Source organism: Hyaena hyaena, unplaced genomic scaffold (assembly GCF_003009895.1).
Source record: "Hyaena hyaena isolate Hyena2069 unplaced genomic scaffold, ASM300989v1 scaffold_165, whole genome shotgun sequence".
NCBI lineage: Eukaryota > Metazoa > Chordata > Mammalia > Carnivora > Hyaenidae > Hyaena > Hyaena hyaena.
In genome coordinates this window covers 11,809-83,897 of record NW_024080797.1, presented here as the reverse complement: position 1 = coordinate 83,897, position 72,089 = coordinate 11,809, and the positions used below count along the sequence as shown (strand labels likewise).

At 41.4% G+C, this 72,089-nt stretch overlaps 1 protein-coding gene and 2 long non-coding RNA genes across 3 annotated transcripts; 1 reads left to right on the top strand and 2 right to left on the bottom strand.

The window, feature by feature from the left end:
* Nucleotides 1-4,038: 4,038 nt before the first annotated feature.
* LOC120236919 lies at nt 4,039-4,483 on the bottom strand. The gene is made up of 2 exons (XR_005529807.1): nt 4,366-4,483; nt 4,039-4,251 (listed from the first exon to the last, which is right to left on the bottom strand). It is a non-coding gene; the product is annotated as an uncharacterized LOC120236919 (long non-coding RNA).
* A 7,458-nt stretch (nt 4,484-11,941) lies between these two features.
* Nucleotides 11,942-37,804, bottom strand: LOC120236913. The gene is made up of 3 exons (XR_005529802.1): nt 37,756-37,804; nt 30,050-30,163; nt 11,942-12,053 (listed from the first exon to the last, which is right to left on the bottom strand). It is a non-coding gene; the product is annotated as an uncharacterized LOC120236913 (long non-coding RNA).
* Nucleotides 37,805-62,827: 25,023 nt separating this feature from the next.
* On the top strand, nt 62,828-66,194 carry CCDC3 (coiled-coil domain containing 3; the record flags this gene model as incomplete). The annotated part of the gene is made up of 2 exons (XM_039240013.1): nt 62,828-63,432; nt 66,020-66,194. Coding segments are annotated over exons 1-2 (549 nt in total), but the record flags the coding sequence as incomplete, so codon positions are not given.
* Between the last annotated feature and the right edge of the window lie 5,895 nt (nt 66,195-72,089).

Genomic DNA, 72,089 nt, shown 5'->3' with positions numbered 1-72,089 from the left:
ATACGCATTATTCACACAGAATTCAGCACTTCCTAAATGCTTCTGACTGAGAACCCTTTTGCTCTCTCCAAGATCACTGAGGACCTCCTATCGCTAAATTCAATGAATGTGTAACAGGACTTAGGATTGTTTTTAGCAGAAGCTGACATTCCAAATTGTTAGTCCTTGCTATTTCTGGCTTGGGGACACCCCAGTGATCTTGAAGCAGACTTTCTTTGTTCTGGGAAGAGCCACAAGAGCTTCCCCTTTTAGTTCCTGAGCTACAGTATTTCTGGATGGAGTGTGCACTAGCTCGGTTACTTATTAATTTTTCTTTGGGTGAGGACAGGGAGCCCTGGCTTATGGTGGACCCCACGCCTTGACCCATAGCTGAAGGTTGCTGGAGCAATTTCAGGAAGAAGTGATATCAATACTAGAGACTTCTCTTTCTCTCTCTCTTTATTTGAGAGAGAGCGAGCACGAATACTTGAGTGGGGGGGGGGGGCAGAGGGAGAGAGAAAGAATCTTATGCAGGCTTCAGGCTCAACACAGAGCCCGATGCAGGGCTCAATCCCATGATCCTGGGATCATGACCTGAGCTGAAATCAAGAGTTGGAGGCTCAACTGACTGAGCCACCCAGGTGCCCAGGGTCTTTGAGGGGTCCCAGAAAATAGAACGTGCTGGGGGTGCCTGGGTGGTTCAGTCGGTTAAGAGTCCGACTTCGTCTCAGGTCATGATTTCACGGTTCGTGGGTTCAAGCCCTGTGTCGGGCTCTGTGCTGATGGCTAGCTCAGAGCCTGGAGTCTGCTTCAGATTCTGTGCCTCCCTCTCTCTCTGACCCTCCCCTGCTCACGCTGTCTCTCTCTCTCTCTCAGAAATAAATTCTAAAAAACATAAAAAATTTAAAGACAAAAAAGAACGTGCTGACATGCATTATTCACACAGATTCAGTAATTCCTGAATACTTTTTTAAAAAAATGTTAGAGAGAGAAAGAGAGGGAGAGAATGAGCAGGGGAGAAGCAGAGAGAGGGGGACAGAGGATCTGAAGCAGGTTCTGCTCTGACAGCACAGAGGCTGACGTGAGGCTCAAACTCACAAACCGTGAGATCATGGCATGAGCCAAAGTCAGATGCTTAACCGACTGAGCCTCCCAGCTGCCCCTCCTGAATGCTTTTGACTGAGAATCAGTCAGCTTTGTCTAAGACCTTCCTCCCTGCCTGGATTCCGAACAAATTGAGAAATAAGACCAGGGAGAAGGGCAGATGGAAAATTAACCTTTTCCTTTATGACTGATAAAGGCTTGGCTGCAGGGTGTGGCTCATCCACTGGGAAACTTGACTTGCTAAGTTTTTATAGACATGTCCACCCAGGCATCCCTGGCTACCACACCCCTGGGGCCCTGGAGGAGAAAAGCAGAGCTCATGCTCTTACGGGCAAGCAACTCTCTCTGAAGAGGAAAATGAGGAGGGAGGAAATAAACGTGTGTGATTGATTCTTCCCAATTTTACCACTCAGATGAGCCACCACACCGCCCTTGGGTTCAAGCAAATAAATGGACAGAAAGATCCAGGAGGGTGACCACAGTAAGCACCTTCCTGCCTCCCTTCCTAGAGGAAACACCTGGAATAGGGAAGCCGTGTCCCCTTGACATGGATTAGCATGGCTAGTGAGACAGGCAGAAATAGACCAAGGTCAGCTGGTGGGAAGGTACCTTGGGGTACTTGACTAGAGTGGATGGCTTTCCTTGCAGAGCAGGTGATTGATGCTGTCACTTCTTTCCCAGGTGCACCATAATCATAGGGGTCCTTGGGGAAAGTGGCTGTGGGGTGGGTGGGTGTGTGTGTGTGTGCACGGAGAAGTATCTTGAAGCTATGGCCCATGTTGGCACGTAGTAACCTTCAGGACAGATGGAGGCAGCTCGGCCCCCCGTAGCCCGCATTGTTGGCAGCAGCCTCAGAAATCCTCGGTTTCCAGCACTTCTGGCAGAGAACCGGTGGCTGTTAGCAGAGACACGTTGGGGACCAGCCACCTCTCCTGCCCCTTCTCTGTGAAATGAGTCTTCTTGGGATGGATATCGCTCATGGTATCAGCATGTCTCGGGTTCTTAGACTCTACATGAGGTCGGAACCCTAAGAATGTCAGAATGGGCTGTGGGCATTTGGAGGGCTGGGAGTGTCCTGTCCCTGTGGTTTCAATGCTAAAGAAATGCCACTTTTTGTATCTCCAGATGGTATAATGGTGAGGGGGTGTGTGTACGCGCCTGGGTGGCTCAGTCGGTTGAGCATCTAACTTTGGCTCAGGTCGTGATCTCATGGCTCAAGAGTTCAAGCCCCACACTGATCTCACTGCTATCAGCAAAGAGCCCGCTTAGATCCTCTCTCTCTCTCTCTCTCTCTGCCCCTCCCCTGCTTGTGCTGTCTCAAAAATAAATAAAACATTAAAAAAATATTAAAACGAATAGAACATAAAAAAAAAAGATGGTGCAGTGGGATGCATGCCTTATAGATACTTCCTTCTGTGTTATTTTGTCGACGCCTCTGCTGCATTTGACACCTGTGATCGTGCACTTGGCTTCTGTGTTCTTTTCGTGCTGCCCCGAGCGCTCCTTTTAGCCTCCCTCGAAGCTGAAGTTTGCGTTCCGGATATTCCTCCCCAGCGCGGCCTCAGTGCTTAATGCTCAGCGCTCTCCTTCCTTGCCCTGGAAAGTCGCTCTCCCTCTCCGGATCCCGCTCTTGCTGTGCTACAGTCTCTAGACCCTCTGTCACGAGCCACTGACTGCAACCCTTTAGACATCTCACAATCAACGTGAATACCCTGAATTCATCATTTGGGCCAAATTGGTCTTTCCTCTCTACTCTCCATCTCGACTCATGTCACGGACCTTCACCCAGTTGTATGAGTTAGAAATATAGCGGCACCTCTGACTTGTTCCCCCACATTGAGTTAGTCATCAAGACCTGACCCTTAAAAAAACAACTTCTTAAGCTTTTCTGGAATCTATTTGCATCTCTGCTTCCATCAGCGGTGGGCTGGTAAATGATTCGCAAGCAGATCTGGGGAGAAGCCTTGATTTGGAGCGTTTGTCGGGGTCTGTGGCAGCAGCACTCTCACCACCACTGATTTCAGGCCACCCAAGGTTTAATAGTCTCTCCTCCAAATTCCTAAAAACTTCACTGGCTTTTGGAAGATGGTGCAAGCTGGCTCCACTTCACAATGGCCCCGACTTGGTGCTTCTGAGCCCCTCTCTCTTCAAACTTCTCTCCCCTCAAGCCGTTCTGTAGCCAGTTGCTAAACTCAGTGCTGACCATGCCGCTCGCCCACAGAAATGACATTGATGGCCTCCTGGATGATTCAACCCACGCCCCTCACCAGCTTACTGAGCCCTCGGAGACACAACCCCGCCTACCTCTCCACGGTCATCTTGGCTCCTATCTTTTTTTTCCTTCGAGGCTCAGCTCAGCTAAAACCTCCTCCATTTTTGGGGTTGGGTCAGGTGCCCCACCTGAGCTGGCTTTGGTTACTGCACTTATAAACTTGTATTTACAGGGATTTGCCTTGTTCTTGGTCCTTTTTTTTTTTTTTTAATGAGTCTGTAAACCTCTTCAAGTAGAAATCATGTGTTTGGGGTTTTTTTTTGTTTTGTTTTTTTAACCCCCCTAGCTTTGTATATATGGAGTGGTGGCTTTGAAATTGATCAGTAAGGTCACCGGGTGGCTCAGTCGGTTAAGTGTCCGACTTCAGTTCAGGTCATGATCTCGGGGTTTGTGAGTTTGAGCCCTGTTTCGGGCTCTCTGCTGTCAGCATAGATCCTCTGTCCCCCCTCTCTGCCCCTCCCCAGTTCATTCTCTCTCTCTCTCTCTCGGTATAAATAAATAAAACTTAAAAAAAAAACAGAAATTGATCAATAAACACTTCTTAATCACTAACCTATGATTATCAAAGGTGTGTGTGTGTGTGTGTGTGTTGGGGATGTGGTGGGGTTTAACAATTGTCTACTTACCCAATGCTGTGTCACAGCTGCTCCTCCCCTGATTGTGGCTTAAAACGACAGCAATGATTTTGCAAATGAGTCCGGCGTTTAATGGGGTTTGCTAGGCAGCCTTCCGCAGGTGCAGGCAGATGTGAGCAGGAGCTGGAATCTCACAGATTTTTCACCCCATGTCTGGGAAGACTCCAACACTCAGGGCTCCTCGGGACTCCATCCCCACACACGTCTGCCTCAGGGTAGCTGGACTTCTTCCGCGCGGTGGTAAGTGGACTTCCTCTGTCCCTGCCCCCACAAATCCCCCCACAATGACTGCCATCTATCCCCGTGTTTGCAGATACAGTACCCCCGCCCCACCCCACCCCCCAAACCACAAGATGGCTTTGAGATGCGTTTTACCTGCTTTCAGTGATGATGGACTAAGTTTCAGGTCAGAAGCTCCAGGTTTCATTCCATTCCTGAGGCTGAAGACTTTCTCAGGCAGCTGACCACGTTCCTTCCTAGTCACTAAAATGGTGCTTTGGAAGCCAAGGCATTGAGAGAAAGCCCTGAGAGCTCTGATGGGCAGATTTTAGGTTAAGTAAAAGAAAATACTTTTTTTTTTTTTTTTAACCTGGAGCCCGTATTTTGCTTCCCTTTTCCTCTAGGTCCAAACCTCTAACACTGGAATGGGTACTGTCCCCTTCCATTTGTCACAGATAACTCATAACTCAGTAATTTGCGACAATTGAATACTTTTTGCACACTATTTCATGCAATAGATACTTTCATAAAAAGACAAGCTTTTTGATGATGATAAAGAAGTCATAAAAATGATCTTTAAGCAGGACACCTGGGTGGCTCAGTCATGTAAGCATCTGCCTCTGGGGCTCAGGTCATGATCTCACGGTTGGTGAGTTCAAGCTCCGCGTTAGGCTCTGCACTGAGAGCATGGAACCTGCTTGAGATTCTCTGTCCCTCTCTCTCTCTGCCCTTCCCTCACGCATGTGTACCTGCGTGTGTGCTCTCTCTGTCTCAAAATAAATAAATAAGCTTTAAAAATTATCTTTGAGGATGTGAACTCAACAGGAAGGATGCTTGGCTGGATCCCAGCTCCACCATCCAATAGTTACCTCACTTTGAGCATCAGTGTCCTCATTTGTGAAACACTAACAGCTGCCCTGCTCGCCTTCTAAAACCATAAGGATGAGCTGAGCTAATATACGCAAGCGTGGCTGACAGGGCGTGATACGCACGCAACACCCCGCTCTCCAAATGCACCAGGAGGATGCTGTGAGCCGAGCAAAGGCAGCGGACACAGACCTCAGACCTGAATTCTGGACCCGTTCCGCACTAGCTGACATTTCTCTCTCCTGGCTCTCCTGCTTCCTGTTTGGAGGTCACTGCTCCTCAGCAGGCACTCCTCCTGTTGACCTCTGATGGCTGCAGTCCTCAGGACTTGCTCCTGGAACCTACCCTCTGTGTGCGAGCTCTCCCCAGGGGATCTCAGCATTGCCACAGCCTTCGATCCTTTTTTTTTTTTTTAATGATTTATTTCTAGGAGAGAGAGAGACAGCGTGAGCAGGGGAGGGTCAGAGAGAGAGGGAGTCACAGACTGAAACAGGCTCCAGGCTCCGAGCTGGCAGTCAGCACAGAGCCCGACGCGGGGCTCGAACCCACGAACCGCGAGATCATGACCCAAGCGAAAGTCGGACGCTTAACCGACTAAGCCACCCAGGCGCCCCGCCACGTCCTGCGATCCTATCTCTCCGTGGTGACTCTCAAATTTATATCCGCCCCCGTCAGGCCTTCTCTTTGGGTTCCTGCCTCCTTGAGATGCCTCCACTCTGGTGCTGGACAAAAGCAACCCTGAGCGTGTCCTGTCCAGCAGGGGGCCACCCCCACCCCAGTCCACCCCACCCACCTGTGTTCTTCATGTGGCCTCCTCCGCATGAAGTGAGCTGGCGGTTCCCATCTGCAACTGCCTTAACTCAGGGTAGTCTGTCGCAGTTACTCCGTCTCTTTCACTCACTCATTTCCTCTGCAGCACATTTCACAAGCCCTAAGGCTCTATTCACTTCTCGTTCACTTGACTGTTACTGGTTATCCTTCCTAGAATTTTAGCTCCATGAGGGGACCGTGTCTCTTGTTTGCCTTTCTAGCCCCAGGGCCATGCGGAGTGTCTGACCCACAGCAGCTCTGCTGAAAATATCTGATGAGCAAATGAATGTGTGTCCTGAGCAGGTTACTAACCTTGAGATATTTATGTCTGTTCTCTAACATTAAGAGTATCGGGTGAGATATGAGATAATACACCGAGAAGAGCCTAGTCCAGGACCTGGCACATAGCAGCTGTTTAATAAATGTTAGTTCCCCTTCCTATAAAGAATAAAAGAATAAGCTATACAGGTTATAAGGAATATATTCTTTAAGCACATAAAAATGTATCCTATAAAGAATAAAAGAATAAGCTATACAAATTATAAAGAATATATTCTTTAAGCACATAAAAATATGTATGGGCTATAAAGAAGAAACACTTAATGTGCACCAAAAAGGTCTTAATTAAATCTGGTATAATGCTCATCGCTTAACTTAGTGTACCAGCTGTAGAACTTATACAGGTGCCTGGGCTGTACTCCCAGAGACAATGTTCCAAATGGTGTGTATCCTGATGCCTATCAGTTTGAGAACCAGTGATATAGAATATACATTGAAGTATAGTACTGTGCTCATTAGGGTTCTCCAGATGGAACAACATTTTTATTTATATGAAGAGAAAGAGCAAGACTGAAAGAAGGCGAGGGTCCACAGGATGGGTCAGCAGGCTGGGAATTCAGGTAGAGTCGATGTTGCAGCCTTGAGTCCAAATTCCACAGACAGAAGGCTAGAAACTCAGGCAGGGTTTCTCTGCCACAGTCTTGACCACAAGCCTTTCCACTTTGGGTAACTTCAGTCTTTGATCTGCAGGCCCTCAACTGATTGGATGAAGCTCACCCACATTATGGGGGGTAATCACCTTTACTCAAAGTTACTGAATTAAATACTAATTATAGCTAAAATATACCTTTACTGAAACATGTAGACTGGTGTTTGACCAAACAGTGGGGCCTCAAGTCCTAACAAAGTTGACACATAAAATTAACTATCACATTGAGCAATATTTTAATTGTCAGTTTTAAAAAATATATAAAGCATCTACTATTTCTCCAGTTTTAGGCTAGGTTTCATGGAGTCGCTCTAATGCAAAATCCTATTCCCGTCCACATTCCACCCAGGAGTTTGTTACTCATTTTTAATTTTGGTGTTTCTTCCTTTAATAAAGACTCAACAAGGGGCGCCTTGGTGGCTCAGTCAGTTAAGCGTCCGACTTCAGCTCAGGTCATGATCTCACAGTTTGTGAGTTTGAGCCCCGCGTCGAGCTCTGTGCTGACAGCTCAGAGCCTGGAACCTGTTTCACATTCTGTGTCTCCCTCTCTCTCTCTGCTCCTCCCCCACTCATGCTCTCTCTCTCCCTCTCGCAAAAATAAATAAACATTAAAATTTTTTTTTAAAAAGACTCAACACATAAGAGGTAGGGAGAGGGTTCCTGGGTAGGAGCCTTTTAGGACCCACCCAGGCAGAGTAACCTAGAAAACTCTCTCTTCAAATAAAGACTCCTCTATGTCAAATTTACCCACCTTAGATGATACTTGCTTACTGTTTCATCCAAAGCGTCACAAAAACAAGACAAAATAAAATCAATTCCAGAGCTGCTACCACGTACCGGTTCTAAGGATACAGTGACAAAGGAAATGCGGCTTCTGCCCTCTAATTGTCGATGGTTGTCACGGGGCGCCTTAGTTCTCATGGCTTGCCTGACTACATAAAACAATGGCACTTTATGAAACTGCAGAGGGAATAGGACATAGCAGGAAAGACCCTTAGATTTTGAGATATTTATTAAAAGTTGGAGAGACTTGTCAAAAAGGAATATAGAGCGTCAGTCCAGCGGGAAACAGTTCTTCAGAACAGTCCCGGGGATGAGCATCAATGGGCACCTGACGCTCATGAAGCACCGTCGCTTTTCCCCAACCTGTGACTGCTTTTCTCCAGCAGATGGCGCCAAACAACTGGTTGTAGCTAGGATGCATGGGGTCCTCTGCACAACATGAAATGCATTTCTATAAAGCCAGCATCTTAACAAAAAAAAGTATATTTACTTATTATGAGAGAGAGCAGGGGAGAAGCAGAGAGAGCGGGAGAGAGAGAATCCCAAGCAGGCTCCGCATTGTCAGCGTGGAGCCCAATGTGGAGCTTGAACCCAAGAACTGTGAGATGATGCCCTGAACTAGATCAAGAGTTGCACACCCAAGTGACTGAGCCAACGTATGCCCTTATAAAGTCAGCATCTTAAACAAAGCAATAATATTTGTTTTATTTTTTTATAAATAGTTTATTGTCAAATTGGTTTCCATATAACACCCAGTGCTCATCCCCACCAGTGCCCTCCTCCATGCCCATCTCCCCCCCCCCCCCCCCCCCCCCTCCTCAGTTTGTTCTCAGCATTCAAGAGTCTCTCATGGTTTGCCTCTCTCCCTCTCCCCCACCATTTCCCCCCTTCTTCTCCCCCACGGTCCTCCGTTAAGTTCCTCCTAATCCTCCTATACGTGCAAACATATGATATTTGTCCTTCTCTGCCTGACTTATTTCGCTCAGCATAACACCCTCAAGGTCCATCCATGTTGCTACACATGGCCAGATTTCATTGTTTCTCATTGCCATGTAGTATTCCATGGTATAGATAAACCACATCTTCTTGATCCATTCGTCTGTTGATGGACGCTTAGGCTCTTTCCATGTTTTAGCTATTGTTGAGAGTGCAAAGCAATAATATTTGAAAAGAAGGGTCTGAGGCCTTTTCTTTCTTTCTTTTTTTTTAAAGATTTTATTTTTAAATAATCTCTACACTCAATGTGAGGCTCAGACTTACAACCCCAAGATCAAGAGTCTTATGCTCTATTGCATAAGCCAGTCAGATACCCCCTGAGGCCCTTTCTTTTCCTCCACTTTAGAATGACCTGTGGATTTAATGAGAAGTGGCTGAGAAAATGGTTGCCAGTTCCAGAGTGTGGTAATATCGTGGGATAGTGGAATTGTAGGTAAAACACAAGAGATAGTCTAGTAAAGCAGCACCCAAATATAGAAATTGTGATGGAAAATACTTCAAAAAAAGGTAAAGAGAAAGTATTGTAGAAAAACCTATAATGGGAATAAATAAGTTGGAGAAGATGAAAGAGAATGTGCTCAAGTAAGCATGAGATGAGGGAGCTTAGTTTTGAGAGTACTAATATGGAAACTGCAGAAGAAAAAGTCCTATTTCTCTATTTCTGATGGTCCCCATAAAAGGTGACTTGAATTTCAATGAATATCATCTAAGTAGAGGATTAGGAAAAACGACACCAAGTCGTCTAGAGCCGATTCAACAAAATTCATTTCAAGGGAGTCTTCCTGCACTCATGAAGACCAGAAATGATCCATCACACAGTACCTGTTAGGGAAGGGGAAGTCAGAGCTTCAGGTTCTGAAAGAGGATGTTCTCTACTGCAGAAAAAGAGAAAAGCACAAAGCAGAGTTGAATTGTCATGGTAGACCTATTGGGTTCACTTTCTCTTTAAGCTTTAAAAATCTCCCATTGAAATAAAAAGTCTGCATCTGATAAAGTGGAGGATATGAAGAAGGGGTTTTTTCCTGCTACAGTTGGGGCATCTATTGCTCAGGTTAGAAGCTGCTTCCAGAGCAGGACCACTGACTTAGTTTGAAAATGGTTCTCTGTGTCCTGTGTCCCCTAACTGGAGACATTTCAAAAGAGAAGATGAAAGGAGAACATTCGTGAGATATGCTGATGATCATACACATGTTACCCCTGGAGACCAGAATAAGACTTTTGGAGTCTTTCCCACTGTTGACCAGGAAGATGTGGCTTCTCTCAGGAGTTGTGCAAGTTGTAAAACTCCTAAGTGAAATGATGCTGTGGGCAAAAGTGTCATTGAAGCATCATGGTATGTGATTATGGGCTTTGCAATTTACCGCGATTCCAATGGATTTACATTGCTTGCAATAAGTAAATGAATAAATAAATAACCCTTTCTTCCAGGAGAGTTGATTTCTTACAGAAGGAGTATGATACCCAGGTTAGTACAAATTTGAGCTTAATTATGAAATCTATGGAGAGGAACAATGTTTAAACCAGATTATGCCAATTCATCATTCAGATAATATTTTATAAGCATACTCTGATAAGCCAGTAGCTCTCAACATTGTGTGCTAAAGGATTACCTGGGGTAGGTTGTTAAGATGCAAATTCCTACCCCAACTCCAGACATTCTGATTGTAGAGATTGGGGGTAGAGTTTAGGAATTTGCATTGTAGAGATAATTTCATCATTTTGAGTAATTCAGATGCAGAAGGTGGAAAGACCTTCCGCAGAGAAATATTGCCTGAAGCAAAGGCAGAATTAGTCAATCAGAGAAACCTCCAAACTCACTTCCATTCATTCATTCATTCACTCCCTCCCTTTCTCCTGAACACATAATTCACTGAGAACTTCTAGTACCCTACCTTTGTACTTGGTGCTGTGGGCCATAGGAAATATAAGGAGACTCATTCCTTCCTTAGAGGAACTTATATCTAATGCCTGATACAGATATGCATTTACATGTGAATGACAATGTCAGGTGGTAAGTATTGCATTTGTAGAAGTGATGTGCAAGTGCAAGAGTGTGGTAGGGATTGAGAAGGAAGTCATGTCCATGTGACCTGGCATGCTCAGGACAGCAGGAACGGCAGTGCGGAGGGGGTGGGACATTGCCTGGGGCTTGAATGATGACAAGTGGGCAGGATATTTGAGATGTAGGAACAGCATTCGCTCCATACCCTATTTATTAATCAAGAATATTATTATCATCCATAAGCTTATGCTAAAGATAGAGTGGCAAAGCACGGCCAGGGATTAAACTATAATCTTGTTAACTACCTTCAGAGGAGAAATAAAGGAGCAAAAGCTTCTGAATCAGCAACATCGTCTTCTTGTTTCTTCAATATTCTGTTGCCAATGGAACCATTCTCTACTTTGCTAAGTTGATAAATAGTAGAAATGCTTGACATGACATGTTTATTATGTATAACCTGTTTTTCTCACAGATTCATATCTATTTCCTCCAGCTGCCTTCAAAAAGTTAAAATTACGATAAGACACATGACAAGTATAGGCAATTAGCACCTTCAGAAGAAGATTAGGACTGTTTGAAGCCACGGAAGGAAGATGAGTTAAATAAAAAATCGTGTATTTAACAAAGAGATCTTTGTATTCCTCACACTTCTGTTCAGGCATGGCATTTCTTTTAGCTATAGTTTGCCTATTTCATCAGGTGAAAAAAATTTTAATCCAGCTACCTCATTCTCCTTCTTACCAGTACCCTACAAAGGATCGGAAACCAAATATTTGAAGTATTTTGTCACTGAGCGTGTAGAGAAGTGGCATTCCTACCCCGCAGTACTTGATGGGAAAGGACACAGGCTCTGGAGCCGGATGACTGGGTTCTTAATCTTAGATCCATCACTTCCCATATGTGTAGCTTTGGCAAAGTTACTTAACCTTTAGGGGCCTCAGATTCCTTGTCTGTAAAGCAGCCATAAATAGGATTCTTATGATGATTAATGAATCCATACATACAAAAGGACTTAGAAGAGTCCATAGCAAGGGCTCAGTCAGTGTTAGTGACTGTCATGAGCTCTGGTGTGAAGGAAGATACACTGGGACAATTTTACTGGGATATATAGGCAGACTGGAGAGGTATTATATATATTTGGAAGTCAGCTCTAATATGGGGCAAAAAATTATTCAACTGCCACCCAAGAAAATTATATCTTCTTTTATAACAGAAAACATTTAGGCTATTTATAAGAATGTGTAATATAAAAGCATAGAACACATTTAAAGTATGAGAAGAGCAAGAATAGGGATATAAACGTACTGGAGAAGAGTCTAGTACAAAAATGCATACATGGCAGCTTAGGTACGTGCAATGGGTGGACCACACGTTTGTCTTCAAGCTTCCTGGAAATCACTGCAAAAAAAAAAAAAAATCAGCGGCAAGATGAAAACAGGCCAATTATCCAGAAGAAACACAGTTACTTGCACAATTACACCACTGTGACCCAAGAGGACATTGGCAGGTCAGTTTAGGAAGAGGATATACAACGTCTTGGGCAGCTTTTTGGCAAAGGAGCTACTGGGTTTCTCAGGGCTGTTCCGATAACATTCCTCAAATCAGCACCCCAAGGGCATTTCAGTAAAGCACTTCTAGGGGGAGATGGATTGTGGGGCCAGGTGCTTGGCTGCCTGTCTGTCTTGTCTCATCGAGAGGAAGATTTTATGTTACCTGCAATGTCCATAACTTTTCATTTGAGTTGTTCGGTTTCTTTTCTTTTTTCTTTCTTTTTAAATGTTTATTATTTTGAGAGAGAGAGAGACAGAGCATGAGCAGGAGAGGGCCAGAGCAATAGGGAGACACAGAATCTAAAGCAGGCTTCAGGCTCTAAGATGTCAGCACAGAGCTCAGTGAGGGGCTCAAACCCATGGGCTGTGAGATCATGACCTGAGCCAAAGTCAGATGCTTAACCGACTGAGCCACCCAGATGCCCCATGTTTGGTTTCTTAGAAGCCATTTGCAACTGTTTTCTCATTTAATCCTCTGAGACAGGGATCATTAAACCCATCTTACAGATAAAGAAACTGAGTCTAAGAGTGGTTGGACAGCAAGAAAATGGTGGGAGAGGATTGAGGTGCTGGCTCCCTGAGCTCATCTGGACCTTCAGCCCTGACCCAGAACCAGACATCTCAGAGTCCTGCTTCCTCTGCCTCACTGCACAGTCATCTTTTTATCCATCAACCTCTGATTTTTATGCCTGCAACTCCATTAAAATTGCTCTGGCAAAAGATGATATTTTGTTATCAAATCCAGTGACCTTTTTCTCAGTTTCCTTTTTTTAAAAATTTGAAACAATCAGTTATTTACTCTGTGGCATTTTGTTTTCCTTTGGTTTGGGGAAAACTAGAAACTCCTGGACATCTTCCTACTTCCCTACTGCTTCTGCTCACAAGCCCCTATGAGCAGCTCCTCCACCTACCTAACACATGTTGGGTCCCCAGGGCATCACCTCTGGCCCTCTCTTCGCACTCCCTGAGAGAGCCAGTCCTCTCTGACAAATCAGCCACCATTCTGAAAACAGCAATTCCCAAACTTAAAGTCCCATCCTGTATGAGGCCGAGTTCTAAGATCAGGATGTGTGGAAAAATAACATTTCTTCAACATGAGACTTGTTCATTGCTTTCTCAGTGGCATAAGAGAAAACTGGCTCAGATTTGGAGCCATTATGTAGAAAAAGACACTTCCTTACAGATGGGAATGACACTTGCAGTAGTGAGGTGTTCATGTGGTGAGGACATACAAGGGAAATGAGACCACCTGGAGGAGGAGAGGCTCATACCTCCATTTCACAACCTGTTTAGAGCCTACAGGTATGTGTGTGGGGGGAATGAAAGAAAGGAAATTAAATAGCTCTTCCCTTATTTATTTATTTATTTAAGCTTATTTATTTTGAGAGAGAGAATGGAGGAAGGGAAGGGGGAGGGGGGAAAAGAGAGAGAGAGAGAGAGAGAGAGAGAGAGAATCCCAAACAGGCAATGCACTGTCAGTGCAGAGCCTGATGTGAGGCTCCATCCCATGAACTGTAAGATTATGACCTGAGCCAAAATCAAGAGTCAGATGCTTAACTGACTGAGCCACCCAGGTGCCCCTATTATTTAGTTAAGACCAAGCACGCAGAAGTGAATTTGTGTGCATTAACAATGACTCCATGTGTCTCCTGTCTGTCCACTGAATATTTTCACGTGGTCCCCCAAGATTTCAAACTCAACACATCCAATATTTCTCATCTTTATTTCACACTAGTTACTTAGGTATAGCAAATACCTGCTCTATAGTATTGCTGTTATAAAGATACTCCCAATTTTAGTGCCTTAATCAATACAAATGTATTTCTTTTTTTTTTTTAATTTTTTTTTTATGTTCTATTTATTTCTGAGAGAGACAGACAGCATGAGCAGGGGAGGGTCGGAGAGAAAGGGAGACACAGAATCCAACACAGGCTCCAGACTCTGAGCTGTCAGCACAGAGCCTGACGCGGGGCTCGAACCCACAAACTGTGAGATCATGAGCTGAGCCAAAGTCAGACACTTAACCGACTGAGCCACCCAGGCGCCCCCAAATGTATTTCTTATCTGTGTAACATTCCAAGGTAGGTCAGGAGGTGGAAGGTGAAATGGGGTACAGGAAGTCCACTCTACAAAGTCATTCAGGGATCCAGATTCAAGAAGGTTCTGCCATCTTCTAGGTAGCTTCCAAGATTGCCGTGATGTCAGCATGCAATCAGAAGAGGGGGCAGAGGAGAGCATGGGGCACATCTATGTTTTAGCATCGCATCACTTCTGTTCCCAGTCCACTGGGCCACCTAGACACCAGCGGAAGAGTTCACATCCCAACACGAAGTCTGCGCCATGGGAGGGAGCATATACTGCGTTTTGATGGAGAGGTCACCGTCTGTCATTCACCTTCCTCCCCGTTCCCAATTTGTTCTTCAATATTTTCTGAGTCTCAATTTTCGCTTTTGTAAAAAGAACCGACAATTGTGCTCTTCACAGGGTTTTTGTGAAAAATGAGAAAACCTGCGTAAAGCAATTAGAATGTGTCTGACTTCCAGTTGATGTTCACAAGTGGGTTAACTATTATTGTTATTAATTAGTTGCAAAATTTCATCAGTTGCCCATTACACCAACCTAGAAACTCTCTTCCCTCATCAGAACTGCCAATCAGTTGGTGAGTCCTACTTACCTAATTAAAAAGTACATATTTATGTGTCTTTAAATGCAAGAAACATATGTTTCTGATAAGAAAATCAAAACATATGGATTCGGATATTTTTAAAAAAGAAAACAAAAGCCACTCTCCCTGGGGGATCCAATGTATTTATATGGCTTCAACTGCCATCTTTAAAATGGGCCCAAATGCCAGATAGACTTAACAGATATGTTCAGAACATTCCATACTAAAACAGAAGAATACACATTTTTTTCAAGTGCACATGGGGCATTCTCCAGAAGAGATCACATATTAGGCCACAAAACAATCCTCAGCAAATTCAAGAAGTCATACCATGCCCCTTTTATGACCACAATGCTAAGAGACTAGAAGTTGACCACACACACACACACACACACACACACACACACACATACAGAGTCTGGAAATAGCACAAATACCTGGAGGTTATGTAACATGCTACTAGACAATGAATGGATCAACCAGGAAATAGAAGAAGAAATAAAAAATACATGGAAACAAATGAAATGAAAACACAATGGTTCAAAACCTTTGGGATGCAGCAAAAGTGGTCTTCAGAGGGCACTATAGAGCAATACAGGCCTACGTCAACAAGCAAGAAAAATCACAAATAAACAAGCTAACTTTACACTTAAAGGAGATAGAAAACGAACACAAACAAAACCTAAAACCTGCAGAAGGAAGGAATAAAGACTAGAATAGAAATAAATGATATAGTAACTAAAAACCAATAGAAGAGATCAATGGACCGAGGAGCTGGTTTTTTGAAAAAATTAATAAAATTGATAAGCCAGACTTAGAAAAAGAAAAGAGAAAGTATTTCAAATAAATAAAATCACAAATGATAGAGGAGAAATAACAATCAACACCACAGAAATACAAACAGTTATAAGAGAATAGATGAAAAACCATATGCTAACAAATTGGACAACCTAGAAGAAATGGTTTAATTCCTAGAAACATATCAACTACCAAAACTGAAGTAGGAAGAGATAGAAAATTTGAACAGAGTGATAACCAGCAAAGAAATCAAACCAGTTATCAAAAAACTCCCAACAAACAAAAGTCTAGGGCCAGATGGCTTCGAAGATGAATTCTACCAAAAATTTTAAGATTTGATTTATATTCTTCTCAAACTATTCGAAAAAATAGAAATGGAAGGAATATTTCCAAATTCCTTCTATAAGGCCAGCATTACCCTGATACCAAAACCAAATAAAGACACCAATAACAAAGAGAACTACAGGCCAGAATTTCTGATGAACATAGACGCAAAAATTCTCAGCAAAATACTAGCAAACCAAATCCAACAATACATTAATAAAATCATTCATTATGATCAAGTGGGATTCATTCATGAGTTGCAAGGGTGGTTCAGTATTAGCAAATCAATCAATGTGGTCCATCACATTAATAAAAGAAAAGATAAGAAGGATCATTTCAATAGGTCATTTCAATAGATGCAGAAAAAGCATTTGACAAAGTACAACATCCATTCATGATAAAAACCCTCAACAAAGTAGGGTTAAAGTGAACATACTTCAATATAATAAAGGCCTTATTTGAAAAACCCACAGCTAATATCATTCTAAGTGGGGAAAAACTGAGAGCTTTTCCTCTATGATCAGGAAAAAGACAGGGATGTCCACTCTCACCACTTTTATTCAGCATAGTACTGGAAGTCCTAGCTGCAACAGTCAGACAACAAAAAGAAATCAAATGCATGCCCTAAGCAAGGAAGAAATAAAATTTTCACTATTTGCAGATGACACGATACTGTATATAGGAAACTCAGAAGACTCCACCAAAAAGTGGCTAAAGCTGAAAAATGAATTCAGTGAAGTCACAGGATACAAAATCAATGCGCATAAATCTGTTGCATTTCTACACGTCAATAATGAAATAGCAGAAAAAAGAATTAAGGAATCAATCCCATTTACAATTGCACCAAAATAGTAAGATACCTAGGAATAAATAGGTGAAAGATCGGTATACACTTTGAAAAGTATAAAACATAAAATACTGATTAAAGAAATTGAAGAGGCACAAAGACGTGGAAAGATATTCCCTGCCCATAGATCGGAAGAACAAATATTTTTAAAATGTCTATGTTACCCAAAGCAATCTACATATTCAATACAGTCCGTATCAAAATACCACCAGCATTTTTCACAGTGCTAGACCAAACCTAAAATGTATATGGAACCACAAAAGATCCTGGATCGCCAAAGCAATCTTGAAAAAGTAAAGCAAAGCTAGAGGCATCACAATTCCAGACTTCCAGTTTTATTACAAAGCTGTAGTTATCAAAACAGTATGGTATTGACACAAAAATAGACACAGATCAATGAACAGAAAACTCAGAAACGAACCCACAATCATATGGTTGATTAATCTTCAACAAAGCAGGAAAGAATATCCAATGAGAAAAAGACTGTCTCTTTAACAAATGATGTGGGAAAACTGGACCACTTTTTTATACCATACACAGAAATAAATTCAAAATGGATTAAAGAAAATGTGAGACAGAAAACCATAAAAATCCTAGAAGAGAACACAGGTAGTAATCTCTTTGACATCAGCTGTAGCAACTTCTTTCTTTCCTTCTTTTTAAAATTTTAAGAACCTTTTAATTTTTTTTAAAGTTTATCCATTTCGAGAGAGGGAGGAGGGGAGGGGCAGAGAGGAGAGGGAGAGAATCCCAAGCAGGCTCCACATGGAGCCTGGGTTCTGACCTGGGGCTCGAACCCATGAGCCCTGAAATCATGACCTGAGCTGAAATCAATGATTGAGCCATCCAGAGGCCTCTTTAGCAACTTCTTTCTCATCTTGCCTCCTGAAACAAGGGAAACAAATGCAAAAATAAACTATAGGACTTCATCAAAATAAAAAACTTTTGCTCAGCAAAGGAAACAATCAACAAAAGTAAAAGGTACCAAATGCGAGAAGATATTTGCAAATGACAGATTTGATAAAGGTTAGTATCCAAAATATATAAAGAACTTATATAACTCAAAACCCAAAAAACAAACAATTCAATTAAAAAGTGGACAGAAGACATAAATAGATATTTTCCCAAAGAAGACATCCAGATGGCCAATAGACACATGACAAGATGCTCAATATGTTATCATCGGGAAAATACAAATCACAACTGCAATGAGATTTCGCCTCACACCTGTCAGAAGGGCTAAAATGGACAATAGAAGAAACAACAGGTGAGGATGTGGAGAAAGGGGAACCCTCTTGCATTGGTGGTGGGAATGCAAACTGGTGTAGCCACTGTGTATGGAGTATGGAGTTTGGTATTTCTTCAGAAAGTTAGTAGTCAGGGCGCTTGGGTGGCTCAGTCGGTTAAGCGTCCGACTTTGGCTCGGGTCATGATCTCACGGTTTGTGGGTTCGAGCCCCATGTCGGGCTCTGTGCTGACAGCCAGCTCAGAGCCTGGAGCCTGTTTCAGATTCTGTGTCTCCCTCTCTCTCTGACCCTCCCCTGCTCACGCTGTCTCTCTCTCAGAAATAAAATAAAACATTAAAAAAAAAAACCACACAGAAAGTTAGTAGTCTTCCTACATAAGAACGTTCACATGTTCCTCTTGAATTTCATTCCTGTGTTTAGCTCCTAGTTTGAGGTCACAGAAAAATAAAGTCAGCCAAAACCCACTAAGCAACTCCTCTCCCCTGTCGTCACAGTTATTGGTTGGCGTCTGTCAGATGAAAATGGCTGCCCTATGAATTTCTTCTAATTTCCTCTCGTGACCAAGCCAGTGAAGATTCCAGAGTATGACATTCTGGCTCTTCGAGTGTGGTTCCTGGGGTCACCACACCTTCCTGCTTTTTATTCTGAGCGGCAGGTGGCGCTGTACCCAAGTCTGGAAAGATGTTGAGGGAAAATGCGCTCAGGCTTCCAGCAAAACCCTCCCTTAGTTGAATAGGCAGGCCCACCCTCCTCTTCCGGCTTGAGTGCTCACAGCGAGTGTGAACTGGTTCCAGACGTCATGGCAGAAGCTGGCTTATGACTGAACTCGCTTCCTTGTCTCCTGGGTGCACAACTGGACTGTATTTCCTGGTTTCTGTTGTAGTGACTAAGCTGTGGCCAGTGCGTTGTGGGAGAAAGTGATCTTCCCATTTCCAGGCCTGGCCGTGAAGGTCTCCTTTGCTTTCCCCCTCTTCTAGCTGGGTGTCAATGACCACGACGACCCTGGAAAACCATAGGATGAAGGTAGCAGAGCTGGCACGAGCCTTTTGTGCGTCCTTTTGTGACTGCATTGAGCTGGGTACCCTCGCTGATTTGGACCCACATTGGGGTGCTACCTGGGTAAGAATTACCGAAGTCTTCTATGCCTGAATCTGTCTGGCTGGGGGACCTACTCCCTGCCCTCACGGAGCTTACGGCAAAGCAGAGGGAGACAGAAACACAGATGATCAACTAGTTATTGGCATTGATACTGAGTGTGAGACACAACAGTGGGAACGATCCATTTTTCAAAGCTTAAACTGAGTCTATAAGCCGGGTAGATGTAATCAGTAGCTGGAGGGGATTGCAGGGGAAGAGCCAAAGCATTCCATGCAGGGGAGATGTGCACAAAGGCAGGAGTGGGGAATCGGGAGTGTACACAGGAGGAATGCAAACACTCTGCAATAGCCGAGCTGAGAGCAGGCAAACCAGGTGAGGCTCACCTTGGCTGAGTCCCGTATTCTTTTTTTTTTTTAATGTTTTATTTTATTTTTGAGAGATAGAGACAGCGTGAGCAGGGGAGGGTCAGAGAGAGAGACAGAGTTACAGAATCCGAAACAGGCTCCAGGCTCCGAGCTGTCAGCAAAGAGCCTGACGTGGGGCTCAAACCCACTAACCATGAGATCATGACCTAAGCCAAAGTTGGACGCTTAACCGACTGAGCCACCCAGGCGCCCTGGCTGAGTCCCGTATTCTTAGCTCCACTACCTGGCTATGTTCGGTGCCATGCTGTGCCAGATGACACCGTGAGGGCTGTGACTTTGGAGCCTGCCCACACACCTTACGAGGAACAAATGAAGCAGCTCCTATTTTGATCTGAGTGGTGAAGAAACGAAGTGACAGGTTCACGTTTGTAAGTGATGTCACAATGACGAGTCAACATCCTTCACTTGTGGACGTGGTAATCCTGTTTCTATCATCTCGTTTTTCTAAAAAGCATTAACATGGGCTCTGTGTGCTTTTATTACATAAGTCAACCATCCAGTGTTTTTCTGTCTCTAGTTTTAGCCCTCCAACCTACAGAAACAGACACAAAAATAAAAACAAGTAACTCCGTTTTCAGACTGCTGGTATTAGAGAAAGAAAAATGAGTTGTTATCTGAGAGTGGAGGCAAACGCCCTTCCCTCTGACTCCACTTCCCATTTTAGGGGTGAGGAGTATCCAAAATTGGGTGTGCAAGAAGATCCATTGAGGGGCAGGAAAAAAACCCAATGGAGCTTCTATTTTAAAAAAAAATTATGTAAAACAAACCGAGGGCTGATGGGGGTGGGGGGAGGGGAAGGGGGATGGGCATGGAGGAGGGCACTTGTTGGGATGAACACTGGGTGTTATATGGACACCAACTTGACAATAAACTAAGAAAAAAAATTATGTAAGAACATTTAACGTGAGATCTCCCCTCCTTGACCAGTTTTGAAGGTCACAATTCCTAAGTATTGAGACCTATGAGCATAATATTGTACAGGTCTCTGTGTTTTTTTAAAAAATCTAGCCGTAGTTAATATATAATGAATGCAGATGAATGATGTGTAAATAAAAATATGTACATGGATAAAATGAGCTAAGCAATCAACAAAGTTTGGAGAATTTCACCAGTAGTCTGCATGTTCCCGGTTTCTGCAAGAGTCCGGCAGGAGGGGCCCTCCTGTCCTGACCCTCAGGTGAGGGGCTGAATACCTCCTGTGGGAGGAGCCTAAGAAGGTGAGCCCCTCCTGTCTCATCCCCAGCAGCACATTCCTTGGCTCTGGTCCACTTCTGCTTTATCTTGTCCTGGCAGAACTTGTGGTCCTGAACTGCTTTCCCTCCTGTCTGGTGACTCCACTGTTACCTTTCCGCTATAGTCCCCAGCCCTAACTTCCCCCTGGGCGGGGCCAGCGAGCCTTCTCTCTCTCAGGCACACCACCTCCCGACCTCCTGCCCACGACTTCCAGCAGCCAGCTGCCTGCTTCTACGTCAGCCTTGCCTTGGCAATATCTTAATGGATTCGTGCTCTTGCTAGTGAGTGTCTCTCTGATTTTGAAGGAATAGTGATAATACAATGACAGTGCCATTTGTGTGTCTGCTGGTGCCCTCGATAATCTCCAATGCTGATGACTTTGTAAAGGGTGGGCTAGAATTCTCACTTTGGGGACGACACAATTGAGGCTGAGACTGAAGCCCAAATATCTGAGCTGGAATTTGTAGACAAATGACTCATCTTCTACCAAAACCTGAATCTTTCTGCCACACCCCAGGGCTTTTCTCACCAGTACCCAGCATGGGGCGGGGGGGGTGGGGTGTGTAGGTAGTTCTATTAATGTCAGATCAATGCTGAAGTGGCCTTCCTCGGTGAGAAGTATCCCCTTCTTCTCCAAGCAATCTAATTTGCAGGCTGTGATCAAAATAGATAGATAAATAAAATTTGTTGGTTGGAAATACCTGAGGTACATCTGAGGCAGAGTCAGAATAGTAATCCAAAGGAATTCTAACGTCTGCAGCTTTGGGTGGTGCACATATTGCCCAGGGCCCAGAAATGACCCATGGGTTCTTCCCATCTACAGGCAGTCCCTGTGGGTGCAGCAGCCTAGCTTCACCGGCCAGGCCTGCTGATGCACTTCCCTCTGTCATAGGACTCGCAGGCACAGCCACATCCACATCCACAGGCTGAAAACAGACCCAGCCCCCCCCCCCCCCCCCCCCCCCCCCCCCCCCCCCCCGCCGCTTCATGAGCATCTGGGGCCATGACAGAATGTTTCTCTCCACTCTCCCTCATACCCAGGTTCACACCTGGGCTGATTTCCCGATTTCACTTTTCCACCTTTTAGGTTTGCGGTTGCCTCTCCGGCAGAATCAACAGAACAGATTTATGCAAAATGCTGTGGGTTTGGACCAGGAAGTCTCCTTGGGCAACACGTTTATTCTACGCTTCTCTCCCTCACCCTTAGCTACTACCTGGAAGAGCCGATGGAGAGGAAACCCGCGTTTCTTGGGGAAATAGGCAGAGGCATGCTGAAAATCTGCTAGAGCTGTCCTCCGCACCTGGGATACATTTAATCAGAACATAATGCGTCTGCTGCCCAAGAACAGGGTGGGGGTCCCTTCTTTGCCAAGGGAAACCGAACAGCCCCCGACTGCCGGTACGTTTGCCCCCGACAGGATGGCGACAGGTTGGTGATTGAGGGTTTTGGAAAGTTCTTTCCTTCAAATGAGGATGAGCTGATGGTCCTGCTGTGTGTTGCTCATTTCCAAGCACTTCAGGGGCGGCTTTCTCCAAACTGTAGCTCCCAGAATCTGAGACCTGGAGGGTTGAGGGCTCTTATTTTGATTATATTTCCACTGCTCACTCCCTCTTAAACTGCAGGCCAACCATTTGATTTCTGCTGCCTTTGTCCTCCCATAAAAGGGATTTGGGGGCATAATTCTTCAAGAAATGTCAAGTGGTTTTAATCAAAAACTAGTTTTGATTCTTCATCTCTTTTCTTGCGGCCATTTTGAGTTTTGTTCTCCTTGGCTTCCGGAGGCTTACGAAAACACATTAGTTTCCAGTTTCACAGGTGAGAGCAGAGGTTTCCAAAGAGCAAAGTGGATTCTGGCTGAGGCTGAGTCAGTAATCAGCTTTTGTTGGCCTTTGGCTGTACCCAACTTGCGTGCTCTGAGGAGATGCGTAGAGTGAATGTACACACAGAAAATAGCATCACGGTTCCTGTATTCCAAGAAGAAAGATGCTCTACAGGCTCATTCTCCAACCTTCTTTTCCAGCAGGTACTGACCAGTTTGTTTGTACGTTGAGCTCTAGACAAAAATGGAGGGTCTAATGGGATCTCCATGCTAACCAAAAATGTTGAGAGCTTGTGTATAGAATACTGACTCATTTATAACTTGTCATCTTGTAATCTTCTGGTGAATAAAGGGAAAGGGGAACCAGGCACATTTTTGTGTTTCTTTAGTGGTGATCTTTAGAGGGGTCAGATGCCTAAGATGTCACAAATCATGAGCCACATCAGGGGACCTGGCCCTCATTCCCATGCTTTTCTCTCCAGCTGTGACACATGAAGTTTGTCTACTCATAATCATCATTATTATACAGCTGACTCTTCATGTTTTGCAATGAAAAGATGGAAAATTCAAATGATATGGTTAAAATCCACATGGCTCTAGATATAATGAAAAACAGTCATGTACTGAGACACAGTGTCTCTCTTACACACATATACACATCCCACTCATCTATGTTTGGGTTTTTACTTTGCATCTGATTATAATCTTCTTTTGGCTTGTTCCGTACTGCCAATAACCAGGGGACCCAGAAGGACAGCTGGGAAAGCAGCAAGATGACCATCTATGTGTCCTTCTTTGAGCACTTTCAAGTTCATGGCCACAGTGGGTGCAACAGCACAGAAACCTTCCTGTTATATCGGAACCTCCATCTAAGGATGGATTAACCCAATAGGAAAGCTACAGCAAAAGGCAATACTTCCTTAGTAGGTAACCATCAATGGAACAAAACAGTCTTAGGTATTGGTCCCTCTGGAGTGTTTTCAAGAGATCATGGTTGTCATGAATAAGTCAGGTCATTTAGACAAGACACAGGAGATTCAGCTTGGAGCTCTTAGGACCAGAGCAGATTACTAATGTCTCTTTATATATAACCAGGTATTCTTTGGAGGAGAAGATGGGACTGGATCAAGTTCATTTGGGAAATTCTGCATTAAACAAACAGGTTTCGTCAGCCTTTAATACTCAGATTTTATTGTGGAACTCTTAAGAGGGGAAAATACTAGGAAGCTTTTCCCAAACTTTTCTGACCCCGAAGTTCCTCTTCACTGGGAATCTCTAACATTTCAAAAGGCACTAAAATCCCACACAACCCGCTTTGGAGAACGCCATTTGGAGAAGTCAGGGAAGCCCCGGCTGTCCAGGGTCACCAGCTCCCCTGAGACTCAGGTCCTAGCTCAGTGGGCTTCTCATTTGGGTACCCACATCCTTGTGGATGCACCAACCCTTGTTAAGAGTCCAAATTCTAGGTTCATCACTTTCATGGGCACACTTTCCTCTAACTGCTCTGCCATTCCTGTGAGCTGTTCCTGCAGCATTAAGTGCCCCCTTTCTGTTCTTGCACAGAGACTCCTTTCTGTTCTTGCACAGAGGCTGTTTAATATAACAGGAGGGTCCTCTCCCTCCCCCCTACTTGTGATGCCGCATTGTCCCAAAGTAGGCAAATCTCGGGGGTGCCTGGCAAATGCTGTTTTTAAAAGACATTGGATGAGTCTATTGACTGAGTAATTTTTTTACAGTTCAGATGGTTTCTAATTCTTTGTTTTAATGCAAATTGAGGGAAGACCTAATTGAGTTGTAAGAGAATTAGATCAATAATAATAATTTTGCTGATAGATCACCACGTCGGAAGGGTCTTGGTAACTGACATAGCTATGATAAAATTCCTTCCATTCTAATTTTGCTTCTATAAAGAGTCTCGTAGTGCTTACAATAATTGTAATAATAATTGACAGATGGGAATAATGTTGATGAGCAATCTCATCTATTTTAGTAAGAAGTTTGATGAAGAGTAGTTTTTCCAATAAAATTTTACCTTTTACAGTGAATAATTTTTTTTATAAAAATTGTATTTGTTATTTTCATAAATTGTGTATAAATAATAATTATAATGACAATTCAGTCCAGAAATATTTCTTTGATACCTAGAGCTATATAGTCATAGGAAATTTTAGACACGAATTTCAAATTAATTAAAATGTGCACGATTAATTTCAAGTTACATATATATTTTTATTTCAGATAATTATGCTTGATCATTAAAAGGATTTCAGACATAAAATATCACATTATCATACATTCATATGGGGAAAGTGGAATGGAGATATAACCTCAGGAGTAAATGAAATAATATTTTGCTTGTTGGTGTATATTTAAAATGAATTATGGGGGCTCCTGGTGGCTCTACTGATTAAGCAACCAACTCTTGGTTTTGGCTCCGGTCATGATCTCAAAGTTTGTGAGATTGAGCCCCAGGTCAGCTCCATGCTGGAGCCTGCTTGGGATTCTCTCTCTCTCTATCAAAATAAGTAAATAAACATAAAAAATGAATTATGGTAGCTGTCAAATCACTATGGTATTATATTGTACTGGAAACATTTGTGATGGTCATACGAGTTTTATTTTTTACTGTATGCCCATTCAGCAGAAGTTACATTCTTTGTAACTATTTAAACAATGAAGAAATATTCTAGATGTTAACTTTAAAGGGTGTGAGAAGACATGTAGTTTTTAATTATTTTCAGGGGTGACAAAGCAGGAAGTTGAAGTCTCTGTGTCCAACAGCCCATAAGGAGAAGGAAGAGATAGGGATCCAGAGATGGCAACATTTGGCCTGAATCAGCTTCAGGTTGTCCCTCCTGCCGCATGCCCATGTCACAATCCCTCCATCTATGGAGCCCTCTCTCTAGTCTGGCATCCGCATCCATTTATCCAGCTCTATGTCCTTCACGTCCCAACCCAATGCCCCACCTTACCCCTAACCTCCTCCTCCCCCTCCTCTTTCTCTTCCTTCCCATCTTCCTTCTCCTCTCCTCACCAGCCGGCCCCAACACTCGTTTCCTTTAGACTTGGTAACCAGCCATGTTAACTTGACCTCGGGACACCTCCTGGTTTGCTGCCTCAAACTCCCCATCTCATTCTTGCCCTAATGCCAGACAGCCTCAGATGGTGGGAAGCCCACAGCTGGTCCTGGCCCTGAGCCCCAGTACACCCATCACCGTCTCAACAATGAGCATTAATTTGCAGGTTTGCAGTTTTCAGAGCCCTTCCCTCTTTATAGTCCCTCATTTGCTCGTTACCATAACCTGCCACGTTAGAGGAAGAAACTGGCACTCAGAGGATTTGATTGATTTGTAAGAAATGGTGGAGTTAATATTTAGATCTGAGTCATTTGTCTTCAAACTCTATGCTTTATCCATGATGTCTCAGTGGCTCTGGAGAGTCTTTTTTAGCTCAAGGTCAAGGCAAACCAGTTGGGATCTCCTGAGTCTGGAGTGGCCCACTTCTCAGTGCCCTTAGTGAGCCCACCCCTTGGAGAAGGTGGTGGGTGTTAGCACAGTGTCCTTGTCTGCTGGCCCCTCCCTGGGTTCTCCATCAAGATTCTCCACTAGAAACTTGGAATAGACTTACAGACAGCGAGAGGGAGATCAACACATATGCATACTTGATGCGGAGCAAGATATGATGGTGTGGAGCCAACACGAGATGACTATAAACAAACATTCACATAAAAATGCACAAGATGTGCTGTGAGTGGTGTTTTAGTCTGTATAGTTGTACCAGAAATAACACTTGGTTGGAAGTCAAAATACCAATCATCTAGCTTCAGTTTTTATTTTTAATTAAAGACAAAGACTTTTAGAAACCAAGAGAAGAAGTGCTAAATCTGTTTCAACTTAACTCAAGAAGCCTAAGTTAATAGGTATTTCTGGCTTGAATAAGTTAATTTTCACTATGTTTCATGTGTTATTTTTGAAAACTTTTGGGCGGAATTTTTTTTTTTAAGTGCAGTCAGGCTGCTAGACCTATATATTAGAAAAATAACATATTACATTTTGGGGGCTTGATTTTTGGTTTCTCTGTGTGAGATATTTCATTGAGGCTGAACCTTCAAGAATGATATAAAGGTAATTGGGATTTCTAACAGTGATGGATTCTCCAGGTCATAAAGGAGTATATATGTAGTAGGTATATATATCTACTATATATAGATATATGGTGAAGAATTTTAGGCCTCTTAGCACACACAGAAATAATTTACTAAGGAAAGGACTGCAGTATTGTAAACAACCTGGGATCAGCCTCAACAACCATCTGAAAGTTCAAGTGTGCCAATGGCTAGCAGGTGAGCCACCCGGAACTTATTAAACCTGTTCTCAGTGGTTGGCTGCAGCTGTTTACTTCTGAGTTCAGCTCAACTTGATAGTTGCTCAGGCTCCACTGATAGCTGGGACCTGCTTGCTTTTGTCAGAGTTGATCTTGGGGTGGTGAACATGTTCACACAAGTTGACCTGGTTACAAATATTAAATTCGTGCATAGAACTTAAAAGCAAATCTGAGTGAAACAGTGGGCGGGGCTTTTCCCAAGCAAAATCTGGGTGACCTGAAGAACTTGAAGATGGTTGTCCCCTTGCTAATTCTCTCTGCTCACCTCTGGTTCTGATACACCCTCTGAAATGTCACTGAGCACAGGACAGACTTACCTGAACGTAGAACTTAATCCCTTTGTGGCTAAACTTTCAGATGGATGCACAGAGACTGTCACACTGGGAAGGAGGTTAGAGGTTATTTACCTGAGTGTAAATGACTACCCAGGGCCATTTGGGTCTTTAGGTGTTTGCAGCAGGAAAATATTTTTCTGTGAATCATTCCTATGCAGGAAACACAGCCTCCGGCCCTGGTCCCTACATATCAATAATGCATCTGCCACAGTTTCTGTGATGACATTTCCAAATACTGGGGAGAGGAGGAAAGGGTCTTAGGGCTTTTAGCTAACAATGCTGTATCCAGGGAGGTCACCAGGGTTCGGACATGGGGAGTGACTTGCCTGAGGTCATAATGCAAATCAGTAGTGATGTCAGGTTTTTACTCCGACATCCATCAGCTGACTTTAAACTTTTAAAAAAATGTTTATATATTTGTGAGAGACAAAGACGGAATGCTAGAGGAAAAGAGGGAGACACAGAATCCAAAATTCTAAGGCTCCAGACTCTAAGATGTCAGCACAAAGCTGGATGTGGGGCTTGAACCCATGAACCGTGAGATCATGACCTGACCTGAAGTCAAACACTTAAATGACTGAGCCACCCAGGTGCCCCTCATCAGTTGACTTTAATTACCCTGCTGCTATTATCCTTTTGTAAACAAGGAATTAATATACTAATTAATTTACTATTCACGGGCAGTGTTTGTGAAATGCTTTAAAGTCCTAGGCAAAAGATCCCAGATAACTATCCCAAATTATTTAGTATCTATTTATAGCACAGCGCACTATGAACAAGAACATAACTTACAGAATAAAAATTTACATTGTAATCCATTAGGGAAGTACTTTGTAGAAACAGATCAGAGATAGACAGAACCCAGCTGTGCCCCGACTAACAGCTGCCAGAGGCCAGGTCTGGAATATGCTCTTTACTCCTCGTCCCTTCGTGCTAAGCTCTAAGCCTGGCATGAAGCTGACAGTGAGCCAGTGTTTGTTCACTGGACCTGAGTCACAGGCATATTTTCGTTTGAGCTATTCTTCCAGACGGTGTATCTTGGAGTTTCATTTCTAATTGCTCCAAGGGGCTCTGGTTCTGTCTCACTTAGATTGTGGTGAGGAAACTGGACCTCACAAGTAGCCCAGATTGAAACTAAAGGAGCCACCTTGAAAGCAGGTGTGCAAGAGGTGGCCCAAACGGGTCTTCGGGACTACTGAGTTACTGGGGAGGTGCGTAGAGCAGGCCCCCTTGCTATCCCATAAACCCCTCCCACCTGGGAGTTCTAGTGTCTTGAGGAAGACCCCGCCTGCCAATGCTCTGAGCTGCCTGGAATGAGATGCTGTACAAACATTATCCTGACTACTGTTTCTAATCTGCAGATCCTGGGCTCTGTGTCTGCAAATACAAAGAAAGGAATGGGACTGAGTAGACAGAAACAAATGCTTCAGAGGACCCAGGCTGCTTCTTGCTACGTGCCTTTCCAGCAAGAGACATTAAGCCCCTGATTTTAAGCCTCAGCAAGTCCTATATATTTGTCTGTGATTGGAACTTCCTCTTTAGGAAATAAATACTGTTTTTCTCCCCCTTCAACAATCAACTTTTGTTCTTTCCCAGCAGAGCCCCTACACAGCCCCAGGCTGCTCTTTCTCATAACTGAGTTGTGGGGACACTCCTCTGGTCCTCCGGCTCTCCTGTGAAATCTATTAGAGATCTCTCCTGGAAAGGCTGTGTCTTCGGATTCTAAGTGATCAGTTTCATCTTTCCACCTGGATCTAGGGCAACAGGGTCGTGTGGACACTCAGGTTATATACACTTGACTGTTTCCCTAAACGAGTGAAAACAGAATGCCCACAAGACCAAGGTATACTCCTTTGGGGTATCTCAGCTGGCCAGAGTGTTCAAAGCTTAAGAAATGGCTTTGCAACCAAATTCAGAGTGTGGCAATTTCTTCAAGACTATGAATCCATTTTCTTCAACTACCCAATGGCATGGGATGAACAGGGAAGAGGGAGGGGAATGTTCTAGTGTGAAAGAAATATAAGAGAGACATGAAGACATGTAATACCTTATACAGTGTTGCATCTAAACTTAATGGCAAAAAAGATTGCTTTAGATATTTGAGGAACTTTTATGAAGTTGGGTATCAGATGATTAATTTGTTGAGTGTGCTAATGACATTATGGTTATGTGCCAGAATAGTCTTTTCTTTTTACGGTCTATTGAAGTATTTAGTGGCAAAATGACTTGAACACTTGGACTTGTTTTAATCTATTCTAGCTTAAAAAAGGTTACTATTGTTAAACAAGTATAGCAAAATGTCGTTGATTATTGAAGCTGGATGATTGGTAGCTGGGTTTTTTTTGGGGGGGGACATTTGAAATTCTTTATGAAAATAATTTAACAAAGAAAAAATTGAATATCATATAAAAATATGGGCATTTATTGTGTGATAAAGCTTCTCAACATATGTAAGGCCTTTACTTTCTGTCTAGCTTAGAGAGAGCATGGTTTTCTAGAAATTGTCCAATTTAAACCCTTTGGCAAGGAGGTTTCTGTTTGCCAAGTCTGGTACAGTTTACCTGAAATTTAAAATATATTTTATGGATTTTCAAAAATGTTTTGGAGATACTGCTAAATTCATGGATGTCTACAATTCAAAGGAGATAAAGTAGGATTCATGATAATACCTCTATTCCCCAGGGCAATCTGTTTCCCATGTTTTCCTTTTCCTTATTACTTCACGTTTGTGGATGGGCACTTCCTGGTAGCGTTAGACACTTCAGCTTCTTTTTCTCTTCTCCCTAGGGGAAAAGGTTTTGTTTGCTTACGTATTTCCATTCAAGTCCATTTTCTGAAATGTCTTCCCAAGTGGTTTCAATTCCAGGGCACCTGTAGTTGAGGAACCGTGAATTGTATGTGAATGCTGACCATAGATGTTGTTCTTTTCTTTTTTTAAAAATAATATATACCTTATTGAGATTTAAGTGGCAGATAACACTGTGTTCATTACATTGTAATGATTTGACCATAAGCATGAATTGCTAAGTGGTCACCACAATAAGTTTAGTTAACACCCATCACCACACATAGTTAACAGCATTTTTTTCATGTGATAAGAATTTTTAAGATCTACACTCTCAGCAACTTTCAAATATATGACACAGTATTGTGAGCTGTGGTCACATGTTGTACATTACATCCTCAGGACTTATTTATCTCATAAATGACAGTTTGTATCTTTTGATGACCTTCACCCATTTCACCAACTCCTCCACCTTCTGCCATTGGCAACCACAATCTGTTCTCTATGAGTTTGGTTTTTGTTTTTTTGATTCCATGTATAAGTGAGATCATAACAATATTTTCTTTGTCTGATTTATTTCACTTAGCATAATGTCATTGAGGTCCATGCATGTTGTCCCAAATGACAAGATGTTCTTTTTTATGGCTAAGTAATATTCCGTTATTCCATATATTAAAATTATAATATTTATATATCACATTTTCTTTACCCATTCATCCATCAATGGACCATTAGGTGGTTTCTGTGTTTAGGCTATTGAAGCTGATGCTACAGTGGACATGGGGGTGCATATATGGTTTTGAGATAGCAATTTTGTTTCCTTGGAATAAATGCCCAGAGATAGAATTGCTAGATCATATGGTAGTACTATATTTAATTTTTTTGATGAACCTCCATATTATTTTCACTAGTGTTTGCCCCAATTTACATTCCGGCTAGTAGTGTACAAGGATTTCCTGTTCTCATATCTTTGCTAGCACTTATTTCTTATCTTCTTGACAGTTGCCATTCTAACACAGCTGAGGTGATATTTCACTGTGTTTTTGATTTGCATTTCCTTGATGATTAGTGATGTTGAACATCTTTTCACATATCTATTGGCCATTTGTATGTTTTTGGAAAAACGTCTGTTCATATTCTCTGCCTATTTTTTAATTTGATTGCTTTTTTTCCTATGGAGTTGTATGAATATTTATTTAGGATATTAACCTCTAATCCTTTATATGCTTTGCAAATATTCTCTACCACTTGGTAGGTTGCCTTTTCATTTTATCTATGGTTTCCTTTGCTGAGCAGAAGCTTTCAGTTTAATGTTGTCCCACTTGTTTGTTTTTGCTTTTTTTGCTTTCACTTTTGGTGTCAAATAAAAAATATCATTGCCAAGACTGATGTAAAGGAGATTACCTCCTATGTTTACTTTTAGGAGTTTTATGGTTTTAGGCCTTATATACAAATATTTAGACCATTTTGAGTTTATTTTTGTGTATACTATAAGAAAGTGATCCAGTTTTATTCTTTTGCATGTGGCTGTCCAGTTTTCCTAACACCATTTATTGAGGAAATGGCCCTTTTCCTGTTGCATAGTCTTAGCTCCATTGTCATAAATTAATTGGCCATATATGGGTGGGTTTTTTCCTGACTCTCTATTCTGTTCCATTCATCTATGTGCCTGTTTTTATGCCAGTACTATACTGTTTTGATTGCTAAAGTTTTGTAATATAGTTTGAAATCAGGAAGTGTGATGCCTTTAGCTTTATTCTTGCTCATGATTGCTTTGACTATTCTATTCCACACAATTCTCTTCCATACAAATGTTAGGATTATTTGTTCTATCTCTGAAAATGCCATTGTAGGGTTGACACTGGATTGTAGATTGCTTTGGGTAGTTGGACATTTTAGCAATATTAATTTTTCCCATCCACGAACAATGTATATCTTTTCATTTATTTTTGTCTTCTTCGCTGAAGACACTTTTACTACTTCTTTTTCAATTTGGATGACTTTCAATTCTTTTTCTTGTCTGATTGTTATGACTAAGAGTTCCAGTACTACGTTGAATAAAAATAGTGAGAATGGACATCCTTGTCTTTTTCCTGATCTTAGAAAAAAAAAAACTTTTCATTTCCCATCACTGAATATGATTTTGAGTATGAGCACAAGCTATGGTGTTATATTGAATTAGTTCCTCTATACTCACTTCATTGAAAGTTTTTATCATGAATAGATGTTGAACTTTATCAAACACATTTTCTGCATCTATTGAGATGACCTTATAATTTTTAACCTTCATTTTGTTAAAGTGTTGTATCATATTGATTAATTTGTGGATGTTGAGCCATTCTTGCATCCCTGAAATAAATACCACTTGATTTTAGTGTATAATCCTGTTAATGTATTGCTGAATTTGGTTTGCTAATATTTTGTTGAGTATTTTTTTGCATCTATGTTCATCAAGGATATTGGCCTATAATTTTATTGTAATGTCCTTGTCTGCTTTTGGTATCGCGGTATTGCTGGCCTCCTAAAATGAGTCTGGAAGTATTCCTTTCTATTTTTGGAAGAATTTGAGAAAGACTGGTATTAGTTTTTATTTATTTAAATGTCTGGTAGAATCCTTCCATGAAGTCATATGATTTTGGATTTTTCTTCATTGGGGATTTTTTATTGATGATTCAGTCTTTTTACTAGGAATTGGTCTGCTCAGATTTTCTATTTCTTCATGATTCAGTCTTGGTTAGTTGTATATCTATAAGAATTTATTATTTTTTTCTAGGTTGTCAAATTAGTTGGCATATGTAGTATATGTAGTAAAACCTTGGTTTGTGAGCATAATTAGTTTTGGAAACACGCTTGTAATCCAAAGTACTCATATATAAAAGTGAATTTCAAGAACCATTGGCTCAGTTGTGATCATGTGACATTTGGTATCAGGTACTACTCACATTGCAAGCCATCACTCATTTATCAAGTTAAAATTTATTAGAAATGTTTGTTCATCTTTTGGAACACTCACAGAACAAGTTGCTCACAATCCAAAGTTTTACAGTAGTTGTTTATAGTAGTCTCCTACAATCCTTTTTTTTTTTTGGTATGGTATTACTTGTAATGTTTCCCCTTCATTTATAATTTTATTTACTTGAGTCCTCTCTTTTTCTTTAAAAAAATTTTTTTTATTGTTTTATTTATTTGTGTGTGTGTGTGTGAGAGAGAGAGAGAGAGAGAGAGAGACAGCGTGAGCAGGGGAGGGTCAGAGAGAGAGGGAGGGAGACACAGAATCTGAAACAGGCTCCAGGTTCTGAGCTGGCTGTGAGCACAGAGCCCAACGCGGTGCTCAAACCCACAAACTGTGAGATCATGACCTGAGCTGAAGTTGGACGCTTAACTGACTGAGCCACACAGGAATCCCCGAGTCCTCTCTTTTTCTTGGTTACTGTAGCTAAAGACTTGTCTATATTGTTCACATTTTCAAAAAAACCCTGCTTTTAGTTTTATTTTTTCTATTGTCTTTTTTCATTTCTATTTTATTTATTTCTACTCTGATCTTTATTACTTTTTTTCTACTAACTTTGGGCTTGGTTTCTAAAAATTTATTCTAGTTCCTTGTTAGGTTATTTATTTGAAATCTTTCTTTCTTCCTAATGTAGGTGTTGCGTCCTATAAGTTTTAGTATGTTGTGGTTCATTTCCTTTGTTTCAAGGTATTTTTTGGTTTATCTTTTGATTTCTTATTTGACCCATTGGTTTTTGATAGCATGGTATTTACTCTCTATATATTTGTTAAATTACTAAGTTTTCTTCTTTTAATTAATTTGTAGTTTCATACCATTTTGGTTGGAAAAGATGTTTGATATAATTTCAATCTCAAATTTATTAAGACTTTTTTTTGTGGCTTAATGTATGATTTACCCTGGAGCATGTTTCATGCGTGCTTGAGAAGGATGTGTATTCTGCTGCTGTTGGATGAAAGGTTCTATAAATGCCTGTTAGTCCATCTGGTTTAATGTGTCATTGAAGTCTAATGTTTCCTATCAATTTTGTCTGGATGATCTGTCTATTGATGAGAGTAGGGTATTGAAGTCCTCCACTATTATTATATTGTTGTCTACTTTTCCCTTTAGGTCTGTTAATATTTGCTTTCTATATTTAGGAGCTCCTTGGTATTCTTGATATTTTTAAAAATTCCTTTGGATTTTAATATGCCCTCCCCTTTTTAAAATGAAGCTTTATAGCAGTCACCCCCTTTTTCTGTAAGTTTATTTTTTTTTGGAGAGGGGGAGGGGCATAGAGAGAGGGAGACAAAAATCTGAAGCAAGCTCCAGGCTCTGAGAGCTTGATGTGGAGCTTGAACTCATGAACCAGGAGATCACAACCTGAGCTTAAGTTGGACTCTTCACCAACTGGGCCACCCAGATGCCCCGAACCCTCTCTTTTTTAAATTAAAAAAAATTTTTTTTGAGAGAGAGAGAGAGAGAGGAAGAGAGTGGCGGTGGTGGTGGGAAGTTCTTAAACAGGCTCCATGCTCATGAAGTTTGATGTGGGGCTTGATCCCACAACCCTGGGATCATAATCTGAACTGAAATCAAGAGATGGATGCTCAATTGACTGAGCCCCCCAGGTGCCCCAACATGGCCATTTAAAAATTTTTATTTTGAGAGAGCCACAGAGAGAGTGTGAGCTGGGGAAAGGTACAGAGAGAAGAACAGAGTGAATCCCAAGCACAGAGCCTGATGTGGGGCTTGATCTCATGAACCATAACCTGAGTGGAAATCAAGAGTCAGATGTTCAACTGACTGAGTCACCCAGGCACCCCTGGCCCTTTTTTAATATGAATCAAACTACCAGAATAATCTTGGTTCAGTGGAACATATATAAACATGATATCTTTCATTCTTGAGAAGCTCACAGGTCTAACCAGAATGACAATGTGGAACCACAGAAAAATTGAAACTTTTTGAAAGGGTCACGTAATGTAGGAAGCTAGCAAAGTATTGTTGTTTTTTAAATATACATCCAAGTTAGTTAGCATATAGTGCAACAATGATTTCAGGAGTAGCTTCCTTAATGCCCCTTACTCATTTAGCCCATCCCCCCTTCTACAACCCCTCCAGTAACCCTCTGTTTGTTCTCCATATTTAAAAGTCTCTAATGTTTTGTCTCCCTCCCTGTTTTTACATTATTTTTGCTTCCCTTCCCTTATGTTCATCTGTCTGTGTCTTAAAGTCCTCATATGAGTGAAGTCATATGATATTTGTCTTTCTCTGACTGACTATATATATATATATCCCACAATTTCTTTATCCATTCATCCATCAATGGACATTTGGGCTCTTTCCATATTTTGGCTATTGTTGAGAGTGCTGCCATCAACATTGGGGTGCATGTGCTCCATCAGAACAGCACACCTGTATCCTTTGGATATATACCTGGTAGTGCAATTGCTGGGTTGTAGGGTAGTTCTATTTTTCATTTTTTATCTAATTTATTTTTAATGTTTTATTTATTTCTAGGAGAGAGAGAGAGAGAGACAGCGTGAGCAGGGGAGGGTCAGAGAGAGAGGGAGTCACAAACTGAAACAGGCTCCAGGTTCTGAGCTGGCAGTCAGCACAGAGCCCGACGCAGGGCTCGAACCCACGAACCGTGAGATCATGACCTAAGTGAAAGTCGGACGCTTAACCGACTAAGCCACCCAGGTGCCCCCTATTTTTCATTTTTTGAGAAACCTCCATATTGTTTTCCAGAGTGGCTGCCCCAGTTTGCATTCCCATCCGCAGTGCAAAAGAGATCCTCTCTCTCTGCATCTTTGCCAAAATCTGTTGTTGCCTGAGTTGTTCATGTTAGCCATTCTGACAGGTGTGAGGTGGTATCTCATTGTAGTTTTGATTTGTATTTCCCTGATGCTGAGTGATGTTGAGCATTTTTTTATGTGTCAGTTGGCCATCTGGATGTCTTCTTTGGAGAAGTGTCTATTCATGTCTTTTGCCCATTTCTTCACTGGATTATTTGTTTTTTGGGTGTTGAGTTTGCTAAGTTCTTTATAAATTTTGGATACTAACTCTTTATCTGATATGTCATTTGCAAATATCTTTTCCTATTCTGTCGGTTGCCTGTCAGTTTTGCTGATTGTTTCCTTCACTGTGCAGAAGCTTTTTATTTTGAATAGGTCCCAATAATTTATTTTTGCTTTGGTTTTTCTATCCTCCAAAGAGGTATTGTGTAAGAAGTTGCTGTGGCCAACGTCAAAGAGCTTTTTGCCTGTTTTCTCCTAGAAGATTTTGATGGCTTCCTGTCTTATGTTTAGGCCTTTCATCCATTTTGAGTTTATTTTTGTGTATGGTGTAAGAAAGTGGTCCAGGTTCATTTTTCTGCATGTCGCTGGCCAGTTTTCCTAGAACCACTTGCTGAAGAGACTGTCTTTATTCCATTGGATATTCTTTCCTGTTTTGTCAAAGATGAGTTGGCCGTATGTTTGTGGGTCCATTTCTGGGTTCTCTATTCTGCTCCATTGATCTGAGTGTCTGTTTTTGTGCCAACTAGCAAAGTGTTTTTGAACGATATGGTCCTTCATTCCAGAACCAAGTTACTAGACCATAATAGCAGTCATGCCAAAAAGTAAGTTTCCTTTGTCCAACTTTCAGGAAGTTAGCAGAAAAAATAATGTAGGACAAGCTAGAGCAAAACTAGGAGCAAAATACACTGAAGCCATGCAGAGGCCTCTTCCACCTAGTAAAGGCTCCATCTGTAAGGTTGCCATGCAGAAATGGAAAAAGCAATGGTGCTCTCTACTTGGGCTCCTCAAATGATGCCAGGACTGAGTTTTGTAATATTTCTTTTAGTCCTTCTTTTTTTGAATCCACATGAACAAAATGAAACTGATTTTTGAGGCAGTGTCAAAACAGCTCTTCTTATGCCATTGAAATTTCCAGAAATTCGAAATTTGGAGGTGAAATCTGTGGTAGAGGCACTGGTATCAGAGTACATAGCAGTATAGGGGAAGAGGGTGGTAACTCATCTGCCTCCACATTCATCCTTGATCATATGCCTGCACACCTGGTTTAGTTGTAGAACAGGTTACTCTAATTCAGAGGGGAATCTCATACATTATTACAAAATTATCCAATCAATATCTGTTGAGAGTTGATAGTATGGCTGCCATTTTGCAGGGTGCTATGCTGTGGTGGGGACTGAAGCACTGTAATTTATATCCTCAAATCATTTATAGTCCACTGATATCTGGAACAATGCCTTATTTGTAAAGAGGCAGCATCTTGATTTTTGTAGATTTGACTGTTGGAGAGAGAGTGCCCTTTGGATTTTACTATCTCTCCTTCTATTTCCTGTATGTGTGTATTTGTTTATCATCAATTCATCTTCCCAAGACTTCAGTCCAAATCAGTTATTTGTGGATGGAGCCAAGGAACTAGCAGTAATCTACAAATTCACTCCAGTATACCCTGTGTGTGTGTGTGTGTGTGTGTGTGTGTGTGTGCACGTGTGCATGTGTGTGAAATAGGAGAAGCCATTTAAATCTCTAGAGGTTTGGTTCTTCTCTATCATCTGTGAGTGCTGTATTAACTGAGAATTCAATACTCACATTAGAAGAAAATAAACTTGAAATCCCATTAAGGTTCTTCAAATGTCTGGGTGGTCTGGGTCACATGTGTTCTAAATTCTGTTCTGAGCTAGTCCACTGACTTACTGGCATTGTGACACTGCCTATTGCATCAACCTGGACATGTAAGCCAAAGGGTCCTAGTCAAACATGTGGTAAACATTCTACTGCAGAATAATGATATCTCCCTAAGAGGAGTGTTGACCTTGGTTTCCATCACTAATTAAGAAGATAGAACATGAGGTTTAAATGCTGGCTCCAGCATTTACTAGCTATATTACCAGAAGTTGGGCAAGTTAATATAGCCTTTCTGAACTACTGCTTTAATTCATTATCAATGAAATGGGGCTAACGATATTTATTTTGTTTTTATTTTGAATGATGAAGTACCCATTAATGTGTTGATATATAATACAGGCACACGGTGGCTGCTCAATGAATGGTGACTGTGAATGAATGACTGGTCAGTGTTTTACTGTAGTGCAAATTCAGAGAGAAAGGAGACAAAGGGAAAGGTTTCATGATATTAAGGGATATGAAGAAATTCCTGATAAATCATGACTAATGGAAACTATTTCTGAAGGAAGCCATTTACTCTCTTTCTCATTAGGTTCTTTAAAATAAGAAAAGATCTGTTTGTTGGAAGAGTTTGCTGTAGAGCATATTACCTCCTGAAGTGCATTTTGGGTTCTGGGAAGTGTCTTTTAGCAAGAGGAATTACTACTGAGATGCACCTATGAACCCAGGTGCTGATGCTTCTCACAAACTCATCCGTAATAAAGGTCCTAGCTTCCCGCTTGGTGACAGGCCAGCTGGTTTGCCTTTGGCAGTTTTGTTTTCGGTTTGCAGAAACAGAACTCATATTGAAGCAACATTTACAGGTCTTTTAAAAATGACTTGAGATTGCCATGGAAACTGAAGTCAAAATGACAAAGCGCCAAGGAGGGGGGCATCCTTTGTTAATCGCTTATGAAGACACGTGAAACGAACGGAAAGTTCGGGCCTGGTGAAATGATAGAACTGTTCAAGAAAAGGAAATGAAAAATAGGTAACAACACCCTTGGGAGGTCCAAAACAGCACTGTTAAAATCATGGCTCTGTGGAAGCATTTTGATTAGTTTCAGTTACACTACCTGTCAGATTTATGCTGGCATTAAAAAAAGAAAAAAAAAGCTTATGTTACATTGACTATTATATGATTAAACTATGAATCTCATGGGAGAAAAGCAAAATGGTCAACATATATACTTTTTGGTTGGACTTTCAATTCCCCCCTTTTTAAAACAACTTACCTGTAATTTCATCAAGGATTAAATGAGAATGAAAGAGTGTTTTCTAAGTCTCAGTGAATTCAAGCACTTCAGATTTTTTTCTATCATTATGTAAAGAAGACATATCCAGCTATCCCATGCCAAGTGTAGACTGCACAGTATTATAAAACACAGTGTATTCTCACTCTTTAAAGTTTCATTTAGGGGTGCCTGGGTGGCTCACTCGGTTAAGTGTCCGACTTTAGCTCAGGTCATGATCTCGCGGTTCGTGGGTTAGAGCCCTGCATCCGGCTCTGTGCTGACAGCTAGCTCAAAGCCTGGAGCCTGTTTCAGATTCTGTGTGTGTCTCTCTTTCTCTGACCCTCCCCTGTTCATGCTGCCTCTCTCTCTCTCAGAAATAAATAAAAACCAAAACCCAAAAAACCATTAAAGTTTCATTTAAACTTAAACATGTAGCAGAGATAAAAATTAAACCTCTATTTTAAAAGTACACCTTTGTTTACATGTTTTTTGTAAAGTCTATAGGCCTTTCAGATCTAATTTCTGTAGAAATCTCATACAGAAGCAGTTTGTAAAAGCTGTAGGTTAAGACTTGATGAGGAAGGTACTATTGTATATAATATCAAGCCACATCTGGTTATTGGTGCCTAGAAAGCTGCTGGGAGAATGATCATTTAATTCTTTATGACTAAAGTTAAAAAAAAAATAACAACTATCTCATCTTAAGGGTTGATGTGTGGGTGTTATTATGATGGTATTATTTCCAAGGACTGAAGATGCCCAAATTCTGTTTTGTGACTCATTCCTCCCCTGCAAAGGGTTATTGACCTGACAGTGAAATTAAGGCACAAAAACTAAACAGGAGACAAAATAACCAGAAAAAGTCCACTCAAATGGAATCCACTTAAAGTGAGGACCAAAATGTCATAGTAGACAATGTAAAACAGATTTGATAGGTATGATTTTAGAAAACTAAAATAAAAATTTATAAAAACAAATTTATTTTGTCTTATAATTAACAACATGGTTTTATAATGACAAGCATGCACTAATCATTTGCTCAACCAAAAATAAATCAAGTGTTGATATGAGGGCTGTGGTACACTGTTAACTTTGGTGGCACTCAATGAACCAATCTTCTTTGTATTTGTACTCTTATTAGTCTGTTACATACTGATTTTGGGCTTGGCCATGTTACGAGTTTGGGCCAGTGGAACATTAGCAAGGGTGATGCAAGCAAAGGGCTGGTAAGTCCTTGCACATTGGGCCTTATTATTTTGGGATACTTCTAGGAACCCATCCACCATGCAGGAGAAAGCATGAGCAACCATGAGAGAAGCCCACCTGAAGGAGAACTGAGGCCCTTCAGCCAACTCCAACTGAGCTCCTAGCCAGTAGCCAGTACCAATTTCCAGCCATGTATGTGAATCCATTTTAGATTTTCTAAAATCTAAAGCCTATCAGCCTACAACATGTGAAGCATAATAACCTCTAGGTCAACCCACAGAGATGGAAGAAGTAATAAATTGTGGGGCACCTGGGTGACTCAGTCATTTAAGCGTCCGACTTCAGCTCAAGTCATGATCTTGTAATTTGTGGGTTTGAGCCCTGTGGTGGGCTCTGTGCTGGCAGCTCAGAGCCTGAAGCCTGCTTCAGATTCTCTGTCTCCCTCTCTCTCTGTCCCTCCCCTGCTCATGCTCTCTCTCTCAAAAATAAATAAACATTTAAAAAAGGAAGTAATAAATTGTGATAAGTGGTTAAGTTTGGGGGTGGTTATGCAGCAACAGATAACTAAAAAAGAAACTATTACCTGGAAGTGGGTTCTTGCCATAACACATAGCATTGATTTCGAGTTTGGTAGAAGGAAGGGAGAAATTTGGAAGAGTTACAAAGAGACTGTTAGTGGAGTCTGTAAGGGCAGTGAGGAAATTCCCATTGGAAAAGCTGAAGAACAGAGAACCTAAGTTATGTGTTGGCAGAGCAATGATCAAAACTGTTTGTCTGTAGTATTACAGGGAATAGAGAGGGTACCTACTGAATTCATGGATCTGACTAAGGAGATTTCTGGGAAGATTGTGGAAAGTGCCACTGGCTTCTTTTAGCTCCTATGCTAGAGTACAGGAAGAACAAGCTGAAACAAAGAATGAATTGTTCAGGTTTCAAGCAGAATTTAGAACTAAAGAGGTGCTAGAACATGTGGGTTTGATAATAAAATTGTTTTTCACCCCCAATCTCTACAAAGAAAATTCTCAAAGTGAGAAATGGCCTTGGTTTGAAGATTAAATCCAACGTGCGGGTAGTGAAATATGGGTTCAGGGTCAAGGTCTCTGTTATAAGATATGAGAGATGTAAGGAGTATCTCAAAGATCCTCTCAGACAAGAATACTTCTGAGAGTCTAAAGAGTATTTTCCCATATGGTTCTGACCTTCATGCCCTAAACAGAGAGAGGATTGTCTTGAAGAGATTTGCGAGTGTGATTTTGTTTGTTAGGTTGAGTTATAATTTGATACATAAAAAAGCAAAGTATATACTGGAACTATACTGGCCTAGATTAAAAGGATAGAGACAAATTCAAAATGAGAAGATGCCTCAAGATCCTCAAACTCCGCTGGGGTGGAGGAAGCAAGCCGAGGAAAAAACTTAGCTGCAAACCTGGGTCATTTCTCTTGGAAATATAAGGATAGCTCAGAACAAGGTCTAGAGCACAGAGGGTGGAGGTAAGAGCTACAGAAAATCACTCTCAGGAGATAGAACTGGGTCATGATAAAAACAAAACAAAACAAAAAACTGGCTACATGTGTTTGGCTGGATTTCATAATTGCTAGGGACCAGTAACTGCTGTGTGCTTCTCATTTTCAACCTTTTTGAGCAGAAGTACCTCTTGAAGTTTTCCTTGCCTTGCATCTTCATTGTATGTTGACTGTGTGAGGATCAGAAAACTTGTGTCTTTAGTTAATACTTCTTTAGATCAAAAAGAACTCCACTCAGGAGACCTTGGTTACATCTAGATCTGACTTAGATGAGACTCTGTACTTGATAAGACCTTGAGAGCTCTGGAGACGGTAAGTGTATTTTGAATATGGGACGGGTAGGACACGTTAGAGGCCAGGGGTGCTTTGTGGAGTGTACTTTTGTGGCCCTTAGTGAACCTTATCACCTGGTATTCTCTCCCTTGTTGACTCTGGGCTTGGCCACCTGACAAGCTTTGAAAAATGGGAATTTGGCAAATTTGATGCAACCGGAGACTTGATAAGCACTTGTACATTGGGAGTTACTCTCTTGGGGCAATACTTCCTGAAACTTAGACACTAAGCTATGGAAAAGCCCAAGAAACCACTTGGAGGAGAACTGAGGTCCCAGAAAATACTTCAATCTAAACTCCCAGCCAATGGCCAGCACCGACTTACAGCCATGTGAATGACATCATGTTGGATTTTCTTGTTAATCCAGCATCCCAGACAATATCATGTGAAGTGGAAGAACTACCAGATTAACTAATAGAATTATGAGAAATGTTACATTGTCATTCTTTTAAATTATTAAATATATGGCTGGTTTGTGATGCAGCAACAGATAAACCAATGATGAAACAAATAATTTTTATTTTAATTAATTAATTAATTTAATGTTTATTTATTTATTTTGAGAGAGAGAAAGAGTATGAGTAGGGAAGGGACATAGAGAGGGGGAGAGAGAAAATCCCAAGCAGGCTCTGCATTGTCAGTGCAGAGCCTGAGGGAGGCCTCAATTCCATTAAGCATGAGATCATGACCTGAGTGGAAATCAAGAGTTGGACCTCAACCGACTGAATCACTCAGGTGCGCAGGGAAGCTAATAATTTTTAGATAAAATTGGGCAATAGCAGGACAGAGTATCTTTTACTTTACATTGGAATTTTGCCATATTATCACAAACAGAGCTATTTTTTAAAAATATTCAAAAGCTGCATTTAATTTTTCCTAAATGCTTTGTTGATCCTCTGATAGTTGAATATCTTTATTTATTTTTTAAATGTTTATTTATTTTGAGAGAGAGAGAGAGGAAAAAGAGAGAGAGAGGGAGAGAGAGAGAGAGAGAGAGAGAGAGAGAGAATGAGCCAGGGAGGGGCAGAGAGAGAGGGAAAGATTCCCAAGCAGGCTCCATGCTCAGTGTGGATCCTAGTGTGGGCTCAATCCCATGAGTGTGAGATAATGACCTGAGCTGAAATCAAAAGCTGTACACTCAACAGACTGAGCCACCCAGGTGCCCCTGAATATCTTTATTTTGAAAATATCTTTTATGTTATCGTTGTTTATTTTCTCTTTGTTAATTGGCAAATTGTGCTGTATCATTTATTGCTGGCTTAGCATATATTTCAAATAGTTGTATAATATTTCTTTAATCAACTTCATGAAATCCTGCATTTTTTGCAGTTATTTACAATTTCTTTTCACAGTAGACTTCTTCTGTATTTGACTTTATTATCTGCTATAATGGTGAGGTAGATATTGATGTCTTGAAAGGAAGAGGCTTTGGTTAGAGATTAATTTCATAAGAAGTTAGTTCATTAGTACATCGTTTTGCTTTATGATGACTTTGCTTCTCTTAAACAAGTCAGAGAATGTATGCTCATATAATAAGAGGTTCCCTGTACTGCTATATTTATAGCTGAGCAGGTCTTAGTACCAGACAATGCTGTGCTTTCTGGTGAAAGCTGTGTTGAAGCATGTGTGTTTGGTTCATGCTTTTCACCCTGAATCTAAATCTTGGCACAACCCACTCAGGTCAGACTTTGGGGAGGGAGAGAGCTAAAAAGAAGTCTGGATCCCCAAGCCTACCTTAGCATGTCATTATAGGTGTGGAAGAGGTGGGAAAAAAGAGATAAATGCCCTGAGAATTGATCTTTTGCACAGTCTGCACAGGTGGAGGCTGAAGAGAAAGAAGTCTGCTAACCTGTGTGGCCCTTAAATGCACCAAGAACCTGCTCACTGGTAGATGAGATCTAGTGAATGTCCTGGGCTCTTATAAATAAAATTAGCAGATTTTCATTTATTGTGGGAGGGTAGAGGAAGCAGGGGATAGAGGAAGAGTAGAAAGAGAGAATGGAAGAATCTCATCCCTCTGCAATATCCATCTTATTGGAGGAGAATCTACCCATTAAGTGATAGGATGTGGAGAAGTCCCAAGTTGAAGAATGGGAGAAGTCTTCCACTCTGAGGGCAGATCACTCTGTAATTTTTTCTTCATTTCCCCCATGGAAAAGAAGAGAGAGAACTGAGCAAAAGAATTGCACCTCTGGGCAGAACAGAGGTTCTGTTAGCAACAGGCTAAGAGAAGGTCGTCACAGGACATGAGCTTGTCTGAATTGAAGTTCTCATAACTTATTGTTGAAAAAAGTTGCATAATTTTGTAAGGCAAGTTTTCCTAAAATTTGGCACTAGAGCTATGAGGGTATTGACTCCAAGGGATGATTGAAGTAGAAGGGAGCAGGTCTTGAGAGAAGTTCTGGAGATAGGGACAAGATCAAGTTGTGATGGAGGAGCACAAAGTTGGGAAGAAACAAGTGTACTTTGAGTTGGTTTACTTTAAAAAGTTGTTCCAGAAGAGTTAGGTCTACTTTTTATTGGTAAATGTTAAGCTTAGTTATATCACAAAACTCATTTTTATAAATAACTAGCAGAATATTTATAGTTATTTTATAGCATAGCTATAATCTATCCCTCAAAACCTACCCTTTTGAGTTTAAACACACAAATTCAATACACAAGAGAACATTTAAATGAAATAAAGAGTTTTAGTGCTGAACAAACTTAAAATAGCTGAAGCTGTACATTTATAGCTACAGAACATGTGTATTCATTAATTCATTCAACAAATATGGAGTGCCTGATGAGTGCCAGTCACTATATTTAGTGTTCGTATTATTAAAGCAGATTCAGAGAATTTGTTTTTCAAGTTTATTTATTTTGAGAGAGAGAGCGAGAGAGAGCATGAGAGAGAGAGAGTGCATGCATATGTGGAAGAGAGCAGCAGGGAGGGGCAGAGAGAGAGAGAGAGAGAGAGAGAGAGAGAGAATCCCTCAAGGAGCCCAATGCAGGGCTTAAACCCAAAAATCATGAGATCATGACCTGAGCCAAAATCAAGAGTTGGACACTTAACCAACTGAGCCACCCAGGTGTCCCTGGAAAACTTATTTTTAAAAGCTGTAATGTATAAAGTGGGGTCATTGGCACAAAGTCAGTAATGGAAAATTTGGATAAAGCAGATATTCTTGTACAAAGTACTTTACCTTAGGTGTAAAAGTTGCTAGAATACTGACCACATTATGCCTTGGCAATGAGAGCACGGGTAGAAAGGTTAATAAACGCAGAGTGCGGGTGAAGAACCACTTAGGGAAAAAACACTAATTATGATGCCTTTAGGGTTTTGTTATAAATGCATCAGTTGGATATCAAAAATGGACTGTAATCAGCACTATCTACTTTCATTTATGCTTCAGGGCAGTATTTGTTAACCCCTTTAAGGCGATGCATAGTAAACATAAGAATACCCCCACTTCTTCCACACTTTCTATTCATTTCTAAACAGCCCTCATAATGTCCTACCAAACCAAAACTCCTATGAGATCCTTCCTCCAGAATAAGAGACCATTTCTCTAGCAAGCTTTTCAACAGGATTTTAACTCTTCTGTCAGCTGGCAAAAACATTGAACCAGCAGATTGAAAACACACAGTGGTATGTATATTTGGAGTCTTTATAAACTTTCCCATGCATGCTATTCCATCAGCTTTGCACATTTCCTGAGCAGATACTGATGAGCTGAGATATCATGCAAGTTCTCAGAGGTGAAAACTGGTCTACACAGTTTTGCATTTGTGGTCTATTGAGTGGGCCCAGCTGTGGGGTCCCATGCAGCAGGAGGTCTCTTCCCTTTTAAGAACTTTGTTCCACCCCAGCCTCCATGGCTTCCACCACCTCCCCAGGAGACTTCACTTCCTATGGGAAAGAGCCACTGTTGACATTGTCTCAGGGAAATTCATGGCAGCTTTGTGATAATCACACTATACCCTCTTTCCATCTCTTCTTCGTGTTGGCTTGTTTTTCTTCCATTTCATTCTAAGGGCATTAATGTGAGAGGAAGGTCAATGAAAACCACCTTGCTTTCAATCTGAGGGTTAGTTGTACTCTAACATAAAAAGGGAAGAATTTCTTCTTAGAGACTCACCTGATACCTGGCATGTTTAACCTTAACCTTGTCAGTTACAAGGACATTTAAACATTTAAATGATGGCATTTCAGAGGATGTTGAACTAGAAGATTTTCAAGCTGTTCTTTTTCAGATAAAGATTATGTCTTCAAAGGCAATGTTTTTCTCTCCCCAACTTACCAATGGTACCAATTTGACTTTTGGTGGATGTACACTCCAAGGGCACATAGTCTCTGTTTTATTCATTTCTACACTCTCAGGGACCTGAATAGTGCCTGATGCATAGTAGTTGAAAGGTGAATGTTGATAGCTATTTGTTGACACAAATATAGAGTGATAACTATAGAGTAGAGAGAATAAAATGCTCAACCCATGCCTCATATTCCCATTTAGTATCTAAAAATCTACACAAGGGGATGTTGGGAACTTGACTGATAGACTTAAAATTACAATAGGAATTCTTAGAGCCTCATTTTGATTACCTGAAAAATCAGCTAGTCTCCCTGTTTCTGTTTTGCCAACCGTGAAATGGGCTGTTGGCAGTGTCTTCATCAAGCAGTGGAGTAATGGGGTGCTTGTCAACCCCAAACTTAGCTTGTTTTTCTTCCTGAAATGCACATGCCTGTGCATATGCACAGATTAAGATGTCTATCAAGAGTTTAGGCCCCTTTTTCTGTCCTCTCCTCACAGATAAAATTGTTATAGACTCATGGTCACTGGAAGGGTCATTTAGGCTAAATATTAATCCCCAAACTGGACATATCATCAACTACTATAGACAAAGGCTACATGTTCTAAACCTACCTCCTGAAAATGTACTATGCATTAATGTTTTTTTTTTCCTGGCAGTCCCATAACATTCCTGTTAGAGAGCAAGATTCCAATTGGTTTAATATACAAAGATATCTTATAAGAAGGAGGCCCCATTTGGGAGCCAGGGGACCCCAGGCAGGGATTCCTAACCTTATGTCCCATTCCCAGCACCCCCAACTGCCTGTAGTTATGTGACCCCGGGGAAGGCATTTCACCTCTTGGGACTCTAGCTTCTTTATCTGTGAAATAACATTGGCTTCCTGCCTCCCAAGGATACCAGAAGGAAGAATGAGTTAACATTTACATAGCTGCATTGAGAGACTCCAAGAAAGGCAATGCACAAGTAGGAAATACAATATAATAGGAAGAATGTCTTTTATTTTTAAGTTGGTCTCTGGCCAGTCTTTCTGGGTCTATTCCCTATGTATTGTGACAAAAGAATAGGCAAATGTAAAAGAAAGTTCTGAACCTAACTCTGGTATAGGGTAACTCTGAATGATAGCTGCTGGGATTTTTTGTTCACTTGTTAACTTTGGGGTGAGGTAACATGATTGCTATTAGGAGAAGCATTTGACTCTGGACTGTATGTAGGCAAATCAGTAGCACTCCTATTGGAGAAGAGCAGTAGGCATAGATGGAATGGCTTAAATTTGGAATTTATCAAGATGGTAAACACTCAGAGGTTATGAATAGTGTCTTGTGTCTTTATGTCTCCAGTATCTTTCCAGAGCCTGACATAGAGCTGCTAATTCGTTAGTGTTTGCCTAGTGAGTGCACTAGGATCTGATGTGCAGCTTCATTCTTTGCCTGTATTGCGCCCTTCTTCCTGAATTGTAAATTGGGAGTAATAATACCCTCTTTGCAGGCTACTGTGATGGTTAGATGACTGATATGTGTAAAGTGCCCAGCTCACTGTCTGACACAATTTGGGGGCACATAATCACACTAACTGTTGTGATGTAACACAGTAACTGTTGCCTCTTTCAGCACTAATGTTGGGGACACAGGGTAGTGCTGTGGCCAAAGCACAGAGGGTCCACATCCTGGCCTTAATACTTATCAGCTTCCGGAGAACGATGGTTTAACTTTTTTGGGACTTGGTTCCTCATCTGTTTAAGGGAGCCCTAAAATTTGATCTGCTTAGCAGCTCAATATCTACAATATAGTCCAGTATAATAAAGGGTCTGATGCCCTTTTAAAGATCTTTTGTTATAACATACATCAAAAAAATACATGGGACAGATTTACGAAACAAGAGTCAATGACTGTATGGCTACCACCAAGGTCAAAATATGGAACATTGCCAGTACCCCATGAACCCATCAGGTGCACATGGATGATTTCTACTCTTCTCTCATTTAACATTATATCATGTTCATGTCTTGGAATCTATAAAATTTATGTTCAATTGTGATAATCTACTCGAATACATAAATGTGCGAAAATTTATGAAGCAGTCTCTGATTGTTGGCAATTTGGGTGGTTCCCATATACTATCTTAAGTTCTTATAAACACAGATCTGTTTTGTTCTCCTTTAAAAATTTTTTTATTAAAAATTTTTTTTTTAATTTTAGAGACAGAGAGAGAGAGAGCGCTTATGAGTGGAGAAGATGGGCAGAGGGGGAGAGAAAGAATCTTAAGCAGACTTTACGCACTCAATATTTCCCATTACTCAGGGTGTTTATTTTGATTAAGGTGGTATCTGCCAGACTGCTCCAACTGTAAAGTTATTCTTTTTGTCGTTTGTAATAAATAAATATGATGTTGGGAGCTACTTGTAACTAGGTAAATATCCCTAAAATATTCTATTTATTCATTCATGGATTTACCTATTATAAATAGGAAACTACAACCTTGCATTGTGAGTAACTTGTTCTGTGAGTGTTCCACAGGATGAGCAAACATTTCTAATAAATTTTAACTTGACAAATGAGTGATCTCTTGCAATATGAGTAGTACATGACGCCAAATGTCATACGATCACAACTGAGACAATGGTTCTTGAAATTCACTTTGATATACGAGTGCTTTGGATTACAAACATGTTTCTGGAACAAATTTTGCTTACAAACTAAGGTTTTACTGTATTTATAATTACAATGATCATAAATAGTAAGCTATAGGTTATAATCCATTATTATCATCATTAATTTTAATTGATCACTCGGAGCTCCTTCAGGCTAGGTTGTGTGTGTGTGTTGACACATCCCTGTTGTTCGTTGAGTAGTCCCCTTACTCTTTTACTTTTTACACAGTAATACTCCTGGCTTATGCCCCAACCACTCTATGGAATCAGCCATTTCTCCAAAGAGCTCTGGTTTCTTTATAGGAGAATGATATTTATAAACCCAGATCTGGACACTAGGTGCTCTATTTTCTTCTGTGTGTTATTGCTCCTAGGTTCTCTCAGTGGACAAAGCTGGGGAATGTATGTGTGTGTATGTGTGTGGGGGTGTGTGCTTGCATCAGGATGTCCCCACAGTCTTAAATGCAGTCTTAGGGTTTGATAACTTCAGAAGTACAAGTGCTATAAAATAACAAAAAAAAATCATTGGGAAGTTTAGTTATGTATACTTATTTACACTCAGCTTTTTGAATTTCGAGTAATAAATTTTTATTTTAAGGTTTTGTTTGAACAGTTCTATGGATGAGAATTTCTGAGACCAGTGGATTGGTTCCCAGTAGGTGAGGTTTCCTGGCTTGGTAAGATTGAACACTGGATGTATCTCTATTAGATTTTTTTTCTTGTGAGATCACATCAAAACTGTCATGTATGCATAAAATCAACTTTCTTCCAACAAACTAGATAAACTAGGTGAAATGGACAAGTTCTTAGAAAGGCACAAATTGCTAGAACTGACTCAAAAAGAAATAGAAAACCTGAATGGATTTATAACAGGTAAAGAGATTGAGTCCATAATCAAAACACTTTCCACAAAGAAAATCTCAGGAACACATGGTTTCACTAGTATTTTCTACCAAATATTTAAAGAACTAATACCAATATATCACAAAATCTTCAAAAATAAAGAAAGTGAGAGGACACCCAGTTATTCTATGGTGAGTCTTACCTTGATACCAAAACAAAACAAACAAAAAACCCCTCATCACCACAAGAAATGGAAAACATAGACCAGTATCTCTTATAAATATAGATACAAAGCTCCTAAAAAAAAAAAAAACTAGCAAACTGTATACAGTAACATATAAAATGGGTTATACACCATACCCAAGTGGGCTTTGTCCCAGGAATGCAAGGTTGATTCAACACATGAAAATTAATACACCATATTAATAAAAATAAAAGACAAAAATCAAATGATCGTATCAATCAAGGAAAAACATTTGGCAAAACCCAATACCTTAATGAAAAAACATTCAACAAATTAGAAATTAAAAATAGGAGGGAACACGGGGCCCCTGGGTGGCTTAGTCGGTTAAGCGTCCGACTTTCGCTTAGGTCATGATCTCGTGGTTTGTGGGTTCGAGCCCCGCGTCGGGCTCTGTGCTGACTGCCAGCTCTGAGCCTGGAGCCTGTTTCAGTCTGTGACTCCCTCTCTCTCTGACCCTCCCCTGCTCATGCTGTCTCTCTCTCTCTTAAAAAAAAAAATAGGAGGGAACATCCTCAGTGTGATAAAGGTCACCTGTGAAAAACTCACAGTTAACATCATGTTAAATTAAATTATTTACAAAAAAAAAAAAAAAGATTGAGAAGAGAGGAAACTAGCAGTGACTGTTTATGGGTCTGGGGTCTCATTTTGGGGTGACGAAAATATTCTGCAACTATCCAGCAGTGATGGTTAGCAACCTTGGAATTTACTAAAAAACACAGAATTATACGATTTAAAGGAGTGAATTCTATGGAATGTCAGTTATGTCTCAATTGAAAAAAGCAAAACAAATGAGACTCTCAAAGAAAAATCCTCATTTTTTTGTATAATCTGAAAGTTAGAATTTTAAAGAAAATTTTTTACGTCACTGGGGAGTAACTGATGAAAGTTTTTTAAAGTTGAAAAATTGACTAGAATCATGTATGGCACAATATAGTAATTAAATAAATTTAAAACAATTTTCTTTGGTTTTTTTAATATTTTGAGAGAGAGAGAGTGAGAGAGAAAGACAGACAGAGAGAGAGAGAGAGAGAGCGAGAGAGAGAGCGAGAGAGCATGTAAAAGCAGGGGAGAGGGGCAAAGGGAGAGAGAAAGAATCTTAAAGCAGGCTCCAGGCTGAGCATGGAGTCCAGTGTGGGGCTTGACTTTGGGATCATGACCTAAGCCAAAATCAAGAGTTGAACGCTCAACTGACTGAGCCACCCAGGTGGCCCTAAAACATAGTTTTCTTTATATGCCATTGACCTACACTAAACTTCATGTGTTAAAATGTACATTTTGGTAGGTAAGTTTTGACATATGAATACACTGAAGAGAACATGACCACAGTAAAAATAATTAGCATATTCATTTTCCCCAAATTTCTTTATATCTCTTTGTAATTCTACCTTCTCACAATCTCTCCCTAGGCCCTAGCCCCCCCCCCATCTTATTTCTGATACTATATATCAGTTTGCATTTCTTGTAATTTTGTATAAAAGAAACTATATGATGCTCCTTTTTAAAGAGTCTGGCACATTTCACTAGGCATAATTATTTTGAGATTCTTCCATGTTTTGTGTGTGTTAATAGTTTATTTCCTTTTCCTGCTGAGTAATATTTCATTGTCAGTTTACCCATTTGCCTGTGTATGGACGTTTGGGTTGTTTCTAGTTTTTTGCTATTTATTAAAACTGCTATGGACATTGATATACAAGTCCTTGTATGGAATATGCTTTGTCTTGGGTAAATACCTGGAGTGGAATGGCCTGATCATATTTTTAGCTTTTTAAGAAACTGTCAAATTGTTCTCCAAAGCGGTTGTATTTTTTATATTCCCACCAGCAATGCATGAGAGTTCCAACTCCTTCCCATTCTCAGCAATACTTGGGATGGTCAGTCTCTTCCATTTTTGCCTTTCTGGTAGGTTTGTAGGGATATCTTGCAATGGTTTTAATTTGCGTTTCTCTAATGACTTGTAACAATGTCAAGTATTTTTCCATGCAATTAGTTGCCAACCTAACTGCAAGTGAAGTGTCTGTTCAAGTATTTTGCCCATTTTTTATATTGGGTCATTTGTCTTTTATTGGGTTTTGAGAATTCCTTTGTATCTGGATATGCATCCTTTATTAAGATATATGCTTTGCAGATACTTTGTTTCAGTCTATAGCTTAATGTTTCGTTCTCTTAACAGTGTCTTTTGAAAAGCAGAAGCTTTAAATTTTGATAAAGCCCAATTTTTGTCTAACCCAAGTTAGGAGAGGCTTTCTCTTAAAAGCTTTAGAGATAATTTTTGCATATAATGCAAGGTATGGATTGAAGTCTTTCTTCTGTTTTGTTTTTGGTTTTTTGGCATAGAGATATCCAATTGTTCTGGCACCATTTGTTCAAAACACTGCCTTTCTTTAATGGATTGCTTCTGAATCTTTGCAGAAAATAGTTGTAGAAAATCATATATATATGTGAGCTTATTTTTGCACTCTTTATTCTGTTCCATTGACCTATGTGTCTGTATTCAGACCAAAGCACACTTTATTGATTACTCTAAGTTTGTAGTAAGTCTTAAAATGAGGAATGTTGGCCTTCTAACTTTCCTCTTTATTTTTCAAGTTATTTTGACTATTCTAAGTTCTTTGCATTCTGTATGAACTTTGGGATCTGCTTGTCACTTTCTACTAAATAGTCCACTGGGATTTTGATTGGGGTTGCACTGAATTTGCAGATCAGCTTGGTTAAAACTGACCGCTTCACCATATTGAGTTTCCTGACCTATTGGCAAGGCATATATCATGATTTTTCAGTCTTCAATTTCTCTCAGTAAATATTTTGTAGTTTTCAGTGTACATTCTTTCATATATATTTTTTATCAGATGTATTCATAGGTATTTCATGTACTTTGATGCTACTATAAATAGATTTTTAAAAATTTCAATTTACAATCATTCATTATTAGTATATAGAATACAACTGATCTTTGTATTTTGACATGCATTCTGCAACTTGTTACACTTACTTATTACTCCTAGTAGCTTTGCTGTAGATTCACTTGTATTTTGTAGTTTGATGATCATGTCAGCTGTAAATAAGTAGAATTTACATATTCCCTTTTCATTGCTTTTTATTTCTTTTTATTGCCTAACCGTGGCTAGAACCTTCAGTAATGTGTTGAATAGAAGTGGTAAGGTCTTGGTGGAAATATTCAGTCTTTCACATTAATGTTAGCAGTAGATTTTTCACAGATGCTCTGTATCAGTTTGAGGAAATTCCCTTCTATTGCTAGTTTGCTGAGAGTTTTTAATTAAGAATTCTCCCTTGTTCTCTTTCTCTTTTTTGTAATCATGTAACATGTATATTTCTGAGTTCATAAAAGCTTGAAATTGCACTAAGACTTTTGGGACAGAGATGTTTATTCATATACACACAGTCACACACAGTTACATTTATTTCTATAAATGTAATTACTTAAAAATAATTAAAATTAATTAATTAACTAAAAATAATTTTAAAATGTCATTATTTAAAAATAATTTATATTCTATTAAATGTAATTATTTCAAAATAATTAAAGATAATTAATTAATTAAAAATAATTTTTAAAAATGTAATTATTTAAAAATAATTTATATATATTTTTTTATTTTATATTTCAACTTTATTGAGGTGTAATTGACAAAGTTAAAAATATTTATTTATTTACTTTTAATTTTCTTTTTTTTTTTTTACAAATAGTTTATTGTCAAATTAGTTTCTACATAACACTCAGTGCTCATCCCCAAAGTGCCCTCCTCCATGCCCATCCCCCCTCCCCCCCACATCCATCAGTCCTCAGTTTTTGTCAGCATTCAAGAGTCTCTCATGGTTTGCCTCTCTCCCTTTCCCCCACCATTTCCGCCCTTCTTCTCCCCCTTGTTCCTCCGTCAAGTTCCTCCTAATCCTCCTATACGTGCAAACATATGATATTTGTCCTTCTCTGCCTGACTTATTTCGCTCAGCAGAACACCCTCAAGGTCCATCCATGTTGCTACACATGGCCAGATTTCATTCTTTCTCATTGCCATGTAGTATTCCATGGTATAGATAAACCACATCTTCTTGATCCATTCTTCTGTTGATGGACACTTAGGCTCTTTCCATGTTTTAGCTATTGTGGAGAGTGCTGCTATGAACAAAAATAATTTATATTTTATTGAAAACAATGAACCACAGGGTTTATTCTGTTTTTCTTCCTTTCCGTATTTGTAGCTCCTTTCTATGACAGTAGAAAACTGGCTTCCATTTTTCTTAATACATTTGTTTATTTGGTCAACATCCTGTGTGTATTCATCTCCCATCACTGCCACCATATCATATCTCCTGCAGATGCACTTGACCTCTGACACTCACTGCTGGTACCTTCCCTGATATGGGCACTCTCTTTACCTTGCTAAGCCTCTGATTCCATGCCCTGAGCTGCCCTTCTGCATGGACACGACCTTACTCTGACCATCCTCTGACACTCCACTTGTGGTCACCTTCCACATGGAAGCCCTTTCCCCTGGCTTATGCACTGACATCCTGTACTGTACAACTATGTGAATGTCCTCCTCATCCTTGTTGGCTTCTGTAGCTCATGTTGGGCTGTACCCCTTTGAGGCCCCATATTTACCCTACTTAGACATAAATCTCTGAAAAAGTTGCTCTCTCCCATGGTTATCTTTCTCACCTTCTTGGGCTCCAAAACTCTATGACATGCTATTCATATACAGAGACTCCCCCCAGGCCTGCTGGGACTCTGACATCCTACACTGGGCCACTCCTTTGCACGGATCCCTCTTTAACTTTTGTGGTTCATTCCTGTGGTAGGCAATTACATTCAGAAATTAATTCCTCTGTTTGGTCTCCTATATCCCTCCTCCCACCCCAGCTTGGAGATGTAATATGCTTGGTCCCAACCAAAGGGTTTAGGACTGAGTTTTTCAGGAAATAATATAAAGAAGAGGAGGAACTCACTCATTTACTTTTTGTGATTAACTTAGAATAATTTTTTAAAATCAGGGGCACCTGGGTGGCTCAGTTGGTTAAGCGGCCGACTTTGGCTCAGGTCATGATCTTGCAGTCCGTGGGTTCGAGCCCCATGGTGGGCCCTGTGCTGACAGCTCAGATTCTGTGTCTCTCTCTCTTTCTGCCCCTCCCCAGCTCATGCTCTGTCTCTCTCTGTCTCAAAAATAAACATTAAAAAAATTAAAAAAATCAAACTAAAAAAAATTCCATTGTGTTTTTGATTGAGATTTTTTAAAACTTATTTTAGAAGGAAATGACATATCAACATTATTGGGTCTCTCCATCTTTAGATGATCCCACTCCATTGCTCATGAGAGACTTATGAGTCTCTCATAAGGCAACTGTAGGCACAGTTAAGGTCAGCTAGTGCTATAATTAAGGTCAAAGCTCAGTATGCTTCAGAGTACTGAAGTGGGTAGAGTATAACACTAGTTCTGGCCAAGTTTATTGATATTGATGCGTTTACTAGAGAGTGTAGATTTAAGTATTGCCAGAGGTGGTTCTAATAGGTACTTGATTGGTTGACTAAAATTGGGATTCAATTATAGCATATATTTAATGAGGTTGAGATCTGAGAGCTTCCAAGGCATAATGTGGAGGAGGGAATCCAGAGGCTTAAGGGGTTAGGAATATCAAACTAAATGTTTTATTTGTGACCTGCACAGCCAGCTCGCAACTACATTCCACAAGATGGCCCAAAGACACTCCGTTCATAAAGGCAATGAGATATATGTTAGTGAGGTGGGGAGGGTACCTGCATCCTTAAAAATCTCTGTGGTTGCTCACCTTTCTAGGCAAGGTATGACTGTAGAGGATGCCATTGTTTAGTTGGGTTTCCTGATTTTAAAGGGGGATGATGGGATTTTGAAGTAGCAGGGGACAAATGGTAGCATTTAATTGCCTAAGACAAGGTAAGCACATCTACAGTAAAGGACAGGAGGGACATACTAGTAATCAGAATGTTTTGAATGGCAGAGATCTTGGGCAGTGGCTAGTTGATCATGGTGTCCCTCAGAACTAAATATATGGAGTCTACTAGAGTATTGCTTGATCTCTGTAACAGGATAAACTGTAGGCCTCCTAGCAGAACACCAGATTTAAGTTGCCATGGAGGAGAGCTGAGGCTTCTTACCCAGTTTCCAGACATAAGTCGATTTGCAGAGAGAGAGCCCTTTGACTGAAGGGTAGACCAGGTACCCTTAAGGAAAGACTCGACGCCCATTGCCACAAGTATACATTGTAAATATTCTTCTAAGATTTCTTTAATAGGACCAGAGACAATTTACTAGAATGTGCATTGGGAAAAGGAAATACCAGGACTTTTTGGGGATTACTAGACACTGGCTCTGAAATGGCTCTGAAATCCCCGAGGGTCCTAAAACCAAAGTGAAATTTTACAATGTTCAGATTGTAGATGAAGTTTAGCTCAAATCAGACCCATATTGGGCTGGTTTGGTTCAGAGATTCAGCTAGTGGTTATTTTCCCAGTTTCTGAAGGTATAAATGGAAGAGACATGGTTAACAATTGGCAGAATCCTCACATTTGCTCTCTGACCCATGGGTGATGGCCATCATGGTAGGAATTACTATCATGGTAAATGGAAGCCCCTAGGACTTTCATTCATACCAAGACAGTAAATCAGAAGTCAGATTGTATTCCTGGGGGGATTGCAAAAAAAACGAATGCTGTCACTGAAGGCTTGAAAGAAGTGCAGATAGTGGTATGCAGTGTACCCCTGACAGTTGATTAGTTTTTAATTTTTTCCTTTTTTGTGATGCAAATGCCTGATTTAAGCTTTGATTGCTAAGGCATGCACTTCAAAGAAGCATGCGCTTCAAAGACAGCTTTCTTGAATAAACACAGTGCTGGCCACAGGACTGGATGAAGAGTGGAGCTGCCTCCAGGCTCCTTTCTTTTAGAGATCTTAGTTGATTTTGATAACTGAGCATTTGGGCTGCTGGTTTTCTCTTCCTGTGCCTTAAATTTCTGCTCTTATGTTTTAAACTCATCAGCAAAGAATGAGTCTGCTAAACCCTGGGCATACCACCCTCAACCCCAATAAAAGCAGAACTCCAGGCTCCTGCTCTCTCTACCTGTTACCTTGCTCTGTGGCCTCAGGTGTGTCGTGTAATTTGCAGTGCTTGTAAGAAATAAACTTGTTTTTCAAAGATTCCTGATGGTTATTGGTGATGGTGTCTTGCAGTCATAATAAGAACCACGAGGACTGGTCCAGCAGCAGAGTTGGTTATCAATAGGCTGAGACTGACACAAAACATCTCCATTGAACTCATCAGTTTTGCCTTCGCAAAGGTCACAGGGATCTTGAAGAATGAGTGAAATCTACTACAAACTAAGGAGGTGATAACTAAAATTTCAGATGCTGTTCGAGACGTGGTATCTTTCCTGGGGCAAACTGGCATGTTCCTGGGCACTTGCTTCGCAGCCGCTGACCTGGCATATGTCTTTTTCTCCATGCCAATTTGTATCAGACCGCCAGAAATAGTTTGCTTTTACTTGTCAGGGCTGACAGTATACTTTCACGGTCTCGCCTCAGGCTAGGCCAATTCTGTGGTTACATGTATTCTGCAAGATCTTGATAGTCTAGACATTCCACAAAACATCATCCTCTGCCTTGCTGATGACATTATAATGATTGGATGTGATGTTCATAAAGTGGCAAATACTTTGGGGGCTTCCTAATGTGAACTAGAAGGTGAGGGGATCCCACAAAAATTCAGGGGCCCGTGACTTCATTGAGGTTTAATTTTTTTTAATGTTTGTTTATTTTTGAGAGAGAGAGAATGAGAGGGAGAGAGGGGGGAGATGCAGAATCTGAAGCAGTTTCCAGGCTCTGAGGTGTCAGCACCAAGCCTGACATGGGGCTCCAACCCACAAATGCTGAGATCATGACCTGAGCTAAAGTCAGACGCTCAACTTACTGAACTATCCAGGTGCCCCAAAGTTTCCTGAGTTTAAATGTCACTTTTCCAAACTGAAAGTAAAGTTGCCGTTCTTCAGACCACCTACAATGAAAAAAGAGGAAAAATGCTTGGTGAGCGTTTTTGTATTTGGGGAGGAATATAGACAATGTTTGAATGTGCTGGTTGGATCAACTAAAGAATCAACTATAAGGCTATCAGTTTTAAATAGAGACGAGCAAAAGGATGCCCTGTCGCAAGCTCAGGCTGTAGTATAAGCCACCATATCCCTTGGGCCTTTTTACCCATCAGGTTCTATGATAGTTAAAGTGTCTGTGGCAAGCAGGCATGCCATAAGGAGCCTCTGGGTGAACACCAACAGGGTAGTCACAGCACTAAGCTCTAGGATTTTGGAGCAAATTGATTCCTTGTGTGGGGTATGACTATTTTTCTTTTGAAAAATAGCTTCTATCTTGCTATCAGGCCTTGGTAGAGAATTGGTGACCATGGTGTATTGAGTGACCATGTGACCTGAGCTTCCCATCATGAACTAGGTATGGTCTGACCCACCAGCAATAAATTGTGTGTGTGTGCAGCAGTTATTTATGGTCAAATGGGAATGGTTTGTAAAAGACTGAACAGGGAAGTTCCGGAAGATACAAGTAAGTTGCATAACAAGTGGTTTAGATTCCTTTTCTTTTTTTTAAAAGTTTATTTATTTAAAAAATTTAATGTTTATTTATTTTTGAGAGAGAGAGACAGAGAGAGAGTGACAGACAATGAGTGGGGGAAGGGCAGAGAGAGAAGGAAGCACAGAATTCAAAGCAGGCTCCAAGCTCTAGGCTATCAATACAGAGCCCAACATGGGGCTCGAACTCATGAACCCCGAGATCATGACCTGAGCCAAAGTCTGACACTTAACCAGCTGACCCACCCAGGTGCCCCTGATTTAGTTATTTTGAGAGAGAGAGAGAGCAAGCGAGCACATAGGAGAAGGGCAGAGAGAGAGAGTGAGAGAGAGAATCCCAAGCAAGCTGACAACTCAGAGCCTGCAGCCTGCTTCTGATTCTGTGTCTCCCTCTCTCTATGCCCCTCCCCTGCTTATGCTCTCTCTGTCTCTCAAAAATAAACATTAAAAAATATATGTGTAAGGATATAAATATTTACATATACTTAGGCTATAGATATGTGTGTGTGTCTATCTATGCGCATATACATTAAAGGAGATGAATTGGCTCACAGGATTGTGGAGGCCGAACAGTCCCCATGATCTGCCACCTGCAAGCTGGACCCCTAGCAAAGCCGGGGGTGTGATTCAGTCTGAGTCCAATGGCCTGAGAACCGGATGACCTAATGGTATAAATGGAAATGCCTTATTCACTTTTGAGCCCGATCCTTCATTGATAGAATTTTTGCTTCCCCTCCTGGCTATCTTGAACTCTGCTTGTGCAGAACTCTTAGTCCCCAAAGAGAAGCTGCTTACCAGAGGACACACTCATGGCTCCAGGTAACGAAACCATCAGTGAGGCACTCTGCCAAACCTGACAAAGAAGAGAGAAGCATGACTGATGTTCCTGTGAAGAGTCCAGGAGAAAGACAATCTCTCAAAGGTGCTTGTTTCTGGAAAATACATTCTAGGTAGAATTGGAAAAGATTTGATTCTGTCAGGTTTATACAAGAAGAGAGAAATCAGCCATGCATACTGACTTTTTTTATTTGCTTCCCTAAATGGAAAGAAAAGTAAGGGTTTTAAGATCTGTTGAAGTGGACAAATCTTTTCCAGGCCTTGGAGATGCTTAAAGAAGCAACTGAAAAACTTTCTAACCATCTGGTCTGTATAAATTGCAGCATACGACTAACACAGAGCAGGGTGGCCGGTTAATACCCATTTCATGTTAGTCCAATTACGTACTGATTTAGTCATCACTGGTGATTATGCTAAGGTTATTACTATGTATATATTCACTTCTAGGTGAACGGCCCACTTATACCTTTAAAACTTGGCCTATTTTGTCCATATTCTCATATTGTAGTTAAACGTATATCTTCTGGAGTCTGACGCTGGGGTTTGAATCTTGGCTCAGTCACTGCCTAGCTCTGTGATCGTGGCTAAGTCAATTAACCTCTCTGTGCCTAAGTTTCTTCATCTACAAAATGAGGATGATAGTAGTATCTACTTATGAGTGTTGTTTGCAGAGTTAATTAACACATTCAAAGTATTTACAACAGCGCTTGGTCCACAGTAAGCAATGAATACATGTTAGCAATTACTAATATTGTAATTTGGCAACACTTACTCTAAGTTGGCTTCCCAGGAATATAAGCCATTGTATATCCTCTCTCTTTCTCTAGCAAACCTGCAGAATATCTGCTAAATAGCTGTTATGGACTGAATAGTGTCTCCTTCCTTCTCCTCCCAAATTCACATATTGAAACGCTAACCCACAAGGAGACTGTATTTGGAGGTAAAGACTTTAAAGAAGTAATTAAGATTAATGGGGTCACAAGAGTGGGGCCCTATTCGGATAGGATTGGTGTCCTTATATGAGGAGGAAGAGACATCAGATCCCTCTCTCTGTCTCTCTCCATGCACAAAAGGAGAGGCCATGTGAAGAAACAGAGGGGAGGCAGCCATCTACAAGCATGGAAGAGAGACCACATCAGAAACCAACCCTGATGATGTCTTGATTTTGGACTTGTGGCCTCTAGAACTGTAACAAAAGAACTATCTGTTGTTTAAGCCACCAATTGGTATAATTTGCCATGGCAGCCCTAGCAGACAGGAGACCATGACATTATCAAATTTCCTAATTTAGATATTCAGTGAAAGACAAGAAGCAGTGCTGATATAGTGTCTGAGGTCATCCTTGAATACCATTTACCCATTGTGTGAAAGTCTGGTATCTATCAGCGGGGGAGGGGTGTGGGTGTCATATACCATGAGGGCTACTGTTGAGCTGATTCGCTCTAATGATAACTTTTTTTTCTACAAAATTCATCGAGGCTGACTACTAGATATACAGCTATTAGTTATCTGTGAGCCTCACTCGTTTATTTTTTTAAAGATTTTTTTAATGTTTATTTATTTTTGAGAGAGAGTGTGAGTGCGCAAGTGTGCACACACAAGTGGGGGGAGGGGCAGAGAGAAAGAGAGAATCTGAAGCCAGCTCCAGGCTCGGAGTTGTCAGCACAGAGCCCGATGCAGGGCTTGAACCCAAAAGCAACAGGACTATGACCTGAGCCGAAGTCGGATGCCTAACTGACTGAGCCACTCGGGTGCCCCTGAGCCTCACTCTTATATCTGTCTGTTTTTAGGCCCCTCACAGAGGATTTGGTAACAATAAGAATTTGGTTGACTGAGTCACTGATCAGATTCTGGGCTAGTGTGACGGAATGTTAGCTTTAGTCTCCCACTCTGTCACCAGCTGGCCAGGGCTGCCTGGAGTCCTGGTCATTCCATTTCTGGAGATGTCCAGAGCCCTCCCTTGGAGGGGAGCCTTCCCCGTCTTGGTGTTGCGGAGACTGCCTTTCTCATGGCCTCTGCCTCCCAGTCCCTGTCCCGCAGGGGAGGGACCTGCATCATGCACCAGAGAGTTCCCTTCTAAGACTGTGGCTGGTGAGTGGCAAGCAATCACGAATTAAACTGCCCTTGCTGAGGATTTAGGGGTCACAGGAAGATTTGGGAGCCATGGAGGGGTGAGGCCCAGACTTGAAACCTTCTCTCCTGCTGCTTTATCCTCTCTTCTCCTGATCTTTCCTTCATGAATTCCCTACAAATTTTCCCTTCAGTGCATAAAAAATGTAGCTGGGTTCCAAGGCTCAGACTTGCAGAAATAAGATGCTTATGGAACAGATTCTTCCATTTTAAGGCAGTTCTGCTAATAAATTTATTATAAATATATCATGCATATAATATGTATGATATACGTACCGCGGGATGCATAGTACATGCATGATTATATGTATGATGCAATACAAATATAAAAATAGTATAAATATATTTATAAGTAACCATTCTCTTTTTTCTTCTTACTACACTGGGAACACTTCATGGTAATTCATAGTTAAAAGGAGCTGCTGAGTATAGAGAGAAGGAGACTGGATCTCCCTAAGACTCACACACCGACACATGGACGTGGGAAAAGCTGGGTGTAATTGACTTAATTTATTTCTCAGGTGTAGGGTGTTCAGAATCTGTAAGTAGGAATTATGTAGATCATGCAGCTTTAGGAAAATAAGGATAAAGTGGCTTTTCAAATCTTTTATGAAGCTTTTCCTAAGATTATCATTAAGCAATAAGCAATACGAGAGAGAGCCAGCGAGAGAGACCGGACAAAGTTTATTGGCCTGCGCTGTTTCCTAATTCACCTCTGCGAAGCAAAAGTCAGATTTGATCTCGACACGTTTTGACTCTAAAAGAACTATACAGAAAATGTCAACACGTATACAAAGTGCTCACACAAGGGAACCGCGATTAGTGGTTTGGAACAGGCTTTCCGCCTGGAGAGCTCCGACCCAGCGCATCCGTGGCCCCGAACTCCCCCAGCGCCGCGCGGGGCCCCGCGGGGATGCACGCAACTCGCGAGCGGCCCTGGCCCGCCGCCCACCTCCGCCCCGGCCGCCTCCCCGTCCTCTCCCGCCGCAGCCCACGCCCCGTCGCGGGGGGCGGGGGCGCCCCGAGACCCTTTAAAGCGTCGCGGACGGGGCCCGGGTGCAGCGAGCCCGGGGGCGGACAGTAGCGGCGCGCCCGGCTTACCGCGCTGGGCTGCCCTTGGCGGGCCGGCGGGGGCGGCGCTGTTGGCCCGGGGCGGGCGCTCCCGGCTCCCCGACGCCTGCTGCGCCCGGCGGCCGCGCGCCCTCGCTCTGCTTCGCGGGTCCCGGGAGTCCCCGCCATGCGCCCTGGCTAGTGCGCCCGGGGCGCAGCGCCGCCCCCGGCCGCGCCCGCCGCCCGCTCCCGCCGCCGGCATGCTGCGCCCGCTGCTGCTCGCCGCGCTCTGCGTGGCCGGCCGGCTCGCGGCCGCCCGCGGCTGCCAGCTGCCCTCGGAGTGGAGACCCCTGAGCGAGGGCTGCCGCGCCGAGCTGGCCGAGATCATCGTGTACGCCAAGGTGCTGGCGCTGCACCAGGAGGTGCACGGCCTCTACAACTACCTGCCGTGGCAGTACGAGCCCAGCGACGCGGGGCTCTTCTACTCGGCGGAGATCGAGATGCTGTGCGACCAGGCGTGGGGCAGCATGCTGGAGGTGCCCGCGGGCTCCAGACTCAACCTCACCGGCCTGGGCTACTTCTCGTGTCACTCCCACACCGTGGTCCAGGGCTACTCCTACTTCTTCTTCCTCAGGTGAGCGTGACCGGGATCCCGAGGGCCCCGTTATCTGGAGCGAGGTCGGGAACTCCAGGCAAGCCTGTTCAGGTCCTATTAGATAGAGTACGCTTTGGGCTCCTTTCCATACTCCATTGTCTCCTGCTCTGTCCGACTCTGGGCCTGGGTGGCTTTGGCTAAGGCCGTTGAAAAAACAGGGGTGGTTTCAGGGCGTAAGGCACCGAGGAGTGTTTCAGGTAAAAGCTCAGGGTGGTTTCCAGCAATCAATTGGACTCATCTTTTTTTTTTTAATTTTAATTTTTTAATTGGATTCACTGGGAGCAGGTTGAGGTGCTGAAGAGGGGAAAAAACCAAACTTTGAAATCAGACCGTTGGAATTCTGGCTCTGCTCTCTCTGTGATTTTCCAGCAAGTTACCTTCTGAAGAAACTCTGTACCTTCGCTTTCCTAATGTGAGAAACCAGGTTGGTGGAGACTAACACACAGCAATTATGCAGAACACCTGGTACAGGTTGGATGCGAACACAGAGTCAACCTCTTCCATCCCACCCGGCTTAAGTGCCAGGACAGGAATGGTGTGGAACGCAGCCCAGCTGACCCTTTGTTTCCCCTCCTTGCCCACCACCAGCCAACCTCAGTGCTGGGCTTTTCAGAATAGCTGAGGCTTATGTGGGGGCCTGCTGGGGGATGGGGTTAAGATGGGCTCCTATTGCTTTGAAGAGAATAAGTGAATCAGGATGGAGGTCCCCCTCTGCCTGGAGACTCCTGGAATCTTGTGAAGTTCCATGAACGTTGACTTGTAGTCAAGATGGAATGCACGTGTGTAAGAATTCCGTCAATGGGCTTGGAGTTTGAAATGGAGAATGGCAGGTGCAAGCCTAAATGCATTGGCTGTCTCCAATTGAATGAGAGTGACATAGAGCAGCTGAGAGGAATATGGAACTGGAATCTAACCTACCTAGCAAGCTAGCGAGTGAATTCATCCACAATGGACACTGGTGATGGTTCCAGTCTTCCCAGTCCATAAAGAAGCAGTCGGAACGTTTGGAATGACCATGACCGCAGCCTGCAGATCATTTTTAGCTCTAGGGATTTCTCATCACTCTGGAAAGAAAACCTTAAGATCCACCGAGGGGCGTTCCTGAGCTCATGGCAACACATGTTTTCTGTATTGAAGCCAGAATCTCTAAGTTTAGAATACATGACGTGCTTTGTGTCGGTGGCCGTGGTTTAGCTAGATTAAGTTGTTTTTCTTTTTTTAATTTCTGGGGAAGTATAGTTTCTAAATAAAGTCAGTAAGGAGTGAGACCGTATTCTTCTTGATACAAAGAAGCGTAACTCAGATTTTTCATGTTTTTCTTTAGGAAGGACACTGAGAACCCAGCTATGAAGCTATTAATCACTGAAACTTTATTTTCCAAGGAAATAGGAGCTGGAGAACTTGAGCAGACATTATTTATTTTCTGATTTTATCATGAAAGAGTTTTGTCCAGTGGCTCTGTGGTGATCAGCCAGCTCTTTCTTCTTTCCCTTTGACATATTTACAAAAAGTTGGGGCAGAAATACGGAGTCAACTGGTAGTCTGACAGATTTCCATTTCACAGGGCTGTGTTGCCCCGAAGTGTCTTAACAACTGCATACAAATCATTCCTCCCCTGTTATTCTAGGACCCAGTGAGGCGCGAACAGATTCTGGGCAGTGTCACTGGGGAAAGCAGCAGTGGGGCCTGCTGGTCAACCCTACACCACCTTTTTGTGCTGGAGGTTAACTTCTACCTTTCCTGTCTCTAACGTGACTTCTTTATCTTTGCAACAGGCAATTTGTACTTTGCTCCGTAAAAATGTTAACATCTGTACTGCACTCCATGCCAGATACTTGACTTTTTCTTTGTTGGTTTTTTTTTTGTTTATTTTAAACTTTAAGAAAAATGTTCATTTTAGGGAGAGTGAGAGAGTGTGAGCAGGGGAGGGGCAGAGAGAGGAGACACAGAATCTGAAGCAGGCTCCAGGCTCTGAGCTGTCAGCACAGAGCCTAATGCGGGGCTGGAACTCACAAACTGCGAGATCATGACCTGACCCAAAATTGGATTCCTAACCGACTGAGACACCCAGGCGCCCCTTTACTTTTTCTAATGCAGTTCTTTCACCACCACCAAGAAGGTGCTATTCTCCTCCTCTTGTTACAGACTGGCACAGTGAAGCTTAGAGAATTTGCAAAATTCCTATCTCCTGGCAGAAGACAAGTAGCAGTGGCAAGATTTGAAACTGGGTCCTTATAACCGGCTTTCCTTTCATCAAGAAACAAGGAACACCTTGTGAGAAAGTCCACTTGGGCTATATACAAATAGACAAACCCATATGCACTCTTCCTCTCCAGCCCTTCACCCAAACTCATCTTTTAGAAAACCTTAAGGCTAGACTCATGTAGTGTGAGGCAGAGAAACCATTAGAAGTAGTGAGTCCTCTAATGAGAGCCATGTGAGGCATGGTTGTATCATGGCCAGACTGTCACAGTCTTTACAACTGTTGATTAAAGCCGGTGTGCCCTATGGCTGTCCAGTCTACAGTTTGGCTTTTTTTCTTCTTTTTTTTTTTTTTTCCCATTAGGATGGATGAAAATTATAACCTATTGCCTCACGGAGTCAATTTCCAGGATGCCATCTTTCCAGACACTCAAGAGAACAGAAGGATGTTTTCCAGTCTTTTCCAGTTTTCGAATTGTTCTCAAGGGCAGCAACTGGCAACTTTTTCCAGTGACTGGGAGATCCAGGAAGACAATAGGGTAAGGCAATTACTTTGCCCTGTGTCACAGCAAAGTAATAGGAGAGCTACATCTTGTCTGAATTTTGTGACCAAATGAGTCAAGAATACTCTTGCAGAAATCCAGACCAAAGAGTATTATCCCTCCCACTCCTCTGGCAGTTACAAAAATACTGCTAATAAACTGTGGGTTCCTGAGCCTTTACTACTTGGTATGGGATTCCTCATAAAGTGAGAGAACAAGATGGAGTGAAGGTGGGCACACTGCCTCTGTTTCCTCTCTTGTAAAATGGAAACCGTCTACATCATAAGACTGATGTAATATGAGGTAGCTATGGAAGAAGAAAAGGAAAAAATGAAAATAGGTAAAGCCCTTAGTATAGTGCCTGACAGAGTATGTACTCAATAGATGAGAGCCATTATGGCTATTATATCATTACTGTTACTGATAACCTTATGTTCTAGGTAATCTTTTAAGGGAGAAGAAAAAGCCCTCAAGGAGATGATTGTTGTAGATAACACCTCTTTGATGGTTAACTCTAGTTGTTAAGACGTAGAGATACAGGGTGGCCATAATGGTTGTGGAATATAAGGGTTAAGATTGCTTTGGGTAAGGGTGCCTGGGTGGCTCAGTTGGGTAAGTGCCCAACTCTTGATTTTGGCTCAGGTCATGATCTCACAGTTTGTGAGACTGAGCCCTGCACTGGGCTCTGCAAAGATGGTGCACAGACTGCTTGGGATTCTCTCTCTCTCTTCTTTTGTCTCTGCCCTTTCCCACACCCCATGTGGTATGCGCGTGTGCTCTCTCTTCTCTCTCTCTCCCTCAAAATAAACTTAAATAATGTGGGGTATGAAAATATAACAGGGATCTGTTCATCTGGGACAGATGCCAGAGTTGGGGGGGGAATTTTTGAAGACTGTTACTTTCCCAAATAGCATTGCCATATTCAAGCTGGGATGATTGTGGAGCTGGCTCATTAGAGGAGGTGGCCAGTCTCCGTCTCCCATCTGAGATGTGTTTACGGTAGTGTGATGGACTGCTGGGAACGTTCTGATGTGGGGTTATTGGTATCCCGTGGGACAAGGACTCCTATTTTTTATGGGTTAATAACCTAATTTGCACATGTTGAGTGGCTCAAGTGGGTCCCCAAATCTAGAAGTATAAAATGATAGTAGTTTTTTTCCCACCTCTGACACCCACCCAGTTGTTTTCCATCTACCCTTCAAACAAGTAGCTACTGTTACTAGTTTCTTATAAATGTTTAATGGGTATTTTCATCCAACAAAGAATTCAGACTTGGATATTTATTGTGTTCTTTTACACAAATGGCAGGCCACTCCATTTACTTTGGTATACCTTGCCTTTATTCACAAATAGATCTTGGGGATCTTTCTATATCAATGCAGATAAAGTTGCCTTAAAGAGCTGTAAGTGTATTCCATTCTATGCATGTGTCACAATAAATTTAATCACAAGCTCTCTGTTAACAGGTAGTTGGATCTGTTTCCAGGACATTGCTATTACAGAGTGCGTACATGTTTGATATTATACATACCTCATTTTGTGGGAGTGCCGAGTCCAATATTTAGCAAATACTATGTACCTACTACAAAGCAGCTACCTTGTTAGATGGTAGACTTTCAACGTTGAGCAAAATACAAAGTCCCTGATCTCCTAAAGCTTGTAATCCTACTGTGGGTGATTGATACAAACAAAAGACCCCATTAATGACTTCATAATTTTAAATGCAAGCACATGTTCCAGAAACAAATTGGGGAATCTGACTGGACTTAGAAGTAAAGGAAGCCTTCTCTGCTGAATTGATACTGGAGCTAAGATCTGGTGGATGAAGTGACCTCCTAGCTAACATTGGGGTCAGGGAGAGACGAGGACCGTCCGAAGAAGGACCGTCTGTGGAAAGACCTTGTGGTAGCAGAGTACATGGTACGTTTGAGGGCATGAAAGAAAGCTCCTGTGTCTGGAGCAATGGGAGTAAGAAGGATGAGGCAAGAGCTTGAGGCAGGGTCAGACTTCGTGAAGATCTGGGCTTTGTTCTAACTGTGAATCAGAAGGCTTTTCTGTTTTGAAAGGAAGGGATGATGGGATCAGATTTACATTTTGGAAAACCAACTGGATTGGAGGAAATCCCAATGATGCGGTGAGAACAGGGAGTGCTTATAAAGCTACCAGATAGTTGCTGGACTAGGGTAGAGTAGGGATGGAGTAAAGGAGGGACCTTTGAGAGTGATTTAGGAAATGAAATTAGGACATATTGCTGATGGTTTGGTGGGAAAGGAGGTGGGGGAGGGTCAAAGATAATTCCTGTGTTTCTGGCATGTAAACTGCCTGCCAGGACCAACCCTGAGAAATGCAGATAGGAAAGGTTTGCCGGGGGAATCCACGTCAGATGTTGGACATAGTGAGTTGAGGTGTTTTTGAGCCATCTAAGTCATTTTTGAGCCAAGTGAGGTCTGGGATGGGTGGTTGGATCTCTAAGTTTGGAGCATTAAGAGGTCTGAGTGGAAGATAGACCTTTGGGACTTAACAATAATTAGATGTCCATTGAGACTGGATGTGAATGAGATTGCCAAGGGAGAGTACACAGGAAGAGCAGAGCATGGGTCTAAGGTGGGATTAAGCCTTGTGGACTGGGAAACCTGGTTGAGAAGGAGCAGTCAGAGAGAAAGGGAAAACTAGGAGAGTCCAGGGTACAGAGTATTTCTAAAAGTATGAGTGATCACTAGAGCCAAAAGGTGTTGAGAAGTCAAGTAAGATGATGACTGAAGACTAACCTCTCTTTGGTGGTCTAACTGAAGACCTAAACTTCCCTAAAAGAGAAGAGTTATGGGGCATGAGTGAGGGTGGACAACTCTTTGATGAAGTTTGCCTGTGGATGGCTTAATATGTATACGGCTACAGGTGACAGGACAGAGTAGTTGAGGGGAGGTGTCTTGTTGTATTTAAAGATGGCAGCCATCCTGTTTACACCACGTGGTCTTTGTTTTCCCACTCTTTTTTTTTTTTAATGTTTTTTATTTATTTCTGAGAGAGAGAGAGAGAGAGAGACAGTGCAAACAGGGGAGGGTCAGAGAGAGGGAGGCACAGAATCTGAAACAGGCTCCAGGCTCTGAGCTGGCAGTCAGCACAGAGCCCGACATGGGGCTCGAACCCACGAACCATGAGATCATGACCTGAGCTGAAGCCAGACGCTGAACCAACTGAGCCACCCAGGCGCCCCTTGTTTTCCCCCTCTTAAGACACTGCCTACTCAAGTAGACTAAATTACCCAAGGGCAGGGAGATCTATTTTATTTACTTTTGTGTATTTGGTCCAATTAAAAAAAATGTTTTTTAGTGTTTCTTTATTTTTGAGAGAGAGAGAGAGAGAGAGAGAGAGAGAGAGAGCATGAACAGAGAGAGGGAGACGCAGAATCCAAAGCAGGCTCCAGGCTCTGAACTGTTAGCACAGAGCCTGATGTGGGGCTTGAACCCACCAACTGTGAGATCATGACTTGAGCTGAAGTGAGATGCTTAATCAACTGAGCCACCTAGGCACCCCTATTTGGTCCATTTTTTTTTTTTATGGGCCTTGAGCATTTGTTAAATGAAAACTTCTCTCATCCAGAGACCTCTAATGTCCAGAGGGGTGTCTTTCTGTCTGATTTTTTTTTTTAAACAAATATCTAAAATCCATATATAGTAAAATTTGCTGTCTTTCATATGCTATTAGGAGTTTTGATATATAATCACAACTACAATCACAGTGCAGAAAAGTACCACCACTACAAAGACCCTCCCTTCTGCCCCTTTTTGGTCAGACCCTTCCCTAACCTGAACTTGTGGGAACCACTGATTTTTTCTCCAACACTAGTTGTACATTTTCCAGAATGCCATATGAATGGAATCATACACTATGTTGCCTTTTTTTTTTTGGTTGGTTGCTTTTACTTAGCATAATGCACTTGAAATTTGCTTGTTATGTACTTAGTTTTTTTTTTAATTGCTGAATATTCCATTGTAGGGATGTACCACAGTTATAACTATCTAGTCCTCAGTTGAGAAGAGATTTAAGTTCACAATTTTAGGCTACCGGAGCATCCATAAAGATGCATGTACAAGTTTTTGTATGAACATATGTTTCAGTATGTCTTGGGTGAATGCCTACAATAAGTTCGCTGGGCCAAAAGGTAGGTGTATATTTAACCTTGTAAGAAACCATAAAATTGTTTTTTGAGAGTGGCTGTAATGTCTCTGATTTCCATTAGCAATGTATGAGAACTCCAATTGTTCTGCGTCCTCATCTGTGTCCTTGGTATGGTCAGAAAATACAGACATTCTAATAGATGTGTGATGGTATCTCATTGTATGTTTTTTTGTTTTGTTTTTTTAGATTCCACGTGTATCTGAGATCATATGGTATTTGACCTACTCTAACTTCACTTAGCATAATGCTCTAAAGGACCCTCCTTCGTTCATTTTTGCAAATGGCAGGATCTTCTTTTAAATGGCTAAAAAATCTTTTGTTGTGTGTGTATACCACAGTGTCTTTATCTCTTTATTTGTCAATGGACATGTAGGTTGTTTCTGTATCTTGGCTACTGTGAAAAATACTGCACTGAACGTGTGAGTGCAGAAATCTCTTCGAGGTACTGAGTTCATCCAATTTGGGTTTATACCCAGAAGTGGGATTGTTGGACCACATGGTAGTTGTATTTTAATTTTCTGAGGAAGCTCTATGCTGTTTTCCATAGTGGTGGCACCAATTTACATTGATATCAACAGCATAGGAGAGACCTACCTCTTCTCCACACCTTGCCAATGCATGGTATCTTTTAGTTTTTGGATAATAGTTGTCTTAACAAGCATGAGGTGGTACCTCATGGTGCTTTTGGTTTGTGTTTCCCTGATGGGAGTGATGTTGAACATTTTCCCATGTGTGTTGGCTATCTGTATGTCTCCAGAAAAGTGTCTAGTCAGGTACTTTGCCCATTTTTAAATCGGATTGTTTTTTGGTGTTATGGGAGTTCTTTGTTTTGGATGTTAACCTCCTATTGGAGAGATCATTTGCGGATATTTTCTCTCATCCAGTAGGTTGCCTTTTGATTTGGTTGGTTTCTTTCACTGTGCAAAATGCTTTAGTTTTATGAGTCTCCATTTTTTTAAATTTCTGTTTTTGTTGCTTTCGTCTGAGGAGGCTGATGGAAAAATATCAGTCCTGTTCAGACCGATGTCCAGGAGTTTACTGTGTTTTCTTTCAGGAGTTATATAGTTTCAGGGCTTATATTTGGAAGTTTGAGTCCATTTAGAGTTTTTCTATATGGTATAAGAAGGTGGTCCTGTTTCATTCTTTATGTTTTTGTTCAGTGTTTCCAACGCTGTTTATTGAAGAGACCATCTCTTCCCTCTACTGTATTCCTGCCTTCTCCTTTGTAGGTTAATTAACTACATATGTATATTTTTATTTCTGAGCTGTCTATTCTGTTCTTTTGATCTGTGTGTCTATTACTGTGCCTGTACCATACTGCTTTGATTACTATACGTTAGTACAGTTTGAGATGTGGAAGATGATACCTCCAGCTTTGTTGTTCTTTATCAAGATGGCTTTGGCTATTCGTGGTCTTTTGTGGTTCCATACAAATTTTAGGATTGTTCTGTTTCTGTGGAAAAGTGCTGTTGGTATTTTGATAGGAATTAAATGTATAAATTGCTTTGGGTAATATGGACATTTTAACAATACTAACTTCTCCAATCCATGAGCATGGTATGTCTTTCCATTTATGTGTGTTCAACTTACATCATCAGTGCCTTATAATTTTTACAGTATAGATGTTTCACCTTCTTGGTTAAATTAATTCCTAGGCATTTTATTATTTTTGGTATGATTGAAAGTTGGATTGTTTTCTTAATTTTTCTTAAA